Here is a 67128-nt window from a genome sequence, read left to right on the forward strand (position 1 = left end):
CTGGCTACCCAAAACTAAAATAACCACCTTGGTCTCCTTTCGCCAGTGCTAAGTCTCTAAGTAACAGGGGCCTAAGGAAGTGAGAGGGGGAGAAGGTTAAAAGCAAGTAAACAAAAAGATGCTAGCAAAAGTAAAGGTTAACATGATTGGGATAAAGTGGCACTTCCTCAGAGGAAAGCTATAGTTGCCTATTAAGACATCAGAGTGCAGGGTCAAAAAGCAAAAGCCTTGGGATCATCCAGTCATGGATTCTGTCCTGGGCCTGTTTTCACATTTGTAAAATAGGAAAATACTGTGTTTCCCCAAAAGTAAAACCTAGCCGGACCATCGGCTCTAATGTGTCTTTTGGAGCAAAAATTAATAAAATAGATGGTCTTATTTTAATATAAGACCCGGTCTTTAAAATAAGACCGGGTCTTATATTAATTTGCTCCAAAAGACACATTAGAGCCGATGGTCCTGCTAGGTCTTATTTTTGGGGAAACGGGGTATATACTGACCTCCTAGGGTTGTTGTGACATTAGATAACACACCATAGATAAAAGCATCTAGTGCCAAGCTGATTTGACCCATAGCTCCTCTCGCCCATGCTTCTGCTGCATTTCTGGATTTTTAAGACATAGGGTCAAAGTAAGTCACAAGGGCTTTAAAAAGTCTGCTGGTGGCTGAAAACGCCCTTGGCCCTCACCTGGCCTTCAAGACTTGCAAGGGCCCCATTAGAACCTTTAGTCCCTAAAATTCTCCCCAGTCTATTGGCAAAATTTCTACCATCTGGACTTCATTTTGTGGCTTAAGGTTTTGAACCTTGTTAAAAATCAAACTGCATCAAAAGGTGTGGCCTTTGCGTTTGGTCCGGGAATAGGTTTGGTCCAGGCAGTTGGGCGAGCTCGTGACTCATCAGAAAACTTCCGTGCTCCGGTAGCTGGCCAGGAGGCAAGGCGGGAAGGGGAGACTGTTAGGCTCCGCCCTGGCCGAGAAGCTCCGCCCCCTCGGGAGGCCTGGCCCCACCTTTTCTCAGCCAGCCCTCCTTTCCCTGCCCGCTGTACCCGCCACTGGCGTCGGGAGCATCGGAAGCATGGGCGCCTGGGGGGAGTTGGGGGCCGCGGCGGGCGGCTCGCTGCTGCTGTGCGCCTCGCTGCTGGGCGCGGGCTGCGCGCTGGGCCTGAGCCTGGGCCGCGGGCGTGGGGCGGCAGACCGCGGGGCGCTCGCCTGGCTCTGCTACGACGCCCTGGTGCACTTCGCACTGGTAAGTGCTGTCACCTCAGACCCGAAAACGCGGGCGGATGGCGACTCTCTTGATACCCCTTTCTCGTCCCAGAGAGTGTCCTGCAAAGGACTGGGACGAGTGGGGCGAGAAGTCTGCGGAGACCGGGGAAGTACAGGGAGGCCGCCGTGCTCGTGGCCTTTGCTCAGATACCGCACCTCTCCAAGTTCCCAAGTGTATAAGGAGAGAGAGCGCAGCTACTTCAGTGGTGCCAGTCCCTTTACAAAAAAAACAAAAACCCGAAGATAGTGATTTCTGTACTGTGTTGTGTTGGTTTGATTGTCAGGTACTTGACTTTGGCTTACTTGACATTGCAACCTGTACTTAAATGTTGAACTGAAAATAAGAGAGACTTTGAGCGCCCCAGGGGGAGCAGGGAAAGGTGATGGGGCGCGCTGCGCGAATGCCGAGGGCCTGTACCAAAACAGAAAACCTCGCGTGCCTTAGTAGTAATCGCCATTTATTGGGTGACGACTGTGTGCCAGGCACAGGACTGTGTTTAAAATTTCGAATCTTTATAACACCCCATAAGCTAGTTATTGTCCCATTTATAGAGGGGGACAGATCCTGCCAAGTTAGGTTGACTTCACAATGCTACACAGCCGACAGATTCTGAGTTAGTTTAGTCTGACTCCAGAGCTTGCACTCTATATATCACCTGGGCTTTAGGAAACGTGTCCCTAAATTTTCAACCCACTTTATAAATGGCCAGGAGGGTTGTATTTAAAGAAATTCTATTGAAATACCCCTTCCCCATGCACACACCTTTTTCTTAAAGTTATTTTTAACTATGCCAAAACATCTTTATTGCTAATTTGATCTTAACCTGTGGCTGATGTGAAGCCAAAGTCTTTACTATTGAGAGAGAAAGCAAAGTTTTCAATAATCACCTGGTTCTGTATTTGTCAGTCAGATATGTGCACATACCAGATATTACTGCAATGATAAAATTCCTTCTTTCATAACAGTCAACACGTGGAGATAAGAGACAGTGATTATTTCCCTCAACTCCTTTATTTATAGAATTGATTTTTAAACTGCCAATGGACACAGTCTCACAAAATACGGGGGCAGTAAAACTGGTTGCTAGCCCTGCTTAAAGAAGAATGTGTTGTAACATATTTTAGGCAGTAAAATACTAAAAAGTATTAAAATACTAAAACACATACCCATTTGTCTACCACCTAGTTTAAAATTAAGTCTACTTTTCAAGCACAGACTGTTACAGGTAACACCACACGCATCTCCACTAGTGGCACGTTGAAGTGTAGCGGATGTGTGGTATCATTGCTCCACTCTCCCCCATCCCTGTTCTGGGGGAAATGTCCCCTACCCAGCCCCATCTTGTGCCATTTACGTCTTAGCTGCAGAATGTTCCACTTTATGATGTACAATGCCTTAGTTCTTTAATTCTAAAATGCCCATTTTTTTTCACATATTAAAACAATGACACAACCACTATGGACCATTTTATTGATATTTTATGTCTCTGAAATTGGGGTATATCTTACAATTGATGATGAAATATGGTAATTTAACCAGCCATATTAATGGGCATGTTTTTATTTTGCTATTTACGTACAATGCTTCAACCAGCATCTTTGTATGCATATCTTGAGATTGGTGAGGAGGACACTTGAATTAAGCGGTTAAGGCCTGCAAAAAAAATGCAGGCCCATATTATCTTTTGGTTGGGAGTTTACTGCAAGAAGACCCAGAGACGTGGCCTGAGGTAAGCCTGCGATGTAACGCCTGCGGAAACCTGGGAAGTAGAGGGAGTTTGGCCAGAGATACTGCACCTCACAGAGTTCTCAAGTCTGTAAAAAGAGAGCGCAGCATCCTTAGTGGTACCAAGTTCTTTACAAAAGAAAAACAAAAAACCTGAAGATAGTGATTTCTGTACTGTGTTATGTTAGTTTTGTTGTAAGCTCCTCAAGGCCTGGGGTAGAACTGAAACCACAATTCACTTGTTGGCACTAGAACCTGGGCTTCCTCGCCTCACCCCTTCTCAGGTGGGAAGAATGTTGGGACTGCTGGCCATCAAACGCAGAGCTCCCCTGCTGGACTGAGTTCAGCTCCGTGATGTCCAAGCTGCAGGTCAGTTGGTTAGGCCTCGGATGGAGGACCGACCAGTGCACCTAGTAGGAGCCATGACAACAAGCAAATCAGTGGTGTGGCTCACTGGCCCTCAAAGGTTGCTAGGGGCGATTCATGCACTGATGCCTCCTGGGCTTTTCCTCATCTGTGATCTGGGGGTAGCATTCTAAGCACTGCCAGAGCATGGAGGCAGATGTGTCTTCCTATATTTGGGAAACATCTTAAAGTCCAGATTGACCAGTTTACCAAGGGAATAAGTGGGGGGACAGTCTGGTAAGGGAGCTGAAATGGGAGGTAAGACTTTGAGTTTTATTGTGTAGTAGGAAGCCATTGAAGAATTTCAGACAAGGAAGTAGCATAGCCAAAGCAGATCTTTTGAAAGATAATTTGGTGATGATTTATTACGTCAGAAACTGTGAAGGGTCTGAGATTTTTATTTTTTTTTGGGGGGGGTGTGGAACAACCATAGTTATTGGTTGCATCTCACAGTGGCCCAAGCGGGGATCAAACCGGTAACATTGGTGTTATCGGCACCACGATCCTACCAACTAAGCTAACCGATCACCCCCAGGGCCTGAGATTTTACCCTTCTTACAAGTGAGCAAGTTAGTCTGGTTGATTCCCCAAGCCTCCCAGGGCAATGTAGTGAGGGCCAGATGGTACCTGCTTATGCAGTGGGTGCATTACAGGAGAAGAACCCTCAAACTAGGCTCCCATCTTATATGGCTGCTGGTGACTTACTCATACTTCTCTCTAGAGAGACATTATCTTTTCTCACGCATGTAAACAGATCTTCCTAAGGGAGGGGTAGGCAAGGTCTTTATTTTTATTACCCTGCAACATTTTAGGAGGGAGTGGTCTCTAAGCTTTATTAACCTGGAATGTCACCTCATATAAATACTCTTAAATTGGTGTAAATGCCTGTGCTCAGAGACCCCAGACAGTGCAGGAATAGGGGATATTCATGGAGAATTCTCTCCCAACATGGTGCAGGGTGGATTGGAAAGGATAGTTAAATGGGGCGAGGAGATCAGCTAAAAGCAATTGCGGTATTTTGGAAGTGAGATGAAAAAGAGCTGAGCTAAGGTGGTAGGGAAAGTTGAAATGGGGGGAAAGCTAAGTACGGGAGACGTTCCAGGGGAGAAGTATAAGTCGCAGGGACTGCTTATATACTGGGGGTGGAGATGATCTTGGGGTTTAGAATTCGGCCGATGTGGTAATGTTGATAAAGTTAACAAAGACAGGAAAGTCACATTGCAGATTTCATCACCCCTATGAATCTGAAGATCTGATGTGTAGTTGAGGAGAAATGGCCAGAAGGCAACTGAAAATGCAAGACAAGCTGGAGAGACAAAGTCAAGGCAGAACAGAGAGAGTTGGAAGTTCTTGACTGCGTTGAAGGAGACAGCAGGAAGCCCCGGGAATGAGTGAGTTTTCTGAGCAAGAGAACAGAAAGGTGAAAAGGCTGAGGAATGAGAGCAGAGTCTTTTTAAACATCTATATCGAAGTAGAAGAGCCAGGAATGAAAAAAAAAAAGTGGGCAAGACCAAGAATCAGGAATAGTGCTGGGTCCTGGGACCCAAGAAAGGGAATTTCAAGATTACTGTTAGTTGCTGCAACACTATTTAAAAAGTTTTTTAAAAAGTGAGAGCTGAGCCAGAGCCTTTGGGTCCAGCAATTAGAAAGGCCTTGGTAAGAGTGGTATTGCTTGAATGGAGCCACCAGAAGGTTAAGTCTAGGGCTTAGCAGGGGGGTGAAGAAGAGGCCGAGGCACCACATGCAAGACTTTCCGGAGTTCGGGTTGGGGTAGGAAGCCAGTATTAGAAGGTAGCTCAAGAGACATCGCAGGGGCAGGCAAGAGACCTTGGGTTCTGTTTAAGATGGGAAGGTCTGAGTGTGTTTGTGGGCAAGTGATCAAGGGAAGAGTGAGGATGCAGAGAAGTGGGCTGTGTGGCACTTGCAGGCTGGTGCTGCTCCTGGCCACGGGAATTGACTTCTGTCAGGGCAGAATCTGCCTGAATCTACCACGTACCCTCTGATCGAACCCCTCTGCCTAGTCACTCCCACACATTCATCGCTGTGGAGCATACCTTAGGCTTGTTCTTCACGGTGAAGGACAGTTGTCACGGAAAACCGGGACTTTGGTTGTCTGTCCATTTGTTGTATCTTAATACCCATGGGTAGTCCTGCTTTGAGAAATCCTGAAGCCCAGCGGCTGCTTAAGTCCCCGTTAATGTGTGTATTTTGGACATTACCCTTTTCCATGCAGCATTACCATCTGTTCCTCACCTTCCGCTGCAATAACTTCAGCCTCTGATCTTGGGACTGTCTAAAAATGTCTTCCTCCTACTACTTGCTTTATATTAGGTCTGAAGTTGCCTCTTAATTCACAGTCTGTTACTGTCTCCTATTTTCCCTTTCCTTTCTTGGCATTGTCGTCTTCGTCAGTTTTGCTCTGATACAGATATTCTCTCTGGTAAATGAATTTATAGTCCTCATGCTGTTTGGCATACTGGGTGAATCACCATTGGTATAGCTGTGCATTAATGATAGAGCTTTGTGATGGTTCATTTTGTGTGTCAACTTGACTGAGCCATGGGATGCCCATATATTTGGTCAAACATTATTCTGGGTGTTTCTGTGAGGGTGTTTCTGGATGAGGTTAACATTTAAATTGGTCGACTGAGTAAAGCAGATTGCTCTCCCTAATGTGGGTGGGCCTCATCCAATCAGTCGAAGGCCTGAATAGAACAAGAGGCTGACCTTCCCTGGAGTAGGCAAGAATTCCCCCTGCCTGACTACCTTCAAACTAGGACATCAGCTTTTTCATGCCTTCAGGCTTGAACTGAAACCATGGCTTTTCCTGAGTCTCAAGCCTGCCGGCTGTTAGACTCGATCTGCACCATTGGTTCGCCTGGTTCTCAGGCCTCCGCACTCGGACTAGAACTGCACCACCAGCTCCCTTGAGGCTCCAGCTTTCCCACTCACCCTGCAGATCTCGGAGCTTGTCAGCCTCCACAATTGCATAAGCCAATTGCTTATGACAAATTTCTAGATAGATAGATAGATAGATAGATAGATAGATAGATAGATAGATAGATAGATAGATAGGTAGGTAGGTAGGTAGGTAGGTAGATAGATAGATAGATAGATAGATAGATAGATAGATAGATAGATAGATAGATAGACACAGGTATGTGCATATATGTCTATATACGTATGTAGGTATAGACAGATATATAGGTATATCTGCCATTGGTTCTGCTTCTCTGTAGAACCCTGACTAATAATACAAGCTTAGACATGGTCTCAGATTGAAAGCCCAAGGAATAGCACCCATCATGACCCACTTTTCGTTTTCTAGGGTATGGGTGGACAGCCCTTGTACTTCTGCAGACCAAAATTCCGTCTGTTTTCTAACATCGTGAATAAGACATGTCACCTAGCAATAGGGATGGCTGTCTGTGTAGCCACATTTCAGAATGACACACTTTTTCCTGTTGTTCCTCATTTCCACATACAGTTGAGTGCCCACTTGGGTGTCAGGTGCTGTGCTAGCTACAGACAAAATGGGTGGCTGTGTCCTCTCAGAGCTTATGCAAAAGCAGAGAGTTTTTCTCTTACTGTTTCATCTGAAGAATAATAGTTAAATTGGTTTGTCTCTGACAGCAAGAACAATATGTTTCTCCCTTTTCACTTGGACTGCTAGGAAGCTCAGAGTCACATTAAGCTCTATAATAACAACAAAAGATGATCTGTGTATAGTATATGTTTTTATTGGCCCCTGAGCTGGATTCTTCTTCATTTTTATATTTTTTTCATAACTAATATTTAAAAGTTCTTATGTATGTTTTACCATTTAATTGAATGTTTTTGGTGTAATTGGTCTAAAATCTTTTGTATACAGAGGAAGTATGTAAATACTTCAAAAAACTTTAATACTACTAAAATTTATTTCATTTCCTTTGAAATGGAAAAGATATTCTAGGGAAATATCTTATTTTTTTCCTTTATAACACAATTTGTAATGATTTTGTCTCCACTAGCTCAGTGCCTGGCCTGGCCGGGTTTGTAGGAGCTATTCTGCAGTACTGGTTAATATTGAATGGATAGAAAAATGATTTTATCCTTGTAATTTGTAGTAGATATCAGTCATTTACATTTTAAGCCTCAAACTACTCAGATATCTAGAACGTCAGAGTTCTTTTTCTATGTCAGACAGTCTTTGAAACAAAATTTGGTTAAATTGTGTATTCCCATGATCCTTGTGAAATGTATAACATTTACATACCTAAAAGGAAAAAAAAGATAAAATCACCCAGAGGTAATTATTGTTAGTATTCTTAAGAATAGCCTTCCAGAATTTATATGAAAATATACACCCAAAGTTCTTTTTATGAAAATGGGATCATACTATTCATTCTTTGTTGCTTTTTTTCATTCAACTATGTTCATTACCCATGCATATCAGTATCTATTGAACTACCTCATAATTTTAAATAACTTCACAGGATGCTATTATACTTTATGTGTAATCTATTTAACCAGTCCCTAATTATAGGACTTACAGGCTCTTTCCAGTTGCTGGCAATTATATAGAATGCTCTCTGTGCATTTTCATGCAGTTGTCTAATTATTGGCTGAGGATGAATCCTGAAAATGGAATTGCTGGCTCTAACGGAAGCCAGTTTATAAAAACTTCAGAAAGTCTCTTACATTTTACTTCAGAAATATTTTATATTGGTACTAGTGGTAGTTTTCCTTTGTTCTAACTGATTATTATCGCTATAAGTGAAAGCAATTGAGATATAGCTATAGTAACCAGCCACTTTTCTAAATTCTCTTTTCCCCCTTCAGCTTCATTGAGTTATAATTTGTATTCAATAAAATTCACCACTTTTGATGAATTTGGGTGATTGTGTACAGTTGTGTAACCACCACCACATACACAGTATAGAACATTTTCATCACTTTTTAAAAAGTTTTCTCCTTCCCCTTTGAGATGATCCCAACCCGACCTCTGCCCCCAGAAAACACTGATCTGCCTCTTGTCATTAAAGTTTTGCTGTTTGTAGAATTTCATATAAATGAAATCATATAGTGTATAGTCTTGTACTTAGTATAATTTACTGAATAGTATCCCAGTATATGGATATATCCCAATTTATTTATTCATTTACCATTTAATGAACATTTGGGTTGTTTCTAGTTTTTCACTGTTAAAAATAGTACTGCTATTAGCATCTGCTTACAAGCCTGTGTGGACATAAGTTTTTATTTGACCTGGGTAAGTGCCTAGGCGTCGGATTCTTTAACTAGAGTAGGAACTGCCGAACTGTTTTCCAAAGTGGCTGTACATTTTCCATTCCCACCAGTGACACTTGAGAGTTCCAGTTGCTTCACATCGTCACAGTGTCTTAGTCAGCTCGGGCTGCTGTAACAAAAATACCACCAACTGGGTGGTTTAAATAACAGATGCTTATTTCTCATTTTCTGGAGGCTGGAAGTCCAAGATCAGATGCCATGATGGTCTGGTGAGAGTCCACTTCAGGGTTGCAGACAGGTGCCTACTTGCTGTGTCCTCACAGGGCTGAGAGCGAGCCCTGGTTTCCCTTCTTCTTCTTAGATTATAAGGACAGTGATCCCATCAGGGGGGCCCTACCCTCCTGATCGCATCTATACCTAATTACCTCCCATGGGCTCCACCTGTAAAGACCATCACGATGGGGGATTAGGTGTTTGACAGATGCATCTGGGAGGACAGAAACATTCAGTCCATCACCCTTAGTATTGTTATTTGTGCTGCTGCTCTCTTTTCTTTTAGTTATTCTAATAGATGTGTATGACCAACACTTGTCAGCTGGCACTTCCGTGATGTCTAGTGATGCGGAACATCTTTTCATATGTTTATTTGCCATTCATATATCTTCTACTGGGAAATGTGTTCAAATCTTTTTGCCCATTTTTTAAATTAATTTTTTTGAGATAATTATAGATTCACCTGCAGAGAGAGGATAGACAGATCCCATGTACATTTTACCCAGATTCCCCAATGGTCACATCTTGCAAAACTGCAGTATAATATCTCACTGAGGATATTGACATTGACAGTCAAAAGGCAGAACAAGGATCGCATGGTCAGCTTCAGACACTTAGGAGGTTACACATAGGTCGACGCCCCCGTCCCCGCCTCCCCCGCCCTCTCGCCCCAGCCCCATCTCCCAGGTTCTCCTGAGAATAGGACAGGCAGCCAGTGGCTCCCCTTCTCTTGTACCCTGCATTCCCAGCGAGGCTCGTGCTGCTGCTGCCACTACTCGCAGGCCGCTGTGGCCAAGGAGAGCCTAGGCTGCAGTGCTGCTGCACCACCATCACTGAGGCCCTGATCGGCGGGGCTGGGGAACTCCATCACCCAGACCCAACCTGCTGGCAATGACCGAGACCCTGGAGAATGGTCTTGTACCTCCCAGTCTGTCTTGAGGAAGCTTCACAATGCCAGTCAAGGCTTCAGCAAAGCAATGGCATTACAGGTTTGGTGGCCCCATGGTTGGAAGTGCTTTGGCAGTTTAATGCTGTGGGCAGTCTCATTGAGTGGGTGGGCAACTCCTCAATAAGAGGGATCCAGGGGCTCGAGTGGCACAACTCTCCCTCCAAATGCAGAGAGTATCTCTGGGGCTGTGGGCACCTCTCCCTGCCACCTCTTGTATGCCACCCCATAATAGGCGACCACCACCCAGTTTCCCAGAGACTGAGGGCATTCCCACAGTGAGGTGGTCACCTACCTGCTCCTCTCCTCTCACTTCCTGCCTACGAACCTTTTCCATGTACCCTTGACCTTCTGTCTCCACCAGCTTTTCTCTATTCTTTCTGTTGTCTTCTGTCTTCTCCCTCCAGAAAATCCAACTCTGGACAGTTTTTACCACATTTACCTGCAACTGCCAAAGGTAAAGAAATAGCAATTTGAAGACATTAAAACAGCATTCTGTTTATATTTCAACTAAGGTAGAACAACCAGCTTTTAAAAAATAATACAAAAATTGGGCAAAAGAAGTAAGCTTGTTTATCCCAAGTATTTAGAATGATTAGTTCCCTGAGGGGGAAGGGTTTTTTACATATTCTGGGCACATGCACACATACTTGCCCCCAAAAACCCAACTCCAACCATGTACCCTGGGAGAAACCCTGTCTAACGGCCCGAGGCAGATTTTATTACTACTTTCTGTTTAATCATGTTCGGTATTTCCCCAGTTCTTTGTAAATTCTCTATCACAATGTTTCACAAGTTTTTTTGAGGGTGTGGGGGAGTTACTACCTTCCTTTGAGTCCCTAGAAGGCAAAGACTGTTACTTTCCCATCTTTGCATCTTCAGAGATGCACTGCCTCGCTGCAGAGTTCTTTGGCAAAGCTGATTTCATCCTAAGACCACAGATGTTTGGGACCATCAGCTCCATAGCAGGATAAAAAGCAAGTTGGCTAGAGCTGGCTTTCCACTCATCCAGGGAGAACATATTTCTGCCCATTCAAAATGGTGGCCCCAAAACGTCACCACTTTGTGGAAGAGATTCGAAAAAGCTTTTGTTATTCAAGATTGGTACACATTGTTTTTTTTTAAGTCACTATCCTGTTTGAACACATTGTTTATTACTTTAGGAACAAAAGGAGAAGGCAGTGTAGATTGCCAGTTTTGTCACTAAAATACAAGTTTCTAAGGACAGTGGTATGTTCAGTGTCAAACCTGTCAGTGAAGCTCTTAGAGGCAAGAACCTCTGATTTATTTAGTCAGACTAATTCAAGTGACAGGCAGATACACAGAGCAGCAGGCGCGTGGCAGCTCATGGACACCCAGCAGAAGCTGAGATCTAGCCTCCTGGAGTCTGGAACTGAAGGGTGGTTCTGAATCAGAGGCAGCTGTGTGCTAAGGTGACTTTCCCCGCCTCCTGGCTCCTCTAGGCCTGCTTCTCTTTCTGCCACTTGCTGGCTTTCTCTCTTTTTTGGGTTTTGTGGGGGTTTTTGTATCCCATAGCATCTACCTGTATCCATGTTTTATGGGTTGAATAGTGTCCTCCCCACCCCCCCAAAAAAGATATGTTGGAGTCCTAACCCCAGAATGTGGTACTTAGCAATAGGGTCTTTACAAAGGTAATTAAGTTCAAACGAGGCCATTATGGTGGGCCCTCATCCAGTACAACTGTTGTCCTTACGAAAGGGGGAAATGTGGGCACAAAGACACACATATTGCATGTGAACATGAAGGCAGACATCAGGGTGATCCCTCTGGAAGCCATGAAACGCCAAATATCACCATCAAACCACCAGAAGCAGGGGGAACCGCCCTCAGAAGGAACCGGTCCTGTCGACACCTTGGTTCTGGACGTCGAGCCTCCAGAACTGAGAGACGATAAATGTTTGTGGGTGTTTTGTTTGTTTTTGTTTTATTAAACTTTTTAAAAATTTATTTTAAGTGTGTTTTTCCAGCACCCATCAGCTCCACGTCAAGTAGTTGTTTCAATCTAGTTGTGGAGGGTGCAGCTCACAATGGCCCATGTGCGGTCCAACCAGCAACCTTGTTCTTAAGAGCTTCGCACTCTAATCAACTGAGCTAACCGGCCTCCCAGTGTTTGTGGTTTTAAGCCACACGGTTTGTGGTACTTTTTTCTAGCAGCCCTAGCAAACTAATATATCCTGCTTCTTGGTAACTTGAGTTTATTCATAACGTAGATTTATTCTTGGCCTCTCATGACCTCTGCTACATATTAGTTTTCAGAATGAGTTTGGATTTATTCCCTATTTCTGAGTTTGTGTTCTAGAGAGTAAGAATTTCATTGGCCCAACTCATCCCTGTCCCTCCTTGTCCTCTGCTCCAATCACCTAAAGCCAGAGAAGTGGCTGTCACAGTGTAGAACATGGTTTCCCACAGCTGTCCCCTCTGTGGGGAGTGGGGGTAGAGTCCCATATGGGGACAGCATGCATCACAACTAACACTTTTAAGGGAATGCCCAGTACTGTGTGTGGAAAATGAGAGAAACTTGTCTAAGAATTGGATTTAGGGGCCAACTAGTCCAATCCCCCTCTTGAAATAGGAATTTTACTAATGGCCCAGAAAGACATAGCGTCATATCCACCCTTTGCTTGAAAACTTTCAGTCAACGCTCTCTTTCCAAAATGAACAGCTCTACTTGCAAGAAAATTCTCCCGTATGTTGAGTTGAAATTAACCTCCTTATGACTCTCCTCATTGGTCCTAGTTCTGCCCTCTGTGTAACCCAGAGGGAATCCCCTGTCTACCCAACAGCTCCTAGTGTGAATGCCTTCCACCATTTCTCATGACATGGCTTCCGGCACTTTTCTTTGCTGTCAGTCAGCTTCATACAGGCCACAGGTTGCCTTTTCAGTGCTGTGCCAATTACTCAGCATTGTTCCAGATGGTGACTGACGATTATTCAAGAAGTCTGGGGTATGGCCTTTGGGGTCCACAAATGAGCTTTTGAATGCTGGCTCTGCTGTTTACCAGCTGTGAAACCTTGGGCTCCCTTCACTCCTATAAATGCTTTCTGGAAGGAGAAGGGGAAGGAAGGAAGGAAACTTTCTGTCTCAGTTTCCTTATTGTTTTAGTTCATTCTGGCTGCTGTAAAATACCACAGACTGAGTGGCTTATAAACAACAGACACTTGTTTCTCACAGTTCTGGAGGCTGGATGGTCAGGTGAGGGCCCTTTTCCAGGTTCATAGCTGACGCCTTCTCACTGTGTCCTCACTTTGTGGAAGGGAAGTGGGATCTTTCAGGAACCTCTTTTCTAAGAGAACTAATTGCGTTCATGAGGGCCCCACTCTTATGACCTAAGCTCCCAAAGGCCCCAACTCCAAATACCATCATCTTTAAGTGGGTGAGATCTTAACATATGAATTTTGAAGGGCCACATTCAGACCACAGTACTTATCAATAAAGTATGGAAACAATATTTTCTTCAAAGGGTTGTTATGAGGATTAAATAAAGCTTTGTCATGTAGGGTGGTGCTTCTCAAACATGACCTTGCACAGGAATCACCTGGGGATCTTTTTACAATGCAGATTCTGATTCCTTATGTCAGGGTGGAGTCTGAGATTCCGCATGTGGGCCAAACTGCCTCACTGGAGCCTGTGCCATGCTGTGGCTCACAGGCCACACTCGAATCGAAACGATATAGGACACCTGGCACAGTGCCTGGCGTTGAGCAGAGTTCAGTCAATGTCAATTCTCTCATCCTCTGTGCCTTTTGTGACCCCTTCTATCCACGCTCAGTACTTGGATGAACATTTAATTTTCATCCAATTCCTATGTAATACAGTGATAATGCATATACCCCATTAAGATGAGCCTTGGAAAATTTCCTTTCAAATCCTTAATCTGAGAAGCAACAACTGCCTGGGCAGAGAAGGGTGTATCCTAAAAGGGGACAAATATTTTTCAAGTCCTAAACCAAACACTAAGCTGCAGTGTTGTAGGAATAACAGAATTTTGTGTAGCAGTTTGATACCCCTAGTTCTGAAAGGCCCCCCACCCCCATCTGCTGGGGCAGGTTCCATCAAATGGAATTCCTCGTCTCATTAAGTGGACGACAGCTGGGTATTATACATTTATGAAGTCACCAAAGCCTTGTCATCGGGGTGCTGTAGGAGGGCTGAAGCAGCTGATCCTTCTGGAAACAGTGATGGATGCTATTGCCATGGCATAGAAAAATCAAGTCTGATTAAGCTGAGGTTTCATGAGTCAGATTAGAAAAAGTGAATAAATTTTGACAGGATTTACGTACTGATGCTATTCTTACTCCACTTTATACTCCCACTCTTAATAATGAATATTGCACTATTTTCTCTAGGTCTTCATTGAAACACACTTAAAAAATAAAACAGTGAAAACATAACAAAAACCTTGCAAATGTATCCAAGTACAAATTCAGCCTTTACAGATACAAACACAAATTACAAAAGAAGTTTGTGTTCTTTTCTTTTTTATTTCTACAAGGACTTTTTTGTGCTAAATTTTTCTTCTTTAGTGGTTGAAATGGGCATTCTCCATAAAGTGGTCATTTAATTATAGATAGCAGTAGCTTGCATAGCTTAAGCATTTATTTAAATCTGAGCTTTAATCTGTAGCTGTTTTAAAGTCTATAAAATATGTTGCAAAATTACATGTCTGGAACATCTTAAGTGAAAAATGAGACTAGCCTTTGTTACTTAATTTTATTTGCCATGATACATTTTAACTTTTAAGCTGATTTCGTTAGCAGCTCAGTTAGGTAGATATAGTACAATCATGTTTTAGAACATCTAATATGAACTTTTCTATTAATTTTGTTTTTTAATTGAGATATAATTGGCATATGTAATATTAGTTCCCAATGTATAACAATGATTCAATATTTGTATATATTGTAAAATGATCACCACAATAAGTCTAGTTAACATCCACCAGCATGCATAGTTACAATTTTTTTCTTGTGATGAGAACTTTTAAGATCTACTCTCTTAGCAACTTTCAAATGTACAATACAGTATTATTATAGTCACCGTGCTGTGCATTACATCCCCATTTCCCGTTTTTAAACCAAAATTTCTGATACTTTAAAATTTTTGAATAAATGAACATTATAGAATTTTCCTCATAACCCTCTGGATTAATAGTAGAAAAAAATAATAGCGGGGAGAAACTATTTTAAATATTTATAACTACCTAATAACATATACATGAAAAATATCTTGAAGGCTACCATGAAACTCAACAATGGTGTCTGTGGGGGATGAGACTGAGGGTCAGGAAGGAAAGAGACTTTTTTACCCTTCACTTTGTACCTTTTTGTATGTTTTCTTTTTCTTTTCTTTTTTACTTTCAGCATGTGTCCCTTTTAAAATAATTTTTTAAAAATAAGTTTTAATAGTTGAAATAGTACAGGTACAGCACCAGAAGAAACGTCAGAGGAGGAAAGAAAATTCCGCTGAAAAGCCCACATGCTGTAGGTGATGTGGGAGCGCAGCCCTTGACAGGGACAGCTCACTGTGACCCTGGAAGAGCTGTTTTCAGGGCCAGCAGAAGCCAGACCCTGCGCAGCTTCTCTGCAGGGACAGCAAGAGAGAACTCCCTCAGTATGTCACCCAGAGCCAGGCGGACCCCAGGGCTGCCATTTTGATGGCTGGTAATTTGAAGAGGGAATATGAATAATGAGTTTTTTCCTTTCTTTTTTAGTCATTACCATTGTCTCTCCTTACTTTTCAGTGTGTGTGTGTGTGTGTGTGTGTGTGTGACTTCAGGCTGGCAGAAGAGCCTGCAGGAGGTAGGCAGGTTTACTCTGTGGTTTGGTTTATTGAGACTCTCGAATAATCGGGAGACTCACAGTAATGATGACTGTTGGAACACCAGTCTGTTTGCAAATAAAGTGCATCTGAAGGAGAAAACGATAGCACACGGCTTACTTTTTTGCAAGGCGCTCTGCACGCTCGCTGTGTGCTGCGGGCAGTTTCCGGCTTTGCGTCGCTGTTGTAGTTGAGGGTGATCCAGACACCCAGGCCGCGTTGGGTCTGGCAGGATCCGGGGAGAGCAGAGCCTCAGGCGGTCTGGAGGCCTCGGTGCACAGTCCCTTACGACTGTGGTCTGGAGGCCCTGCTTGCGCGTTAGAAGGGTAAAGGCAGGGCCTGCGGGACACGCAGTCCGAGTGGCAGACCAGAAACTCTAGGGGCACCTCTCTCGGAGCTAGTGGAGCACGAAGCGCTGCGGCTGGTTTCCTCTAGTAATGCAACACTTGGCTTCGACAAGTTGCTGTGTATCTTTTTTAAATTAAGGTTTACCATTAAAAATTTCAAACATTCACTAATGTAGAGCGAGTAGTATAATGAACAGATTCAACACTTTCAAAATTTGCTGCGCTTGCTTCATCGTCGCGTTTTTCTTTTCCTCCTTCCCTCCCTTTTCTCCGTTTCTCCCTCCCTGTTTCTTTCGTTATTGCGGAAACGTTTTAAAGGGTGTCCAGACCTCCTGTCTTTTTACCCTTCATCCTCAGTAAGTCTATCCCTAAAAATTCAGGTTGTGATTCCTAAGGGACAGGTGTCTGCCTCTCACACTATTGTAGGAATTACAGTAGCTCAGGACGGCTTGAAGACGTCATCATGTCCAGTCAGAGAGTCTACCCTGGTGGCCTCCTCACGGCTCGGGAATGGGCAGGCATAAAGCTCATGGGGTCATTCCCCCCGGAAAGGCTGGGGCTAAAGCAGACACTGACCCCACAGCCCTCTCTGTGGCCCCTTCCTCCACCCAGTGTACCTAAGCCACTGCTCACGAACCGCACCAGTGAGGTGAATGGACCTAAGCAATGATGAGTCTTCCAAGTGCTGCACGTCAGGCTTCTGATAAATAAGAGACACTCTATCAAAAGGTGAAGATGTGGATCTAGTCTAATTCTGCTGATTACTCTTTCATGCATTCAGTTATTCATTCATCAAACTTCTATTGAGTGCTTTATTCTGTACCTGTTTTTGTTTCTTTGTTTTTGTTATTTTGCTTTTTGTTTTTTAATCAGGAACTGGAAGTCCAGAGAGGTAAAAGTAGCAGGGAATATAAGAAATAGAATCTGTTGTACTTGTGTTTGGTCAGTTTACGCAGGTCTCCAGAGTACAACACAATGCTCTCCCCTACACACCCATTCAAACCCTCCTCCCCAATGATAGCAACGCCCTCTGTATGGCTTTTGCCACTTACCAGGTACGTTTCATCTGATCTTTAGAACTTCAGGGTGCTTGTTGAGCTCAAACATGAATTTTAGTTCCAGATGGCTAGATCTTGACCATATCTTATGATTAAAGGTTTTTGGAGCTGATAACCTTTCATGTTTATTCTGCACATTAATATACACTTAATGCTCCAGAGCCTAGGAATAAATTTAAGGGTGGAGAAAAAAATGATTGATGGTTCATTTACATAAAATGTGAATTCCTAGAAGGAACTATTCTGTCTCCATTCCCTACAATTCTGCAGGTAAGTTTGGCCCTTGGCAAATAGGAACTAACGTTTTCAGTGACAATGATGTTAGGCCTCTGTTTGGTCAGAACAGATTTGGTTCAGAATCCCCCAAAGACTCGTTAGGCTCATTGTAGCCAGTCTCATTCTGAAGCTGGAGACTCTGCCTCCTCTGCCCGATTTGCTCAGTTTTGCATTGAGTCTATCACTGGCTCAAATTTAACCACAGATAGTACATACAGCCCAGGCTGACCTGTGCTTGTCAACTTACGTTCCTCGTAGTGAGTTCCTTTAGGATAAGATCAGGCCAATCTCAGAATCACAGAACTTTACAGATGGAACCTTGGTTCCCTGAAACCCTGATATTGACACACTCACCACTTTTTTTTTTTTTTTTTTAAGATTTTATTGGGGAAGGGGAACAGAACTTTATTGGGGAACAGTGTGTACTTCCAGGACGCTTTTTTTTTTTTTTCCAAGTCAAGTTGTTGTCCTTTCAATCTTAGTTGTAGAGGGCACAGCTCAGCTCCAGGTCCAGTTGCCTTTGCTAGTTACAGGGGGTGCAGCCCACGATCCCTTGTGGGAATCGAACCGGCAACCTTGTGGTCAAGAGGATGCGCTCCAACCAACTGAGCCATTCAGGAGCTCAGTGGCAGCTCAGCTCAAGGTGCTGTGTTCAATCTTAGTTGCAGGGGGCTCTGCCCACCATCCCTTGCGGGAATCCAGGAATCGAACTGGCAACCTTGTGGTTGAGAGCCCACTGGCCCATGTGGGAATCGAACTGGCAGTCTTCGGAGTTAGGAGCATGGAGCTCCAACCGCCTGAGCCACCAGGCTGGCCTCACCACTTTTTACGGTCTTCTTTCCCTGCCTTTGATCTGAATGGCTGTCCTGTGGTGGCACACCTCAGGACTTGAAGGTACAGGGAAAGGTTATAAGCCCTTAGAGTTGTCTTGAGGAAAGTATCAAATAGTTGCTAATGCTTTTGGTACATGGCGTACTTTAGGAAGGAAAGCCAAGTGTTTGTGTGTTTGTTTGGCTCCATTTTTACATAAAACACAAGGGCATCTTTCTAAGTAAGTCATCATGTAAACTTGTCCTTAATTCAAGGTTAGCAAATACTGAACACAAAATACCTTCCTGGGTTCTTGAGGATTCTAAGAGAGAGAACACAACATTTCAGACCCTAACGGTGTATATTATCTAATGGGGACTGGAGATCCATAACCAGCAGACAGTTGATGATTATAGAAACACAAATTTAGTAACAAGGGAGAGTAAGAAATTAATCCTTACTAGGTTTGGGAAGGTTTCTTGGAAGAAGTAGAGTTTGAGCTGGATTTTAAAAAGGAAGGGAACTTCAATAGGTAGTTAGAAAAGGGAACGAATTTGTTGTACACTCATGGGTTTCTGCATGTTACAGATTGCCAGGTCTCCATCTTGCTGTCACATAGAGTTGCTTCTGGTGAAAGGTCTTGGACCTAATGTGAGAGTCCATGTTTTGCTAATGGCTCTGGTTAAAGAGATTGCTAGTGGAAGTCATGTCTAATTTTAGGATAAGATCCACCATCTCATTTTAGGAAGTCCTTCATCTTCTAGACAGATGGACTGTGAGGCATAGAGAGGGCCTCATTGCCCCTACTGGCCAGTCCAGTGGACATGTTTTGCCTAGAAAGTTCCCAGGCCAAGCCAGGGAAGTGGTGTGGATTTCCTGCTATGAGTCTACTAAAAATAAAAAATCAGTTGGTGCTCCTGAGTGGGAAAAGTGTGACTTCTGCCATGATGCTGAAAAAAAAATCGATTGGTGAAAATAAAGATTTGCAAAGTGGACTGAGAGAACTTGTTTAAAAACACTGCTGTTTATCTCATACATAATTTTTAAATCTTCATTAAAGAATATAATTTTTATATATACTCTGAAATAAACCGCATTTATTTATTAATTAAGTAATGTATAGAGTGTCAAGAAAAGACAAAATAAACCAGCTAGAAAGCCTCTGTTCAGCAGAGATAGGAGTAGATAAGAAGCTAGAAGATATTAATGAGATGGGGAGAAAGTCAGGTTTCTTCTCGCAATCAGAGAAAAAGAAAGGCAATTTTGAACTGTAGCATAAACAAAAATATAAGAAAGTCAGGGCTCTTACAAGAGACTCACTTCAGATTGAAAGACACACAGACTGAAAGGAAAGGGATGGAAAAAGATATTTTATGAAAATGGAGACAAAAAAAAAAAAAGAAGCTGGGTAGCAATACTTATACCAGACAAAATAGACTTTGAAACAAAGGCTATAACAAGAGACGTAGAAGGACCCAGTAATTCCACTTCTGGGTAGTCAAAGAACTAATTCAAAAAGACATATGCATCCATGTGTTCACCGCAGCGCTATTTACAACAGCCAAGATACAGAAGCAACCTAAGTGTCCATCAATAGATAAATGGATAAATAAGTTGTACATATATACAATGGAATATTACTCAGCATAAAAAGAATGAAATATTGCCATCTGCAGCAACATGGATGGACCTGAGGGTATTGTGCTCAGTGGAGTAAGTCAGAAGAGAAAGGCAAATACCATATGATTTCACTTAACATGTGGAATCTAAAAAACAAAATAAACAAAACAGAAAGAAACTCATAGATACTGAACATTTTGATGGGTCCCAGATGGGAAGGATTGGGGAGATGGGTGGAAAAGGTGAAGGGATTAAGAAGTACAAATTGGTAGTTACAAAATAGTCATGGGGATGTAAAGTATAGCAAAGGAGATATAGTCAATAATATGGTAATAACTATGGTGTCAGGTGGGTACTAGATTTATCGGGGTGATCACTTCATAAGTTATATAAGTGTCTAATCACTATGCTGTACTCCTGAAAGTAATATAATATATGTCAACTGTAATTGGAAAATAAATAATTATTTTTAAAGAGAAAGGAAGTCATAGCTCAAATATGAAGCCAACTGAAATACAGCATGATTTTGAGAAATTTATGAGTGTGAGAAAGAATATTCCATTTGCCACATTCTCCTTAAGTGACACATTAAGTCAAAATACTGGCTCTGTAGGGAAAAAAGTTGTGATGCATTGCGGTGAACAATATTTACATAATCACCATATTATAAATGCTTTTGACTGGCTTTTCAGCTTTTAAAATCCACTTATCGATAAAATAGGGAAGACAAATATGTTTACAGAATAGGAATGGAAATATAATCAATCTCCACAATGTACAAGCAAAGTGGACGGAAGCTGAGAGTTGGAAATGGAAGGAGTGGGGGCTGTCATGCTTATCTTATAGGGTAAGTCCAAATACGCAATATTGATGAAGGAGTAGGTGAGGTTTTAAGTTTATTACTTAAGTTACAAATTTGGGTAACTAATAGAAGAATGAAAGAGAATAATATAGCTATTGAAGGGGTTCAGAACATGCCTCTCCAAAATATGCCACTTTGGCATATTGATTATTTTGAGCCGAAGGCATCTGAGAAACAGCAGGTGCAGGGAGGGTTCTCTGATTTCCCCCTTTCTACCTAAAATCAAGTGATAGTTTCCCATGATAAAGGTGCCCTCCCTGTACCAGGAAAGGAAGAACATTCTCATCACCAGAGGCTGGAAGTCAATGCCAAAAGAACCTGTGCAAACAAACCTACTCAAATAACCCTTATCTTCTACTAGTTTCCCCCATATATTTCTTAGTCACTTTTCCACAATTGAATGTCTCTAGCTCACACCCCTTGTCTTCTTGTATCCCTGTCATTTATCATTTTTTGTGTGAAAAGGTATTTTTTTGAAACCTCCATGTACAAGTAAAAATATTAAATAAAATTTTTATGCTTTTCTCTTGTTAATCTGTTTTACGTCAGTTAATTCTTAGGCCACCTGCAGAACCGAAGAGGTTCGTAGAAGGAAGTTTTTCTTCCCCCATCCTACACAAAACTGGAAAGACTGGGAAAGGGAAGGGAAGCAGTATAAATTAAATAATTTTTCAGGATGGGCAGTTAATAAATAATATCCAAAGAAATAGCAGTGTAAGTATATTGTGAGCTATGAAGATAATCCCCAGAACTACAGACAGACGTGGTTATAAGTGGTAACTTCTGGTACTAGAACTGAGCAGAGATTAGGCAGAGACACAATTTTAATGTCATTTAAGCAATTACTTTGGTAAAAAGAAATGAGAAAAAAAAGTTGTATTGACCAGCAACAAATTTGTTCCAAGGAGCAACATAACAATCAGATATCCCAGTGAATTCTAGTTAATTGGTTTTTGAAACTTTAGGCAAAGAAATACTTCAATGATAGAGAATTACTAGGTATAATTGCAGATATTTCATTACCTAAAATTTTAAATGTAGCCTATAAGCATTTTTAAATTTCCTAAATTTGCCCTTATGCAGGAAAAAGAACTAGTTCAACTCTAGTATAGATATTTGAATGCCACTTTAGTTAAGAGATCTTAGATTTTATTTTTTTTTAAGTGACACAAAGTGAACTGCTGTGAGGTACTTCTCAGAGGTGTAAAATCCCTGGAATAATCCAGAATTTAGTTTATTCAATATAACATTTAAGCTCTTGTGCAAAATTTTCAACTTATCTTTCCCCCATAAGAACACACCGCTGATTTTATAATGCCAATCATTGAAAAAATAGCATTTATTATATAAATATTAGCTTTGGACTTACTCATTTCCAAGGTCAGGGAGCCAGGCTCCAGGACAGCACCCCTCCGTCTCCCCCAGGGGCTGCATAGGTGTGCTCTGAGCGTGCCGGTGCGGTGGGGTGGGGTTGGGGAGGGACGCTGCTTGCAGTACCATGTATCTGCGGTGCCATCCTGTGGTCGTGATGTTAAACTAGAGCATGTTTTCATTTTCTTCTCTCTAGGAAGGCCCTTTTGTCTACTTGTCTTTCACAGGAAACATTGCAGAGTCGGATGGCTTGATTGCCTCATTGTGTAAGTAATTTGAAATGTTTGCATTTGATATGTTTGCGGAGATTAATTGCAAGTGTGGCTGCCAATTAAATGAGTGCCTGTATCCCATCCTGTATGATTCCATTTATATAAAATGCCCAGAATAGGTGAATCTGTAGAGACAGATTACAGATTAGTGGTTGCCTGGGGGTGGCAGGAGAGGAGGGGGATATTGGGGGGAGGGAGAATGGAGAACGACTGATAAGGGGTACACGTTTCTTTTTTGGGGTGATGAAATGTTCTAAAATTAGATTGTGGTGATTCAAATCTGTGAATTCACAAAAACCCACAGAATGGTATACTTTAAACAGGTAAATTGTATGGCATGTGAATTTTATCTTAATAAAGCTATATATTAAAAATGTAGTGCACATTGCAGCATGTCCAGTATTTAAACTGGATGTCTTTCATACTTTTAATATCAACTTTCACATATGTGTGTGTGTGTGTGTCTTGTAGATAATTTCCAAAAATCTTCTTGCACTACAGAGATATTAACTAGTTTTCTTATCCTCTTCATGCTCACTATAAATCAGTCCACATTCAATCAGTTAGCGTTGACTAGCTCCATGTGCCACGTCAACACCGACAAATCCCTGAGCTGGGCAGCAATGGGGCCCTGTGCCTCTGTGATCGCACTGCCTTGTGCAGGGAAACTTCTTTCAGATTTTGTGTCTGAAATTCCTCGTTGTGTATCTCCTTTCTTCCATGATGCTGAAATGATCTTCCCCAGCCAGGATTTGTGTTGGGACTCCTGTTTACCACTCGTGCTAGGAAACTCTTCTAAGAGAATTGAGTCAGCTACAGTTAGTGCTTCTCAAGGCAAAACGTGTGTCACCTTGGATGCCTCTCAGGTCCGAGCCAGTGGTAGCTCAAGGAGCCTGAGCCCCGCGCCTGGAGTCTGGCTCCTTCAGTCCCAGTAACTGTGCACCTTTTTGGTGAGTAAGCCGGATTAAACTGTGCTTGAGAATTGCTGGGGAAGCGCAGGGGCTGGAGGACTCCAGCCTAAGCCACTGTCCTTCCACCCTGGCAGCCCTGCCTGGCATCAGACAAAGGGAACAGCCCGGATTTGGCTCAGTCCCATGAAATGCAAACATCTCACTCAATTTTTATCAATCCTGGTCAGTTTACATTTTCACCTTAAAAAGAAGTGAAAACTTTTTTCTCATGAAAGTGAAAATCCAGTAGATCATCTAAAGTAGTGCTTCTTGGGCTTTAAAGAGCACTGATTGCCTGGAGGTCTTGTTAAAACTCAGATTCTGATTCACAGGATCTGAGTAAGACCTCCCAAATGTTCATCTGTGAACTGTCCTTTGATTCACCAGGATGTAGAGCTGGGCTGTTGACATTATATAGACCCTGTTAAAGAAAAATTATTCGTGAACTAGTTAAAGATAGGAAGACTTTATTCAATAGGGACCACTGCAGTGGGGGCTTTGCAGTAGGGGAAAGAGATCGGGCTCCACTCTAAAAATAACAAGGACAGGTGGAGACTGATAGCCAAGGAGCAAGGTAGGCTCAGCGGATGGAAAATTACTAAGAAGAAACATCAAGGCTGGGCGGATGCTTCATAGCCCCACTAGCAGGAATGTTGCTGGAGGCAGGCCAGGGTGCTAAGGTATGGAGGGTGGGGGCTGAGGAACGGGATCAGACAGCTGCATCCCCATGTCCACTACAGCGTTGTTTACAACAGCCAGCACAGGGAAACACCCTACGTGTCCATCATAGATGAATGGGTGAAGAAAATGTGGTGTATATATCCAGTGGAATATTATTCAGCCATAAAAAAGAAGGAAAATCTGCCATTTAATGGACCTTGAAGGCATTATGGTAAGTGAAATAAATCAGACAGACCATATGATCTCACTTATATGTGGAATCTAAAAAACAAACAAACCCAGACTCACAGAAAGATCAGATAGATGGTTACCAGAGGCAGGGGTGGGGGATAAGGGAATTAGATGCAGGTGGTCAAAAGGTACAAACTTCCAGTTACAAGATCAGTAGTACTGAGGATGTAATGTGCTACATGGTAACTATAGTTAACACTGCTGTAAGTTAAGACAGTAAATCAATCTTAAGTGTTCTCATCACAAGGAAAAAAACCAAAAAACATTTTTTCTTTTTTAAAATCTATATGCAATGATGGATGCTAACTAAACTTGGGGTAATCGTCTCACAATATATGTAAGTCAAGTCATCATGCTCTACACCTTAAACCTATATGGTGCTGTATGTCAATTATAATCTCAGTGAAACTGGGGGGAAAAGTGATCTGATACCAAGAATTGGGACTTGCGCTAAACTAACTCTGCTGGATTCTTGCTAAAACTGGACTAAGCAGGGATCAAGCCCAAGGTTAAGACCTTATTGAGAAACGGGCGCTAAGGAGTCAGAAAGTGTTTGTTACCCCATCATCTGCCAATCTCCGTTCTGTGGGAAGGCACAGCTGTGGCTCGGGTCCGAGAGACCTACTCCAGCCTTGAGAGTGCATCCTTCCCTCTAAACCGCTGCCTAAACCTGAGTCAGTCACTAATGATCACAGACAGCATTAGGCTTAGTAATGCTGTTTGCCCTTATGCTGTGTAGGTATTTAATCAGCAAAGAGATGGTCAGGGTTAAGCAGTAGATGAGGAGGTACCAGAGGCTTGTTACGCTGGGACTGAGGGGTGGCAGGGCCTGCTTTTACTGTCCACCTCCCTACCCCTGCCTTCCTGTTGGGCATGAACCTTGGACCCCCACCCCACCCCCACGGTCTCCTTCAGCTTTGCTGAATTAAATATAGTTTCAGACATATCGTGTGCTCTTAGCTCCAGACCTTTGCACGTGCTCCTCCCTGAAACAGCCTTCTCCCTCACCCAGTTCAGGAGTCACCTCTTGTGGTGTAAGGCCTGAAATGAAGATCCAATGTTATGAGTGCCTCGATATCCAGTAAAATCCAGAGGGCCTCAACTGGCCTAACTGCAAGTCCCAGCCCCACCTTGCTTTCTTATATAAGGTCCCCCAGACAAACAACCCTCTTTGTCTAGGGGATGTGGCCCAGTGGCTGTGCATCCCTGAGTAGAGGGCTTCCGTTCCCTGACAGCCCTCGGAATTATTCATACAAGCCAATCCCGTCCCGCCGCCCTGCCACAGGAACCAGAGGTCACCCCATCCTCTTGTTACTACAGAGCCTGCCTCTCACATCTCCTCCTTGTTCATTTCCAAGTGCAACTGCCACAGGGCCCTACGTGGCGCAATGTCCTCTTTCCCCAGGCTGTGAGTATGTGGCTAAGAAAATGCAGCCAATCTCACCTGTCCAGTCTTGTGTGTGGTATGTTGGGCCATCCCCATAGCCCTGGGGTGGAATCCCTCCCTCACCAACAGGGTGAAGAGGAAGTGATCAAACACCTCATCTCCCTTGTCTGGCTTCGGTGCCACTTCCTCCGTGTCCCATACTCTGTCACCATCACTCATTGCATGGTCTGACCTCACTAAAATGTGAGCCCCTTGCTGGCAGATTTTGTGTCCCAGTTGCTGCAAGCACAGAGCCTTCCGTATGCTCCAAAAGATGTGTTGAATTAAAGAATGAATGAATGGTGTTGTATTTATGAATGTCTTAACACTTACTAATCTCTTAGTTCCTAAAGCATTGACATTTTTCTGTGATATTTTCTTTGATTTTTGGGTGTACTCAAGGGTACATTTTGCCTATTGTATACGTGTTTAAATTTAGAGGAAAAATTGTGTTGTTTTCTGGTTAGTTCATGGCTGGCAGTCAACTCAGGACTTCTGGTTGTGTTGGCGTTTCCCAGACTCTCCTCTCAGCATGTGTCTGTTTGTTATCTCATTAAATAGCTGCTCCTGCTTATTTGCCATCTTCTCAGAACAGCCTTTCATTAGAACCCTTTGTCCCTGGCCCCAGGGATCCTAACTCTGGCCTGTAAGCAACTAGAGCCTCTGCTGCTCAGCCCAATCAGAACATGTCATTCATTTTTGACCATTCATACCTTTTCTTTCTTTTTTTTTAATTAAATTTTTTTGGGGTGACAATTGTTAGTAGAGTTACATAGGTTTCAAGTGTACAATTCTGTAATACATCATCTATATATCATGTTGTGTGTTCACCACCCAGAGTCAGTTCTCCTTCCATCACCATATATTTGATCCCTTTTACCCTCATCTACCACCCCCCTTACCCTCTGGTAACCACTAAACTATTGTCTGTGTCTATGAGTTTTTGTTTCTTCATTTGTTTGTCTTGTTCCTTTGTTGTTTTGTTTTATATCCCACATATCAGTGAAATCATGGTTCTTGACTTTTTCTGTCTGACTTATTTCGCTCAGCATAATAATCTCAAGATCCATCCATGTTGTCACAAATGGCACTATTTCATCTTTTCTTATGGCAGAATAGTATTCCATTGTCATTCATACCTTTTCTATATAATGTGAGAACAGGATTTAAAGGGAGAGAAGGTGGGGACTTTTGTTATTTTACTTTGATTATTTGAGATCTTAGGACCAACATGTATTACTTGATAAGAGAGAAAGAGAGGAGGGAGGGAGATGGAGAGGGAGGCAGAAAGGGGGGAGGAAGAGAGAGAGAGAGAGAGAGAGACAGAGAGAGAGAGAGAGACAGAGGGAAAGGAAGGGAAGGGAAGGGAAGGGAAGGGAAGGGAAGGGAAGGGAAGGGAAGGGAAGGGAAGGGAAGGGAAGGGAAGGAAAGGGAAAAAGAGGGAAGGAAGGAGGACTGTAGGGAGTGAGGGTAATATGGCTTCACCCAGTGCATGGCTCTCAGTCCACTCTAAAAAGACTTTCATACCTCATGGTGCTTTCTAGAAGAAACTATTGGGTCTAGATAATGGGGTCTAGAGAAAGTTTTTAGGGCATGCCCGCTCCCCATAGCACAACTCAGGTTTTTGTGGTGGCTATTAGTGAAATCTGTCTCTGTAGCAGACTGAAATGCCCCCTTTGTCCATTTTGGATTCACTCTGTAGTTCAGGCTCTATTATTCCCCTCCCCTTCCTTCTGCCCCCTCCGCACTCAATTTCTCTTCAATTATTAATAGACGTGTTTTTTAGTAAGCATTTCCTTAATAATTTGCAAAATCTGACTGTTGAATTAATTTAGAATTCTGCTGCTTATAATGAAAAGATGGGAGTGAAGAGAGCACATATGTGAAAGCACTTCAGAAACTAAATTATTTTACCAGTATAACGTGATATTATTGCCAGTTCAGTTAACAAAGTGTGTTTTGTTTTAGGGAAAGAATATGGCAAAGCTGATGCAAGATGGCTTAATTTCGACCCAACCATTGTGTCTTTGGAAATTCTAACGGTTGTCCTGGATGGGTTTCTGGCGTTGGTCCTCATTTACGCCATAGTCAAAGAGAAATATTATCGGTGAGTGGCCTGCTCCTGTCCTGCTGAAGAGGAGAAGCGTTAGCTGTCCCAGTGCCTAAGTGACATTTGGAGTAGACGATGACCACATTTCTTTGTTAGCCGAAAAGTAGAGTAGAAATGAAAATTGTTTGGTATTAGATAAGGATCCTGGTGCAAGCGGGATCATTTCAGACCATTCAGGAAAAAAAAAAAAGAGGAATATGATTGTAGTAACAACCTAGTCACTATGGGCAAGCACAAGGTAACAGCACTGGCGGATATGCCATCGATGTTTTGGAGAATAAAAGAGTGATATTTCCATTCTTTTTTCCCCCCCAAAATCACTCTAGAAAACTCCTAGTCCACTTGACACAAAGTAAATTCTCTTACATAATTCTGAACTGAACATGCCAAATAAATAAGAAATCTTTCAGAAGCAGGTTGGAGGGTATGAGGAAGGCAGAAGCATGGGGAGAGGAAGCAGCAAGGTGGAAGATTATCTATCAGTCAGAGTCAGAGTTCTCCTCCCTCCCTCCCTTTTCCTTCCTCTCCTTCTTAGGGACAAAGTGACCTGGGGCAATAGATTGCTAGCCTAGGGGTGATGCCTAAAACAATGTCAGGTAGGTAGCGTTGCATTCAGTTTCCTACCGTCTTGCATCAAAGAAGACTTATTTATTTAAAGCTTCATTATAAAATTTCAGATTTGAAGAGACCGTAAGGGTCATTTAATCCACTTTTCCCCATCCAGTTTTACACAGCAGTAAAAATTAAATTTCTTCCTGATACCTTGTCATATTTTTTGCTCCATTCTCATGATTGTAGACTTACTACATGCACCCATTTGTTTATTATTTAAAACACTTATAACATCTGCATGTTTGAGTACTTACTGTGTGCCAGGCACAGTGCTCAGCCCTTTATATCTCATTTAATCTCTGTAAGATTCTTTGAAGAAGGAACAATTATTATTATCCCCTTTTACAACAGGTGAAATTGCAGCTCATAGTGAGATTCACATCCAGGTCTTTCTTTGCTGAGTCGTGTGAGACCTCACTAAATCTTCCTAAGACTAGTACAGAATACCCAAGAGACCTTATTTAACTCCTGAGAATAGTCTTCTAGAGGACAGTGTTGCTTCTTCAAAGAAAACATGGGTCTGCATTACTTAGATTGACTTGCCCCATCAAAGGAGCACCACACAAAACCTGAGATCCAACTTCAGAGAGGTTTTCTGCTCTGGAAGACAGCGTTGATGCCGCCATTAAAGAAAAGACGTCATGATTCAGGGTGGCGAGCTGTCGGTTTCATCCCTTGTGTCTTTCTCTCTCACAGGCATTTCATACAGATTACCCTGTGCGTGTGTGAGTTGTATGGCGGGTGGATGACCTTCTCCCCAGACTGGCTTATGGGAAGCCCCAACCTCAACACCAACAGCTGGCTCTACTTTTGGGTCTATCTGGTATTTTTCAATAGTGTGTGGGTTCTGATCCCAGGACTGTTACTGTGGCAGTCATGGGTAGAACTCAAGAAAATGTATCACAAAGGAAATAGTTTAGGGAAAAAGTTTCAGTGAATTTTCAAAATCGTAAACGTTATTGTCTTGCTTTATGAGCCAGAATGGATCAAATCATTTTGTGTAGCTAAAATTTAATACATTCCAGTCTACACTTTCTTTTTATATTGTTATTCCTGAACAACCTACTTCAAATTGATTGTAAAGTGGCAAGGTTTTGTTATTGGGTTTTTCCCCTCAATTAAATGGCAATAGAGGGAACAGAGAATAAATTTTAACTTGTAATAATAAAACTTAATTATAAATTTTTATGGCTAACATTAATGGTTCTGTAATTATTCCACTAATAAAGCCAATTATCATAAAATACTGTAGAGCATGTTATATTAATTTTTTATTCCAAAGAACATGTTGTTACTTCACTTCTAATCTTCTCACTAGTCTTTTCTTTATGAAAGTGAAAATAGAAATGAAATGAATGCCTCTATTTTACATTTATAATTTATCAAATTTGTGAAGCCAACAAAAATGACAGTAGTCAGAATTTGTGAGTGAGCCAGCTCCTCATGGGTGACATTGGGGTTGCACACAGACAGATAATTGAGTTGTATCTGCCATTTTTCAAGATGGAAGTTTTGAGTTGCCTTACAAGAATACATCATACATTATGTAAAAAGGAAGTAGGAACACAGGGAAAAGGAGCGTGAGAAATAATAAGATGAAGGTAAAGTTAATATGCCAAGTGCATGCCATAATGTCATATATAATTAATTGATAGAAGTGAAGCACAAATTTGTCACCTTCAGAACCAAGAGGGAAACATGACCACGTCGTGTTTCATAAAACACGAGTTTTGGGAAGTGGTTATAGCAGTTCTGTTGGAGGTGGGGAGCAGGTGTCCATATTAACTTGTTCAACACCTGCCTTTTTTACTAGACACTAAGCTCACAGATGGATTCTCTGCCTAGAAAAGTGCCTGGCTCATACACCAGGCTCTTGATAAGTTGTGGTGGATACTATCACCTCGAGAGCTTAGTCTGCATTGCCGTCTCCTTCTAGGTGTCTTTCTTATCCTGACGAGAACTGTAGGTTATGGTCCTGGGTGCAAAATTGTTTTTCCTTTCAGAGGTACTTGTGAGACATGGGGATGAAAGCAGGGAGACTATTTTCAAGTGTTCCTGGATTTTTTGTTTTGGGGTTGTTTGTTCATTTGTTTGTTTGTTTCTGCTTTGTGGTGACAGGTAAGGTCCTAGAATGTGAGGGATTTGACATTTTGACATGAGCACAAACTGTTCAACTTCCTGGGTATTGATTGAGAGGCAGTTGTTGTTGGGGCAGCAAGAATGAAGGGTTTGTGGGCTGAGTAGTTCTGGTGATGGCCTCACTGGTAGTGCCTCCCTTCGGAGGGTCCAGTCTGAGGTCATCTGGAGTCAGTCCTTCCTAGAAGCTTAGCCAAGACCCTGTTCTTGCAGCCCCCACTGCTTTTTGTAGACACCGAATTCCCTGTATTAAATGTTGCTGCTTAAAACACCTAGAGTAATTGCTGTTTTCTGCACTTTAATCCTGAATGATACCTGATAAAATATTTGTTGAATATTGAATAAGTATAGCCACATAAGTGTGAGCAATATTATGTTAGCACATTGAAGGCTGTTGAAGTCCCACAATAAAAATACTACATTAACTTCTTTAACCCAACTTTTCCCAACATATTTACCACACCACTTGAACAAGTGGGATGGTGTTTTCATGGAACACCAGATAGGGAAGCACTGAGTAACACAATTCAGTATTCATAAGATTAAAACCAAACAAGTTACCAATAAACAATTAGAACAGAATTAATTTTTTTTTTTTTAAATAAAGCTTCAGTAATAAAGGCAATGTAGTATTGGCACAGGGGTAGTCAAATAGACCAATGGAACAGACTGGAAGGTCCAGAAACAGACCCTCTCATACGTGGGCAGTAGATTTATGACAAAGATGCCATTGCTGAGCAGTGGGGAAAGGATGGTCCTTTTATTCTGATTTTTAAAAAGATTTTTATTAAAATATAGCTAACATACAATATTATATTAGTTTTAGGTGTACACCATAGTTATTCAACATTTATTTACCTAAAGAAGTGATCACCATGATAAATCCAACAACCAGCTGACACCGTACCACACTATCACAATATTATTGTCTATATTACTATGCTATTATATCCCCATGACTTATTTGTTTTATACCTGGAAATTTGGACCTCTTATTGCCCTTCACTCTTTTACCGTTTAATTTTTCAGTTATAGTTGACATTCAACATTATTTTTTATTGATTTCAGGTGTACAGCATAGTGATTTGACATTTATATAATTTAAGAAGTGATCCCCCTGACTAGTCTAGTACCCACCTGGCACTATACACAGTTATTACCACATCATTGACTATATTCCTATGTTTTATGTTCCCATGACTATTTTGTAACTACCAATTTGTACTTCTTTTTTTTAAATAATTGATTTTTCAGTTACACTTAACACACAATATTATATTAGTTTCAAGTGTACAACATAGTGATTAGACATTTATATAACTTACTAAGTGATCATCCCAATAAATCTAGTACTCTTCTGACACTATACATAGTTTTTAAAATATTTTTTTGACATTCAATATTAGTTTATATTGATTTCAGATGTACAGAATAATGGTAGGACATTTATATAATTTAAGAAATTGATCATTAAGAAATGATCACCCTGACTAGTCTAGCACCCACCTGGCACTGTACATAATTATTACCATATTATTGACTATATTCCCTATGCTTTAATTTACATCCCCTAACTACTTTGTAACAATTATTTTGTACTTAATCCCTTCCCCCTTTTCACTCATATCCCCAACCTCCTCCCATCTAGCAATTATCAAAATGTTTTCTGTATCTATGAGTTTGTTTCTGTTCTGTTTTGTTTATTTTATTCTTTAGATTCCACATATGAGCAAAATCTCATTGCATCTGTCTTTCTCTGTCTGACACTCCACTCAGCACAATAGCTTCCAGGTCCATCCATGCTGCCGCAGATGACAAGAACCCATTCTCTTCCCTGGCTGAGTAATATTCCATTGTGTATATGTACCACCTCTTCTTTATCCAGTCTACCATTGGTGGACACCCAGGCTGCCTCCACATCTTGAACATTGTAAACAATGCTGCAATGAACATATAGATGCATATGTCCTCTCAAAGTAGCGTTTTGGGTTTCTTCAGATAAATACCCCGAAGTGGGATTACTGGGTCCTTGTCTCTTGTTATAGCCTTTGTTTTAAAGTCTGCTTTGTCTGATATAAGTATTACTACCCCAGCTTTTTTTCATTTCCAATTTCATGAAATAACTTTTTCCATCCCTTTACTTTCTGTCTGTGGGTGTCTTTCAATCTGAAGTGAGTCTCTTGTAGGCAGCATATGTAAAGGTCTTGTTTCCTTATCCATTTGGCTCTCTTATGTCTTTTGATTGGAGCATTTAATCCATTTACATTGAAAGTAATTATTGATAGATATGTAGCTATCATAATTTTATTACTGATAATTTTGATCTTTTTTTTTTCCGTCTTAAAAAAGTCTCTCTAACATTCCTTGTAATACTTGTTTGGTGATGATGAACTCCTTTAGCTCTTTCTTGTCTGGGAAGCTCTTTATCTGTTCTTCAATTTTAAAGGATAGCATTGCTGGGTACTATTACCCTTGGTTGTAGGTCCTTGCTTTTCATCATGTTGAATATTTTGTGCCAATCCTTTCTGGTCTGCCAGTTTCTGTTGAGAAATCAGCTGACAATCTAATGGAGGCTCCCTTATAAGTTACTAGTTGCCTTTTCCTTGCTGCTTTTAGGATTCTCTCTTTGTCTTTAACCTTTGCCGTTTTAATTATAATGTATCTTGGTGTGGGCCTGTTTGGGTTATCTTGTTTGGAACGCTCTGCACTTCCTGGACTTATATGTCTATTTTCTTCACCATATTAGGAAAGTTTTCAGTCATTATTTCTTCAAATAGGTGCTCAATCCTTTGCTATGTCTCTTTCTTCTGGTACCCCTATAATGCGAATGTTGTTACGCTTGATATTTTCCCAGAGGTCTCTTAAATTATCCTCATTTATTTTGGATTCTTTTCTTTTTTTGCTGGTTGGTTTGGGTGTTTTCTGCTACCTTGTCTTCCAAATCATTGATTCCATCCTCTGCCTCATCTAGTCTGCTGGTGATTCTTCCTGGCACATTCTTCATTTCATTTATTCTTCACTTCTGTCTGGTTCTTTTTTATGGTTTCTGTGTCCCTTTTTTATGCTTGCTATCTCTATTTTAAGTTCTCACTAAGTTCCTTGAGCATCTTTATAATCATTGTTTTGAACTCTTTATCTCGGAGATTGCTTCCTCCGTTTTGTTTAGTTCTTTTTCTGGAGTTTTCTCCTGTTCTTTTATTCGGGGCATATTTCTTTGTTTCCTCATTTTGGCAGCCTCTTTGTGTTTGTTTCATTGTATTAGGTAGACCTGCTATGTCTCCCAGTCTTGGCTGGGTGGCCTTATATAGTTGGTGCCCTGGCACAGTCTCCCTGGTCACCTATTCTGGATGCTCCAGGAGTGTCCCTTGTGGGGGTTGTGTGTGCCGTCCTGTTATAGTTGAGCCTGCTATAGTTGAATCTTGATTGCTGTTGGCATGCCCGTAGGTGGGACTGGCCCTCAGGCTGATCCAGCTGTGGGGTTTGGCCACATCCACAGCTTACAGGCTGCTGTGGGGAAGTACCCCACTGAATGGGTGTCATGCAGGGCGGCTTGCGGGGGTCTCTGCTACTCTGGGCTGGGGAGGCTGGTGTGGGGCTCCCCACTCTCCACATAAGAATGCAGGATATGGTGAGGCCAAAAAGGAACACCCACGGAGCCATAGGTAGGGGAGTCACACCACTATAGTCTCACTGGAGGCTGGATTCACACGACGTGCGACCTGCTGTCCGCTTTTCTGCCAGCTGACCGACTCCCCTCGCTAACTGCAATCCACGCTTGCTAGCTCAGCCCCCATCTTCTTGCTAGCCCCCATTTTCTGCTAGTGTAGCCATGGCAGTTACATTAGTGGCCAATGGCTCACTGGTTACAGCTGACGGCCAACTAGCCACAGCTGATGGCCATCCAATCACAGTTGATGGCCATTTACTACCTGAGCCAGCACCTTTCCACGTGAGGCTGAGAGCCTGGAAACTGCACTCCTGGTTCTGTCCCCACAATGGGATTCACCCTAGGTTCTGGTACCTGTTGAGATACCCTTTGTATGTGTGGCTTGCAGAACTAATTGGGTGGTGCTCTGCAGTGGTCTGAAGCCCACTTCCAAGTATGTTGGTTCTGGGGCCTCTTGGGAGAGGCTTTGGTGCAGGCCCTGGTCACCGCCTACCAGTGACCATCTGGGTACTACGTGGTAGAAGCTAACTATAAAGCTATCCATGGTTGTTCGCTGCCTGTGCTAAAGTTGGAGACATGTAGGAGAGGACACACTGCAAACCGGGGATGGCTACCACCAGTATCAAGCCTGTGGTAGCTCTGCAAAAAGCCATGATATCCCAGGCCTGCTGCCACCTGCTGGTTCTCTTAAGGTTCAGCCTCTGATAAAGCATTGTATGGTAGGCCAGTGGGTGAGGCAGGGTCTCTGGGAGTCAGTAGAGTCGGAAGAACTGTGGTCACCAGGATAACATAGACTCTGGTTTGGTGCCAGTGCTGAGCCTGGAGTGACTCAGCAAAAATCTCAGAGCACACTGAGGCCAGTTGCCACCCACCTGGGGCCCGGGGACTCCGATAGTTTTCCAAGAAAGAGTGCAATGTGGGTGGGGCTGGCTGCTCCCGCGAGAAAGTGCTTCTGGTGCTGGGGGAATTGGGTAGGGCGGGTTCCCCATGAGTCAGCTCACCAGACCAATCAGATTCAGATTCGGCCCGTGGGGGCGGGCTCAACACAGGGAAGATGGTGCCTGCCTGCAGGTTACACAGGAGTAGGACCTTGCACAGGGAAGATGACGCCTGTTCACCAGCCCTGCCCCAAAGCCACACGCCTCAGTCCGTCTCCCACATGCCTCCGATGCCCCTCGAGTCACCGGACTTTTGCCGGAGCCCAGGGTGAGTGCTTGGGGGTGAAAGAGTCTGTGTATAGGCTGTTTAAGAGGACGTCTGGTTTTCTTGAAGCCTTCCATCCCACCTGGATGATCAGAATCCCCAGTGTTTTTTACCACCAGATGTGGGGGCTCCAATTCCTGGCACCAGTACTCTGGGCTGGGGAGGCTGGTGTGGGGCTGGGGTCTCTCACTCCTCCAAGGAATACCTCCGTGGTCGAGATATCCTTTCCGGTTCTCAACCACCACACGGAGGTTTAGGGCCAGCCCATTTCGCATCTCCTCCTCTCCTACCAGTCTCTACGTAGCTTCTTTATATCATTAGTTATAAAACTTCTGATCAACCAGACTTCAAGTGGTTCTCCAGCTTGATTGTTCTATAATTTAGTTGTAATTTTGGTGTATTCACAGAAGGAAGCAAGCACAGTGTTTATCTACTCCACTATCTTGTATCTCTCCTCCTAATTGCACTTCTTAATCCCTTCTCCTTTTTCACCCACCCCCTCCCATCTGGCAACCATCAAAATGTTCTCGGTGTCTATAAGTTTGTTTCTGTTTGTTTGTTTTGTTCTTTAGATTCCACATATAAGCAAAATCACATTGCATCTGTCTTTTTCTGTCTGACATACTCTGACTCAGCACAATAATCCCCAGGTCTGTCTATGCTACCACAAATGGCAAAAATCTATTCATTTCCATGGCTGAGCAATATTCCATTGTTTGTATGTACCACCTCCTCTTTATGCATTCATCCACTGATGGACACCGAGGCTGCCTCCACATCTTGATTATTGTAAATAATGCTCCAAAGAACATATGGATGCTCATGTCCCCTCAAAGTAGCATTTTGAGTTTCTTTGGAGAAATACCCTAAAGTGGGATTACTGGGTCCTTCTTTGTGGCTTGTCATAGCCTTTGTTTTAAAGTCTATATTTTGTCTGGTATAAGTATAGCTACCCCAGTTTTTGTTTGTTTGTTTGTTTTAATCACTTCTATTTTCATGAACTATCTTTTTCCACCACTTTACTTTCAGTCTGCTTGTGTCTTTTGATCTGAAATGAGTCTCTTATAGGCAGTATATGTAAGGGTCTTGTTTTCTTATCCATTCAGCTACCCTATTTTTTTTATTTAATCCATTTATATTGAAAGTAATTGTTCATAGGTATATAGTTATTACCATTTTTTATTCATAATTTAATTTTTATTTTATTTTTATTTTTATATCTTAAAGAAGTCCCCTTAACATTTTTTATAATACTGAGTTGGTGGTAATGAACTCCTTTAACTTTTTCATGTCAGGGAAACGCTTTATCTGTTCTGAGATTCTAAATGATTGCTTTGCTGGGTAGAGTAATTTTGGTTGTAGGTCCTTGCTTTTCATCACTTTGAATATTTACTGCCAGTCCCTTCTGACCTGCAAAGTTTCTGTTGAGATATTGGCTGACAATCGTATGGGAGTTCACTTATAAGTAACTAACTGCTTTTCTCTTGTTGCTTTTAAGATTCTCTCTTTGTCTTTAAACTTTGGCATTTTAATTATGATATATCTTGGTGTGGGCCTGTTTGAGTTCATCTTGTTTGGGACTCTCTGCACTTCCTGGGGTTGTAGGTCTATTTCCTTTGCCAGGTTAGGGAAGTTTTCTGTCATTATTTCTTCAAATAGGTTTTCAGTTCCTTGCTCTGTCTCGTCTCCTTCTGATACCCCTATGATGCAAATGTTGTTATGCTTGATGTTGTCCCAGAATCCCCTAAATGTCCTCATTTTTTTTTTTTTTTTTTGGATTCTTTTTTCTTTTTGCTGTTCCATTTGTTGTTTCCTGTTCTGTTTGGTGATTCCTGCTACCTTATCTCCTAAAATGCTGATTCAGTCCTCTGCTTCACCTAATCTACTGTTGATTTCCTCTAATTCTTCATTTCAGTTATTGTATTATTTATTCTGACTAGTTCCTTTTTATGTTTTCTATCTCTTTGTTGAATTCTCACTAAGATCACTGAACATAACCAGATTTTTGAACTGCATCTGTCTGATAGATTGCTTGTCTATTTTGTTTTGTTCTTCTTCTGGAGCTTTGTTCTGTTCTTTCATTTGAGACAAGTTTCTTTGTGTCTTCATTTTGGCTGCCTCCCTGTGTTTGTTTCTATGTATTAGGTAGAGCTTCTATGCCTCCCAGTCTTAGTAGAGTGGCCTTATGTAGTAGGTGTCCTGTAGGGCCCAGTGATGCAGTCGCCCTTGTCACCTGAGCTGTGTGCTGCAGGTGTGTCCCTTGTGTGGGTTGTGTGTGCCCTTCTGTTGTAGTTGAACTTTGGTTGCTGTTTGCATGTCAATGAGAGAGGTTGACCCTCAGGCTGATTGGTTGTGAGGGCTGGCTGTGACTATAGTGGAGGAGCTGTTGAGCAGGGGCTGACCCTGAGGAACAGGATTTGCTTTAGCAGGGCTCTGGTGCCTGCCCAGTGTCGTCCTTGGAGGTGGCCTGGTGATGTTCCAGCTAGGTCTGAAGCTGGCCACTGGGTTTGCCAGCCCCAGGGCCTCCTGGGAGGATCCTGCCACAGTTCAAGATCAGCTGCAGCCTGTGCCCTGACTGAGGCTACCTGGCATGAAGCAATCTGTGGATGGCCGCCACTCTTGCTGGGCTTGGAGATGCCTCCCATGGCCAAGCCATGACCCAAGGCTGGCTGCCACTAATGCCGGACTTGGGGCTGCTCAGCAAGAGGTACAGGACATACTGAAACCAGATGCTGCTTGTTTGGTTTTTGTGAACTTTTCAGAGGTTGTAGGAAAGTCTGCAGCATGAGCCAAGTCAAGTTGTTTATACAGAAAAGCCACTGGAAGTGGCTTGGGTGGGCCTGAAAGTTGGGTGGGACGAGGTCTCAGGGAATTAGGGTGAATGAATGATGTTAGCCAGGTTGATGGAGACTCAGATATGGTGGCCTCCTGGGTCTGCATGCCAGGGGAGGGGGCATCAACAGAGAAACAATGGGTCTGCCAGCACTTCTGCTGGGAGAAAGCTGCTCCTTCAGCTCTCTCCCTGAAGCCAGATAATTCAGTTACTTCCCATATGCTCCTTACCAGTCTCGAGGTGGCTTCTGTCTGTCCTTAGTTATAAGACTTCAGTTAATCTAGACTTCAGGTGAGTCTCAGTGATGGCTGTTCTGTAGTTTAGTTGTAATTTTGATGTGGTCATGACAGGAGGCAAGCACAGCATTTACTTATTCTGCCATCTTGACCAGAAATGGTCTTTTTAATAAATGATGCCAGATCAGTTGCATGTCAATTAGGGAGGAAAAAATGGATGTTGCTCCTTATTTCACACCATGTACAATATCCATTCCAAGTAGATTCTTGATTTTAACATGAAAGACAAACAATGAATCTTTAAGAAGAAAACAATAGAAGAATATATTCTTTAAAAGGATACAAAAAGCTTCAGTAAGTTTGACTACATTAAAATTAAGTACTTCTTTTTATCAAAAGTCAGCATCAAGAGAGTAAAAAAGGAAGCCACAAGATAGACGATATTTTCAGTACATATCACTGACAAAAGACCCATCCCAAGTAGTTTGTAAGTCAACTAGAAAAAGACATGCAATCTGATGGAAAAGTTGATAAAATATTTTAAATACTTCACAAAAGAGAATATCGAAATGGGAATTTGGTAAATGATAATTAAGGCCACATAAGATGTTACTACACACCTATCAAAATGGCTAAAAATAAAAAGACTGACAGGATTGGGAGCAGATAGTGGACCCTGGGGAACCCCGAACAGCCCGAGCGCTGCTGCGGGCCCAGTTACCATCACTGCAACCATGAGCATGAGGGGAAGACCCAGCAGCGCTCCACTTCCCGGCGCTTAGCCCTGCGGGCACCAGTCCTGGCACCACCAGCATGCGCACAGGGACGGCTGGGGCTCCCTCACATGGGCGGCACCTACTGGCGCCTGCCTTCCAGTGGGAACAACGAAGTCCTCCCAATGAAGGTTTGGGGAACAGTAAAATGGTCCCATGTGAGAAGCAGATATGGTTTCATCAACAGGAATGACACAGAGGAAGATGCATTTGTACACCAGACTGACATGAAGAAGAGTAATCCCAGGAAATACCTTCTCCGTGTAGGAGACGCAGAGACTGTGGAGTTTGCTGTTGAGGGAGAAGCGGATGCAGAGGCGGCGGCAAATGTTACCGGCCCTGGTGGAGTTCCAGTGCGAGGCAGTAAATATGCAGCGGGTGGTAAGCATGATACACGCTGTCCACGTCACGGGGGTCCTGCACACAATTACCAGCAGAATTACCAGAACAGTGACAGTGGGCAAAGCATGTGGCACCGGAGAGAGCTCCCTCCCCAAGGCCGGGCCCATTTCCCACCTTCCTACCTGCAGGGACCATATGGGCCTCACTCACAGTATTCCAACCCTCCTGTGCAGGGAGAAGCGGTGGGTGAGCTGACAACCAAGGTACAGGAGAACAAAGCAGCCCAGTGAGACAGAATACGTATGGGGTATAGAGCCCGATTCCGCAGGGGCCCTGGGCACCAAAGGCAGCCTAGAGAGGAAAGCAAGGAAAAAGATAAGTAAAGTCAAGGAGATGAGACCCAAGGTCAGCAGCCACCTCAATGTCGGTACTGTGGCAACTTCGATTACTGACGCGGACGCCCAGAAGGTGGCAAAGAGACAAAAGCAGCAGATCCACCAGCTGAGAATTCTTCCTTTCCTGAGGCTGAGCAGGGTGGGGCTGAGTAAATGCCAGCTTACCATCTCCACCATCATCCAGTTTAGTCATCCAACCAGAAGAAATGAATATGGAATTCCAGCAATGAGAAATGAACAAAAGGTTGGAGCTGATGCCCCCAAGTGCTTGCTCTTTGCCAGTTGACTGAATAACTAGAACTATCTGCATTATCTGTGCAGCATGGGGTTTTTAGTATTTTTCCCTAAAGACGTCTCTTTTTGGTAATGACAAAGGTGTTTAAAAAGAAGCCTTGTTTTTCTCAACACACCTTTAAAGATTTTTAAATTGTTTCATATCTGGTCAAGTTGAGATTTTTAAGAACCTCATTTTTAGTTTGTAATAAGAGTTTACAACTTGATTTTTTTTCAAAAGTCAACAAACTGCAAGCACCTGTTAATAAAGGTTTTAAATATTTAAAAGAAAATAAAAAGACCGACAATGATGAGTGTTGGTGAGGATGTGGAAGAACTGGGACTCCTGCATGCTGGTGAGAATGCAAAGTGGAAAACTGTTTTGCGATAAGTACTGAAACAGCCTATGCTGCCCTATAACCCAGCAGTCTCTCTCTTACGTGTATACTTCACAGAAGTTCTTACTGTGTGTACCAGCATGGCAGCGTTATTCATTATAACCCCAAACGAGAAACAACCCATGCAAATAAATTGTGGTATATATGCGGGACCATAACAACATGGATGAATTTCACAGACATACTAATAAGAAGCCAAATTTAAAAAGTACACATTGTATGATTCCATTAATGTGAGGTTCAAAAAAGATGAAACTGGTGTTAGAAATCAGGACAGAGGTTGCCTTTGGGGAAGAAGGCGGGGATAGTGATGGGGAGAATTCATGAGGGGGCTTCTGGGATACTGGTAATGTTCTTTATTCATTGCAGGAGCAGTTATAATTTGTGATCATTCAGCTGTATGCTTATGAATGGTGTGCTTTTCCATAAAGTTTAATTTTTTAACGTTTCTGGTATGAAGACCTGAAAATGTCTCCAATGGGTCCTCATGAAGAGGACTCTGCCCTTGACAACAGATTAAGTACAACTCAGGCTTTTTCTAACAGTGTCCCTGATGTGGGCTGAAGGCGGGATGCCGGAGGAAACATGTGTAAAAGCCTCTCCATGAGGATTACCTAGTTGTTTCCAGGACTTTGCTCTCTGCTGATATGCCTCAATCCGAGGGTAAACAGAGTAGAAAAAAATGGATGGGCTGTGTGTCCCGAAGGCAGTCCTGAAAGCATAATATCTCTCAATTGAGTATTGATTGGGGAGAAATGGGGATTATAGACTCAGACAGGAACTTGGAGTACAGATACACTCTACTGCCAAGTAAGGCCAGACCTAAAGGTTTTAACCATTAAGTGAGTTGGGAGAAAGATAGATATCCCCGTGTGAAAGTCTAACAGGTCACTGAGTAGAAGCCCATCTCCCTGTCGGGGAAGTGGGAGCAAGGTGAGATAGATAATACTGTATTTCCTTAATTCTAAGATAGATATTTCCCCCTACATTATAACATTTTATAAATTAGAATGTATTTTACAGTTGAGGTGTCGTAGTTTAGTTAGCAGTGCTTTTTTTTCTTTCAAAACTTTGATGCATCTTATAACTAATGGCGTCTTAGACACAATTAAATAACTCACGGCCATCAGTGTTCCCCTTTTCAAGTTTCAATATGTCCAACTACTTGGAGGTAATAGTTCAAATTTATTTTAAAAGTCTAAATTTTGCTTGCGACCTTAGAGATCATTTACTCTAGAATTTCCCACCCACCCCCATTCCATCACATTTGTTGCCTAGGAGCCAGCAGTAGGAGGCATATTTTGATGAATATACAAATGATTTACAATAGGTTATGAATTGCTTATATTGAAGGTAACTAGATTCCTGCCAACAGTCCTTCCCTCCCCAGTATTGTTTATACTGTAATTTTTCTTCACAATCCCTTCCTTTCTAGATAATATTGAGACATATATCAGCATAACTCATCTAAAATCAGAGTCTAAATGATGAAGTTTCCTTGTTTTTAAATATGTCAGATCTACAACTCCTGAAGTGCTAGCAACTGGGGCTCCAAGTAAAGTCCACCAATAGCAATATGAAATTGTAAACTAAAACTTTGTGAAAGAAAGGAAACCAAAATGCAAAAAGTTGGGAGGAAAATTCTTTGTTTTCTTTCTTTATATAGAAATAATTTAATGATTGTTTTACAATTATTAAAATCCATGAGCCCTATTGTTTGTTTCTTTGTTACAAAATCTGAGTTTGGATCTAAAGATAAATTTATAAAGAGACTAATTGGACAAAGCCTTGAAGTAGAAAGGTTAACTGTGCTTAAATGCCCACAAGGTAGTAAGTAGTAGGGCCTGGCAGGCCTACGTGTAAGTGTGAGGTAGCTGTGCAGGAGGCAGGCCTCCTTTACCCACTGCCCTTTGAGAATCTCTGCACCTTCTCTCCTCCCCACCCCCCTTCACTACTTTGACACCCAGGCAGACCCCCTACCTAACAAAATCCATTTCCCACCACCACTTCACTGCAGGAAACAAATCGCATCCATTAATTAACATTAAGGTGTTGATAACTGATAATGGTTTGATGTGTTACCCTTCCTGAATGTATTTGCATTTTAAAATTGCATTACACAATTAACACATGTCCGTTGCTGAAAAATGGAAAATTCGGATAAGCAAAAAGGAAAAAGAAAAAAAAAAGATCCCCAGTATCATTAGAGGGAACCACTATTACACATTTAGTTTCTGTTTCTCAAGCTCTAGTCTGTGCATGTATTAACATGTGGGGGAGACTTTCACATTTGAAGGACTTGAACCCCCTTCCTTTTCCTCTCTCCCTTGCCCTAAACTGACCATCCAAGAAGCTGCCGTTCTGTAAGTACATACAGACTGACGGTGGATCGTGTTACAGAACGTGCCGCCTTTCCTGAGAAATTCTTGCACTTACAGAGTTGATAGGCAGCAGTTATTTATTTTTGGAAACCAGTTTCCTTAGGTACTTATGTTGACAGAAATCAAGTCGACATCTTAAAATATTTGACTGGCTACCTCCCAACTCTTCAAAAGGGATCAAGTGTGCTGAGCATGCTGCAGTGTTATGTTCTAGGTGTTTAATCCCGTCCCTTACAGGAACCTTCCCTCAGTTCCCGAGGAGTCAGGAAAGAAGGACTCTGAATTCTTGCAGTCCTTGCCTGTGTCACTTAAGAAGAAGTGGCCCTAGGTGGCTTTGTATTGTCACTTTTGACATCCACCTCCCCAACTGTACAGGAGTCTCTCAATGACACACTTAGAATCCTACAATCGTAGATTGCTTAGATGGCTTGGAGAGGTCCAGTTTATACATAAGCAGTCTGAGGCTAAGAGGGGTTAGATCAGCTGCCCAAAGCCACACAACTTTTTAGTGCTCTTTCTATTCCAACAGTGTTAGACATGTTCCCAGGAGCCTACAAGTTATGAAAATTATTCAATTTTGTGGATTCTTTTATGACCAAAAAAAATTTAACCTAAGCACATTTCTGATCATCTGGGTCTATTCATTATGCTTAAGTAGTTTCTCAATTTCATCGTTTGACTTTGTGTTTTGTATTATCCCATTAGTATTTTTCACTGGTTGGACCAAGGGGTCAGGTGACAGCAGTACTCATGTAAGGCAGTGGTATTTCTGAAGGGAGGTGGTGTGACAAAGTGGAGGACACATTAAGGTGTCCCCACTTTTTCAAATTTGAGGAACACTACAGCAAAACACACTACATCTTGTTCCCAGCAAATGTGTGTGTTGATGGTGCATTTAGTAAAACATAAATTACACATTCTGTCTCAACTTCTCATTTCCAATTCATGGCATTGTGTTGAAAGTAAAGGTGAACAACTTTTTGGCATTTCTCGGTTACGTTTTGAGAATCGGACTGATTTCAGTACGTTGGGGTAATCTAGTTAGTGAGAACTGGAAACAGGAATTGGATCTCACTGATGTGCCCCTGAGTCCCCACAATTTCAACTATGCCTGTCCCGTGATCAGACCACAAATATTCATGCTCTCTGTAACAGTGACATCTGGTGGCCCTGGAATAATAGGACAGCAGTTGAGTGGCTAAACCCTGGATTTTGATGAGATGGTCTTATTCTAATAATACAGTTGCCTGTCACCTTTCCTAGGAAACCCCCTCCATTCCCATCACCCCACTCCCAATTGGCACCTTCAAAATTGCCCCTGCTTCCCGAGTGGGAAGACGTGAATTTACCCGGTCGGGCCCAGCTGCCATCGGCCATGTTAGGTCAGGCCTGTCCTGGATCCTGGTGCTCAAAGGGCCAGTGATTTATTGCCTCCCTGGGCAGCAGGTGACAAGAGTATTTTTAGTGTCTGGAGCCTTTGGGAGAAGGATAGGGTGGCGGAGGGGGGCTGTGAGGTCTGTGGGAATCAGCTTTCCCAAGGTCGAAGTTCAGTCTCCTGATCATGGGGTCTCTTCCCCAACCTCTTTTGGGCTTTCAGGCTCTTAGTACGGGGGTCCCCACTTTAAACACGATGTACATCTTCTCGTGTCTGTCTGCCTTTTCCTTTTCCTAGTCAGTTTGTAAGCACCGGCAAGACAAAGACCTTTGGGATGCCAAGTTGTTTGGTAGCCAAGAAAAGGGCTGGGTGGTATTAACGCCCTGCGTGTGTTTGTTCCTCTTCAAAGCACTTTTCAGTTCATTGTATTATCTGACCCTCACAATGATCCCATGAGCTATGTGCACAGTGATGATAGTCTTCCTTTTGCGGAAGAAGAACGTGGTGAAGAAAGGTGAACATCTGCCCGATGCCACAGGGAACACATGTGACTTAACCTGAAGCCAGGCTGTCCCGGCTTTGCCACCACGCAGTACTGACTTACTTCTGCCGCACACGAGTGCTGAGATTCGGGACAAGACACTTAACTCCTCAGGCTCCTTACCCAGAAACAGTAAGTACTTGGCACTTACCGTTGTGAGGATGAGCCCAGCCCACATTAAACACCAAAGAAGCTGTTTTAATCTGATCCAAATAAAAGCTCACACATTTCTTTAGCTTTGAGTGGGTCCCTGGTCCAAGTTCTGAATATACGGCATTGCTACTACCTTCATGTAAGGAGACAATCTCAGAATCAACTCTTAAACATGCCAGGTGCTCAGGCCTAGAGCACACTGGCTGAGCAGGTGCCGCAGAGAGAATAAAAGGTAAAAATGGGAAAGCCCGTGCATCTCAAAGCTTTGTCAGTTGACCATCCAACGCTGGATGTGAGTTACTCTCACGCTGCGATGACTCAGGGTCGTAAATGTTTGTGTGAGTCCTTATCCTTTTTCCTTGGCATCCTTTTCCCTTTCTGCTTGTGCTTCAGGAAAGAAGAATTTTCAGAGAAATTGGGGAAGTAACTGGGTCTCCTGCAGTGAGGGCGTTGGAGGCGCCTGTGGTTGCAATTTGTCAACGCCTGCATTTCACCCAGACCAGTTGGGCTGGACCCCCTGAGCTTGTCCTCAGCTGCCCCCATGCCACTAAGTACCCTGAGGTCGCAGCTGGTGGAGAGGGCTGCTGTAAGTGTGCTTTTGGTTTTGCATGTGGCTATGAACACAGCATGGATCTGTGGGTCCACTGGGTCCCCGCCTCCCTGGTGGGTGCTAAGTACCTTATAACGGGACCTCTGCCTGCATTTCTTTGCTTAGTTAGCTCTTAAGTTTCCCATAAGGGCAGAATCTGTCTCAAACCTCAGTTCATTTGCCTATTGACCCTAAAACCCTAAATAGATTTAGTCGGTGGAGAAAAGCTCGGTGGTGGTGGTGAAGGTGTCAACATAGAAGGAACTAGATCCTTTTCCCGTTGGTGCTGGCGCCCAGCTTACTCCCAGCCCCCACTCTGGAAATTGTTGTCAGTAGTTCACTAGTTCGATATTCTGTGTAGAAAAGGTTCCATGGCCATGATCAAATTCTATACCATATCCCCGTCTGCCATGCCAACCATCTTCACTGTCATCACGCAGAGCAACACCCAGAGGGAGCAGCCCACCTCAAGGCTGGGTACCCACTGGACAGTGATCTCCTTCCCTCCCTTGCTCGTCCTGTGTTCCCAGACATCTGCTTGGGATGCCCTGGGCCTGGGAGGAGCCTTTCGTTCAGTGAGCTGGCCCAGCACAGGCTCATTCTGGATTCATAAGACTTCAGCCCTGGCGATTCCGGCTGGCATTCTGAGCATATACTATTCCATTGATTTCTTAAATCCAAGCAAGTTTGTGAAGAACAGCCCTTGAATCTACCTGTCCATCCTCCCGGCCTTCCCTCCTCTTCATACCTTTAGACGCTCAAGCTTTGGGTGAGTCTCTCCCACTTGGCAGCCCTGTTCCAAGCATGGCTGACACTGCAGGAAGGAAGCTGATGCTTTGTCACGGGGCTGGGTGGGATTAAATCCCAGTGGATGCCGCCCAGCTAAGGTGCATTTCCCTCTCTGCTTTGTAATGGTTTCCTCTCTCTGCTTTGATCAACACCATGCAGAAGCCTCTGCTTTGAATCCATTCCGGGATCCCTGGCTTGTACAACTCATTGCCTGCTCTTTAGCCTTTACTAAAACCTGCTCTCAGCATAGCATCTCATCAGTGCATTCACATTAAGTTAAGATCCACCCCCAAGTTGGGAGAGGGTTTTAGGGCCAGGGACACCTCATCGAATCATGTGAAATTGGGAAATCAAGGAACCTAAGGATTCTAATTCGCAATCTTACACAACTTAAAGCCGAGAAGTAGCCATGTCACTGCACTGTCCCCCTCAGCACTCAGGGGTGCATATTCCATTGTTGTGATTGTGTCTATATCAGACTCTCTTCAGTATAAAATATCAAAGCATATGCTACTAAATAATGTAGGACATTTTTCGCCCCCTGCCACACCTTTCTGAGGTTAAGACTTCTTTTCCTTAACTCAGAAATCATTAGAGACTCAAACTATTTTCCTGATTTGTACTTGGAATGCCATCTCTGAGCACTATTTTATAAACCTGTGAAATCTTGATATAAAACCATAGATTGGTAGGTTCCAATGCTCAGTGCCTATATTGGTCAGGTCAGCTAGTGCCGAGGGGGATAAAAACCCCACGGGAATCTTCTCAGTGTCATGCAACAATAAGATTTGTCTTCAGAGCTCTGTGTGTCATCTGGGATTGGGCTGATGGGACAGGGCTCAGCTGGTCATCTCTGCTCAGGCTGCAGTGGCTGAGTGGCTCCGCTTCTCACTTCAGGTCTCTGGACCAACTTGGTAGCTTTGCTGTACATCTCTCTCAGCCAATCCTCAGACGGCAGGCTACCCAAAGCTTGTTTTTCTAATGGCGGTGGCAGAGGCAGACAAGTGTACAAGTTCATTTCAAACCCCTGCTGTGTCACATCTACTAACATCCCATTGGCAAAAGAAACTCACGTGGCCAACCCCAAAGTCTACCATGGTGAAGCCATGACAGGGGTGTGGATGGAAAAAGGAATGAAGAATTGGGGCCAAGAATACTACTATTCTCACCTGTGGTACACAGGAAAGAACTAAAGGGTTTCTTTTGCCAATTGCTATCAGTTGCATTTTGTTGCAAAGATGTTACAGGGAACCCAGAAGTCCTGACAAACTTCTGAAAGCAAAGCAGAAAGAAAAAAAAAGCCAAAGGGAAAAAAGACTTGTTTCTTAGTGGTTGGTTTTCACAGCAGCACTCTCCTGGGAAGGTCCTTAAGATGCTGAAGCAGGGATGGGGGTAGGGGAGCAGGCAGAGGAGGTGCAAAGAAGATAGCAGAAGAGTAGTGTGGTAACCAAAGATCTCTTCTACAGCTAAGGGTGGTGAATCTACATTCTGCTAGTGGAAGCCAAGGAAGCACCAAGGAAGTCAGAGCCCCTGGGACCAGCCAGGTGAAGATCGGGACAGCCAAGATACAACATAAGCCAGGTTGAGGCTCTGGTTCACGTTTACGATCAGTGGGGTTTATGTGCTTAAATTAACCTTTGAGTAAACACAGTTATCCGTGATGTTTGGTTGCTCTTGCCTTATTTATTTATTATTTAAAATGTAGTTTTTATTTTTATAAGAAGAATATAGGTATCTAGTTTTAGAAGTGAAATAAAAATAGAGGCTTATAATGGAAGCCAGCGGTCTCCTGCTTCATCCCTACAAACTCCTAATTCCTTCTTTCCAGAAACAACTGTTTTAGCTGCATCCTCTGATAGTTTCTCTACATGTTTTTCCATGTTTATGTTGCTGTTTTTTGAGTTTTCAACTTTAGACATAACCTATGCTCTTCCTACTGTGGAAGACGAGAATTTAACTCAAACTCTCTGCCATGCTCCACCCACATGTATATATTTCCCGTCCCCCATATTCCCAATAAAGATATTCTGGTTAAATGAGTAGTTAGTATTTGCATTATTATTGTTATGTAAATATTGTTCATAGCTGAGACATTTAGTGTACTATGATTACATTTCCTTTCAGTATAACTTTTTGTTTTTCCAGAAGCTAATTGCCTCTTTATCTGTTGGTTGCCTGGTTTTCTACATACTGATCAATATAATACAATCCCAAACTGTCAAAACTGAAAACTTCACTGATCTAATCAGATGAGGTAAGGTAAACCATAGGGTTTTTTGTTTGTTTGAGACATCTTTCTTCTGGGAACCATTCATCCTCTTGTTTTCCTCTGTCATGATTGCTCTGTAGGCCTCTGCATAGAGATTGTTATGGAATTCCTTTGCTTCCCTCCAGTGTTGAATTCCATGTTGCCTGGATCCCATGTCTCCATCTTGGCTTATTCTCTTAAGGGAGCATGACTACTAGTAGCTCCCTAATAAAGAGTGTACCAGTTCTCACACGTCTGAAAATGTCATTACTCCATCCTCACAATTGATTATTTGATTGAGTATAAAATTCTAGGTTAGACATTATTTTCCCTCAGAATTTTTTCTGTTTATTTTTTATCTTGAAATAATTTTGGACTTACAGAAAAGTTGCAAAAACATTACAGAGGTCTATTCAGTGCCTTTACCCAGCTTCCCCGAATGCTAACATCTTACATAGCCATAGTACAATGATTGAAACTAAGAAATTCACTTTGGGACACTACTATTAACTAAATTGCAGACTTTGGATTTCCACCAGTTTTTCCAATAATATCATTTTATTTTTCCAGGATCCAATCCATATTCCCATATTACATTCAGTTGTTTAGTCGTCTTAGTCCCCTCGGAGCAGCTCCTCAATTTTTCTTTGTTTTTCATCATCTTGACAGTTTGAAGAAGCAGTTATTTTATAGAATGTCCCTCACTATGGATTTGTCTGATATTTTCTCATGATTAGACTGAGGTTCTAGATTTTTGGCAAGAATACCTAGAGGTGAGGTACCCTTCTTAGTACATGATACCAAGTGTACATGATGGTGGTAGGACTTATTACTGGGATGTTAATCTTGATCATTTGGCAGTTTTATGCCAGGTTCCTCCACTGTAAAGTTACAATTTTTTCTTTTATAATTAACAAATATATTGGTGGACATAGTTTAAGACTATGCAAATATCCTATTGATCCTCAAACATTCATCCACTAATTTTAGGATTCATTGGTGAATCTTGCCTACAACAATTATTACTGTAATATTCTTAATGGTGATTTTTCTATTTCTCTCATTTCTTTCACACTTGTTAATGGAATTCTTTTGTAAGATAGAGCTCCATTTATTTAGTAATTCATTTATTTATATCAGCATGGACTCATAGATATTTATTTTATACTAGGTGTTAATAGTACAGTTTTGGTGTTCAAATTTCCCTTGGAATTTTGAAGGATTTGCTCCATTATCCTTTAGATTTCAGTATTGCTATTAAGAACTTTAATACTATTTTGATTCTTGATCTTTTGTATGTGACCTGTTTTTCTTTCTTAGATGTTCTGAAATTTCATAATGTTATGCTTTTGTGTTTATCTTTATAATGTATATTTGTACTTTATTCCCCTTCAAGCTGGAAATTCATGTGTTCTGGAAAATGTTTATGTTTTATTTATTTGATAATTCACCCCCTCTATTCTTCTCCTTCTCCTCCTTTTCCTTCTCCTTCTCTTCCTCCTCTTCCTCCTCTCCTTCTATTTCTGATGCCAAACTCTTGGACTAAAGTTTTCTCATGTTTTAATTTGCGATTTCTTCTTTTATCCTTCATCTTTTTGTTCTACTTTTTAGGAAATTTTACTTCTACTTTATCTTCCAACTTTGTATTGGGTCTTTCAGTGTAGATTTCCAAGAGCTCTTTCTTGTTTTCTAAATATTTTTAATAGCAATTTTGCCTCATGCGTGTAGTATCTTTTCTGATTTCTAAGGGTGTTTATCATTAGGGGGAAGTTTTCTTTTGCTTCCTGCAATGATCTCTGTTTCCCCCAGGTGCTTTTTTCCCATTTGTTTTTGTCTCTCTTTCATGTTGGAAGCTTTTTCCCAAATGTCCTGTCTTCCTATTCGAGTAAGGCATTGAACAGGATATTCGCACTGTGCCAGGTATTATTCACAATCCCTTGTGAAGGAAAAAGTATACTTTTACAGGGGAGAGATCCAGCTGTTACTGCTTTTATAAAGAGATCAAACTTCACTTCACTACTAGTGAGATATGCGGATGTTGTCTCCTGATGTGATGCAATGTAAAACAGAGAACCTCACCTATGTGTCTTGCCAAAAACGTCTGAGCTGAACCTAGTCTCACCTTTAGATTTAGCTTCCAGTGTACAGAATTTACAAGAGACACAGGGACAAGTTAAATGACACCATAAGGAACAATCAGACATATCATATGTGAAACCCTCCTCAGTTAAATGGCCTGGTCCCTTCAACATCATAGGGAAAACAAAAGAAGGAGGACTATTCTAGGAAGGAGAATAAAGAGACATAATGACCAAAAGTAACTACATTCTGGGAACAGTGGGAGAAATTTGAACATGGATTGAATATTAGAATATATTAGGTAATTATTTTAAATTTTCTTAGGTGGGATGACGGATTTGGGTTATGTATGATAAGGTCCCAATTCTTTGGCTAAAGATATTGAAATATGTAGGAATGAAATATCAATGTCGTAACTTATTTTCAAATGGTTCAGAAAAACAATATATGTGTACACGTATATACCTGGGATGCCAAAAAAAATGTATACAAGAGCACATTTTGGTCAGCGTTACTCAAGCATAGTTCGCCAAAATCAGAAGTGTCTGGATGCTGAGGGCAACCACTTTGAGCACCTCTTGTAATTGCTGAGGTCAAATGTGAATTGTATTATCTTTTGTTATGCGTATATATTGAGTAGTACAATTTTAATAGTTTTTTCCTCTCTAAAAAGGTGTATACTTTTTATGTGTATTTCTAAAAATAAAGCAAATATTATAAGATGCTAACCATTGTAGAACTTAGGAGGTTCATATATATCGGTGTTCGTCGTACTTTTTTTTTTTTTTCAATTTTTCTGTAGGTTTACATTTTTCCATAATAAAAATATAGATAGAAAAACAGGAGGATATCAAAAATATGCTAGAAATTTGTATAGGTATATGGGCAGCGCTTATAAATTGGTGAGCCAACTATTTCATCGGGGAACACCTTCTTATACCAGTGTCCTATGTTTTCTCTCCAGCTGGTCAGAATTCCTAGAGAGGTGATCCCAGTCCCTGCCAGCGTGTGGGAGCTAACCGTGGAAAGGGTCTGAGCAGCCTCACCAGTCAGTTCACAAACTTTCAATGAATTCTCCTGTTTTCATAGATACCTCACCCCATCTTCAACTGGGTAATGCCTCCAGAAAATAAACAGACAGTATTCTTCCAGGGAGCAGAGAGGCCGTTGTCTGGCCTGAGTAAAATAGCAAAGGAGCCTGAGGGTCGTCTCTTCATATAGACTTTCCATCAATTCTGTTTTCAGCCCCACTTTGGAGCTCCCCGATACTGCAAGTCCTGAGATCTCCTGGGATTGGTGCAGAAGGGTTTGCTTATCACCGTGAGGCTGTCCAGAGCAGCGTCTATAGGCCATCCCTTCTGCAGAGGTTCAGATTCTGCTGTGTGACCTGGAGCAAGTTATTTAACTTCATCTGCCAAATCAGGGGGCAATTCTAATGTTGTTGAGGGATTATGTGAATTAGTACACCTTCAAAATTTAAACCAGTGCCTGGCACAGAGTAACACTTTTGAGCTACACACACACACACACACACACACACACACACACACACACACACACGAGCCCCTAGCCAACTTAGGTTTCCACTTTCTCCGGTCTGTTGGGTCACTTTCTATCTTCCATAATTTTATTGCTATCTTGAGCCTGCTACTCTCTCTTCTTTCTTTGTCCTTGTGGAGTTTGGCCTCCACTTTTTTTTTTTTTTTTTCTTTTCTTTTTAATCATTTACTATCCCTCTGGTGAGGTTTGGGGAGATAGAGTTATATGCATGTGTGCATTACACAGCTTTAAACAAGTCTTAATGACTTTCTTTCCTTGCCCTTCTAAAGAACCCCTTCAGGTCCTGTATTCCTCATATTCTAGCCTGAACTCAATGAGCTGTTGCAGGCAGAGCCTGGGAGTAAATGTCCAGCTTATCAGTCAGGACTGGAACCAGCTCTTAATGTAATATCAAAAAAATGCCTGAGAAGAGCCCCAGGATAAACCTGCTGGTTGAGTATTCCATGAGCTCTTTTCTGAAATCTCCTGAATCATCATCACTGGCTGAGGGGAAGGAAGGGCTGGTGGCAGGCCCACCCAAAGCTTGTGTAAGAACTTTGTGACCCATGGTTTTGTCAGAGCAAAACAACCAGCAGGCTTCTTATGTCACCGCCCAGAGCTCTTCATTCAAAGGCATCATCTGATTACCCCAGAGAACTTGACTTATCTTCAAAGTCCTTGGAGGGGGTAACTTTGCCAATGACTTGCTTGAAGAGATTGGAACAATGGTTTAAAAGAGTGAATTCCCTCCCCGGGTAGTGTTAGGCCTGTGGAATTCTGTGATCCTCAGTTCTGCCTGGGTCACAATGTTGTCCTACATTCAGACAAGCTGAAGGGCAGGATACAACTGAGGAAAACGCAGCTTTCCCAATTACTGACTGAAGCCAGCTTCTGGCTGGTTGTCCCTTGGAAGTCAGCACGCTCTACTGAACAGTAATAAAGAGTTTGGGCTGCTTATTTTCTATCTGCTGCTCCCCACCCCATCCTGGATCCATTCTCCAAACTTGTCTACCTTGCTCTGTGCCCCGGAAAGCCACCCTCTGAGGAGACACTGGGCTGAGATGAGAGGGTGGTAAGAAGGAGAGGCCAGATTGTTAGTTCCCTACCCAAGTGCTTAGAGCACCTGGCAGTCGCACACACCTAGATCTTCCTTTCTGAGCCTCCTTTCTGCACACAGTAGGTCCTTGCTGTGTGGACAGGGAGAGAGAAGTGGCCCGCATTCATTACAGCTTTGGGCAAAGTTGTGAAGTTCCAGCCCTTTCCTTTTTGGCAACACTCCCATACTTCTTTCAGTTGTTCTCAACTTTTAGCTTTGCTTTCTTAACAAAAGCTACACTGAAAAGATCTTGAGAATTCATTCACATTATTAAAGTGCAAATACTTCTCCCTGCTGCCATTCTTCTAGGGACATTTTCTTTTAAAAACTGAAGTCTAAGGGATGTATCTGGAATTGTAGAATTTCAGAGGGGAGTGGAATTGAGTGTGGGATTCAATTACCAGTCTTTTGAAATCCGTCCTCTTTATTCAATATACTAGGCTTTGCAAGAGAAGGGTGCATTTAAAATGCTTGAGGAAGATATTAAGTCTGGGCTTCTGGGTACTCGAATTGAAAGTACTCTGTCTGGGCTAGGGAGTGGGGAGAGGAGAAGACAGAAATAAGGATGATAATTGTGGTAGGGAGGAGGCTGGAAGCTAAGTGTCCAGAGTTTCAGAATTCTTAAGAGCAGTGTTGGGCCCTGCACTCCCACCCCCTCCACCCTCTCACCAGCATGGCACCAGAACAAGTCTGGGTTTGAAGAATATTAATGGTGGGAAAAGGGATCTGCAAGAAAAACCCGTGTCCCCAGAACTCTATGCTTAATTTGCATTTTTAACATGCTTTAGCATGACAATATGGATAGCTGTCCCTTATTGAAAGCTAGACTATAAGTTCAAGGGCAGGGACTGTGTTTGCATCTCCATCCTTATAGCTCTTGCACACAGCTCAGTGCTTTGCACATAGCAGGTGCTCAAAAGACACAAGTAGACGGGATGAGCAAAATACCTTACTGAATTCTCACAAGACCTTTGTGAGGTGCTTCCTGTTATCATCCTCATTCTGCAGGTGAGACCGCTGGGGCTTCGCTGGGTTAAATAATTTGGCCCCGGTTACCCAGTTGGTGAAGAGTAGAGCTGTTGCTCTCGTCAGTTCTGCCTGACTCCAAGGCCAGATTCCAAGCCGGTGCCTTCAGCTGCATGTGGACAGCCACAATTTGAGCAGAGGGTGGTTGCATCTCCATCTTGATAGCCATTCTCTCATGGAAGTATTTTCATAACCCTGAAAATCTTACATTTCTTTGTATCCTTTGTATTCTCTCTCCTGGTTTAGCTAAACCTTAATGCCGTGTGAAATTGAAGTTTGTGAAATTCAAAGAAAAGGTAGAAGAAAAATTGCAAAATGATATGGTGTCGTGTTCATAACCCAGAGATAATTTATAATTATTATGCTTCTTCCTTTTATTTGAAGAACTGAAGTGCTTTTATGAGAATTAATTTGTTTAGGTTTGCAATTTCATGCTTGATGGAAGCTGCAGACATATCCATGTGTCCCAGGTTGAAAGGTGTGGGTGGGGGGGATCTGAAACAGAGCAATGCCATTTCTCATGGAAAATGTTTAAATACTTATAATCTGTAGTCACATAACCAAATTTCTGGGGGCGAAGGGGGGCGGAGGGTGTAGGGTTGTGACTGTGTCAGAGAAGTGGAAATCAAGACAATGAGGTAGAAATAAAAGGCTCTTTTTCCTGTCTAAAAGTGTTCAGTTTTTCCTGAGCTGCTGCTTTTATGTGTGGAAAGGGAATGCGGGCTCACACCTCACCGCACTTCTCTCAGTAACTTCAGAGACAACCACAGGTTTCCATAATCTTACAGGAGGGAGTGCTGCAGGCCATGCCGAAATTCTTCATTCCTAATTAAGTGCCTTCCAGAAACTGTCTAGGATGCCCTCGGGGGTTGATTACACAATTTTACTGATCATGGCTGCAACTCAAAGCTCACAGAGCCAGCCCAGTGGGGCCTGTCGGGGAAACATAATTAAAAACAAATCTGCCGCCCAACCAGAAAGATCTCTCCACAAAAGTGGTAGAGAAAGAAAATAGTTTTGTTATCAAATGAGCATTAACCCAGAATGGAATGGGCATCACAAGGGGATTGCCGGCTGAGACTGCAAAAACAGAAAGGGGTTTCACCCTTCTGCACAGCCAGGCAGATAGATCTGTTACCTACGTTCTCATAATAAACAGTAACTACTCCTCAAGTCAGAGGACGTGACGGCACCATTTGTCACACAAAGTACATCCTAGACTCACCTGGTCGTTGGGGTCCCCATCTGTATTAACTGGCTTTGACCTAAAGAAAAACAAACTTCTCCTTTTTATGATGGGAGGTAGGCTGTCAAGTTGGGCTCGCATCCTCCTACAGAGACTGGGAGACAGGGCGCTAGCTTCCTTGATGTTGACATTTCAAAGAGTTGGCTCCCAAGTTCTTGAGAGATATTCCTGGGTCCTAAAGCTGGCAAAGGGCTTATATAGCTTTTTTAAAAAATTACATGCATTTTGAAGGGACAGAGGAAAAAACTTTTACAAAATTTCTGAAGTACTCGTAAATGCTCTAAGCAAAGGGAGTGGGGAGAAATCTCTTCCTTAGTTTTCAATAGGGAGACTCAAGCCTCTTATTTTTCATTTGCATTTGTGCTTGCTTAGGGCCAAGATGTGGCAGCAAAGGTTGGCATCTCCACCTCCTGCTCACTCGGGAACTCTCCTATCTTGATCCCGGCTCTGGGACAGGCAGCACCAATTTCCAAAGACTTGTAGAAAGACCAGAGCTGGGGCTTCTGGAAGGGAATGGCACCCCACCTTTGTGAGTCCTGTTGGTTCTGAGGAAAGTGCAAATCTTGTGCGAAGTGACATCACCACCCCACCTGAGATTGGGGCTGGGGAGCTTGAGAAAGGCAAGGTCTCAGCTCACCCGGGGGTTGAGGATGGGGCCTGGTCCACTTTCAAGGACACAGCTACCCCCAGCCCAAGCAGTAGGAAGCAAGTGTGTAGAACTGTGAGGGTGGTAACTGCAAACCAAAACTCAGCAGGACCAAAGCAAAACTCAACTCCTATGGTTCTTACTTTCACCAAAGGATTGATTCTGACCAAGAGGGGAAGGAGAAAAATCTTCAAAACCAGTGAGTCAGAAAAGCAGAAACTCAACCTCATATTCGAAGGGTAATCAGCTCTCCAATATAGAACATTTCTCACTGTACACAGTGTTTGCAGAAAACAACAACTGGATATCCCTTAAGTAAGGACAGCACCATTTACAAAAACAAAACAAAATAGAAAGCATGATTTGTTTTCTCCTTAGGTTCTCTGTGTTGTATCTCTGTATATATATATACATACACATACATATGTATATAAATACATATATACATGCATGTATATATATATGTATACGCACACGAGGTCAGGTAATTCAGTACGTGAACTTTCTACCATATAAGTGCATAAAGTTCGTGAACTTAATTGTCTGACCTTTTCATATGTGTATACATATATGTGTATCTCTGAGCAGGAAGCAGAACAGAAGCTACTCGGTCTGCCCTCACCTCCCTTTGCCACCTCCCTGGAGAGCTCTGGCCCGCCTCAGAGGAGAAGCTGTCTTCAGGAACTACCTTACCCTTTAGTTGGCAGCAGGAAGAGGAGTGTAATTTCCCGTCATAAGAACTAGCCTTGACCTGTTGCCACTCTTGCTCCCTGGAGGTCAAGGCTAGCTCTCTTGTGGTCTTTAGGGAAGGTTCTAAAAAAGGATGGTGTCCCACCCTCCCTCCAGAGCCACCAGTGTCATGGTGGAAGCAGAAATACAGAGCAGGAACCCTGTCACGGGGCAAGGCCAGGCCACTGCCTGCTGTCCTAGAGCATCCTTGCCCTCCTGCCAGGCAGTGGTCTGGGCCCCATGCCAGCTCTCACCGGCCACCTCTGGGGACTCAACCTTTCCAAGGGCCTGGCACCATACCCACCCACCTGTGGCAGCCCTTCTGTACTCAATTCCCACTTAGCACCCTCTCTCATGCATCGACTAATGGGTACTTCTGAGAGTGACATGTTCTAGAAAGAGTATGTATGACTTTTTGTTGTTTTTACTACAGAGGATGTCTGAAGTACAGGTCTGTGCTGCCATTTTGACTCTCAAGCAAATGAACTGCTTGGTGTTCTCTTTTCTTTTTTTTTTTTTTTAATTTTATTCTAGACAGTTCAGAGGACCTGGGGTCTCTTTGCCACAACACCCAGTTCAATAGCTTTAATCAGTTATTTCTTATTCACCCAGGTATTTAATGAGCAAGTCTCAGTATCTCATATTATTCCAGGCTTTGAAGAGGGCCCAAAGGGTGTATGGATGACCCCTCATCTTTTGGAATTTACACCATATCTGGGGAAACCATATACCGACATGTGGAAGTGTCCCAGCACTAAGAAGCGGACCCTGGACAGTCAGTACCCTGGGAGTTTGAAGGGGAGATAAACATAGCTGGAGTGTGCAGGCAAAGCTTCCTGCAGAGGTGGGATCTGAGGGTCTTTCACTAGTGGGCAGGATTTGAACAGGAAAACTTTCTAAGCCTTAGGAGCAGCAGGGTTGTCAGGAGGCATCCATAAGTTTGTGTGACAATGAAAGAATGCCACCACTGTTGCGGTCACTATTACAACTCCAAGGACCTCAAGCGGACATGGAAGCTTGACTGGAGAGCACTCGAAGAGCATCTTCCTTTAAAGGGCATCAGAAATCCCAGGAGGGTGCCGCAGGACCTCGCATCCTGTGGGATTCCCACACTCGCTTCCAGCAAACATCTCAGAAGCCAGTGAGGCGGAAGGCTGGCAGAGCTGCCCTTGGCCTCTGAGGCTCACAAACCCCACCTTCCATCCAGAGACCTGTATAGTTCACATCCCAGAACTCACTGGTAATTCACCTGATTTGATGTTCATTCCCTCCCAGCAGAAGATGGACCAGCAGGGAGCGATGGTCCACACTAACTGGGCATAGTTCCTATGACGTTTGGCTTTGTTGTCTGTCTTCCCAAACCTCATCCAAGGGGAATGATGAAAGGAGACTTCCTGGGGCTTATGAAGTCTAAGCACATCTGCCTCTAAGGACTCGGGGCTGTTAGCACACACTCAGAGCTACCTGCTGGCCCCCTTGTCTGCTCTGCCTTGTCCAGCAAGAAGCACACACTTGGCGCTGGGCAAGAGCCGGGTACATGCTGGTGACAGAAAGGAGACTGGCCCAGCTGAAGCAGGGCATTGTCAAGAGAAGGGAGAAGAATGCCCATAGCAAGATGGGGCTGCTGCAGTGACAGGATGTCCGTTCAGACCAATGGTGCCAAGAATGTGCACATCAGTCAAAAGACACCCTGGTCATCCTCTAGCCTGTCTCCTGCCTTCAGGATCCTCTCTGCACCACAACACGGCTGACTAGGTTATCTTCCTCAGTGCAGATGATCGCATCATAGCGCCTCCTGCCAGCGCCTCAGGAAGCCTCCCTGACACCTATCAAAACAACCAGGACATCCAGCAACATGGCAGATGGACCCTTTCCCATTATGGAGTCATAGAAATGTTGGGTAAACTGTAACAAAACAAACCAACCAAACAAACAAACAAACAAAAAATATATATATATATAATTTATTTTAATGTTTCCTGTCCGTGAACAAAAGAAAGGGAAGTCCTCAAGTGGCAGGAATGAAGGGAGAAACAACAGCCAAAGCAGTTAGGTGTCAGGTGGAAGTCTGGAGCCTGTGGAGGATTTTAGAAAAGTCAAATTTAGGCTCTGGGGACCTGGCTGAGGTAATTAACACCGGTATGGGAATGGGAGGTGTGGCCTTAGGCTTGTTGAGAGGAGAAACACTTTTGATCTGAGCTCAGCACAAAAGCAAGAGCATCAAAGAGATGTCCCTTCCTTAAAAGGGGATTAGAGAAAGCTGCCACCAGCTCAGGGGAATATGAGGAAGCAAATGGTCTATCTTGGGATGTGTATGCAAAGAAAAAGATCACCTGTCAGAATCCTGTACCCTGAACGGGTGCAAAATCCAGATTTATACTGCGTGTGAGGCCCATGAGACCCAAGCAGAAAAATTAACACAATATTTGGTCTAAAACAATTGAAACCACCAGGATCCTAGTAGATAGTAATGAGAAAACACTCTGTGTAGAAACCCTGTCACAACCCACAGCATGTGGGAGTCATGCAGGAAAAACAAATCCTACTGCAGATGAGCTCACAATAAAGTAACAAATAGTGTGAGGAAATGAGACCCCGTAAGTGGGAATCAGCAGGGTCCTCCGTGTCTCAAGGACTGCAGATAATGGAACAATCTGAAAGAAGCTATGAACACATTCATACCCAGCATTTCAAAAGCAGAACCCAGCAGTTCTGGTCCCTGTTCCGACCTGTTCTTCCTGTGTCTACCTTCTTAGTCCATTCCAATCCCTTCTGTCATGTAGACCCCAAATCTTGAGCTGTCTTCAAATTCTTCCTCTCTCAGCTTTTCCCCTTAAGAAATTCTCATCTCTTCCTCTCCTTTGTTACTGCAATGGGCATCTAGCTGGTCTCCCTGCCTCTCACCCCCAATGACCCCCCTTTTCTTTAATCCACCTCCACACTGCCGCTAAGTTATCCTCCTACACGCCAAGGCCCATGATTTCATTCCCCCAAGCCAAACTCCTGATTATGGAAGTCCAAGCCTTCCCCAACTTGGACCTAAACTTTTTTCCAGTTTTGTTTCCTATTATGATAGGTCACCCTCACCCCAACTCCTGTTTCATTCATTCTAGCTTAATTATGCTTCCTACACTCTCCCTCATGCTTCCAATCAGTCTCCTCCTTCTGACTAGACTGCTCCCCCCATTACATCTGCTGACTGAAGATGAACCTTAGCTTAAACCTTCTAGAAGCATTATGCCATGAAAGAATGAAGGCATCATTAGGGATAGACACATCTGATTTCAAATTCCGGATGTGTCACTAAATAGCTCTGTGCCTCAAGCAAGTCACTAGCTCTCCGAACCTCAGTTTCTAATCATATAAGATGGGAATGATACCTACTTTGCAGAGTTGGGAGAATTAGAGATAATCTACATAAAGCACTGACCACAGAACCTGGCCCCAGTAAGTGCTCAATAAACAGTTGCTGAATTGAGCTTCTAGCTTCACATTTTTATGGGAGCTTGTCCTACTTCTTCCCCAACCAGAGCTCCAGGAGGCCTGAGGCCTTGTCTCATTTGCCTTTGTATCTCTGCACTTTCCTATGTCTAATATAGGAAGTCTTGCAACACGTAAATTGACAAGTAGTGAAAAGAACTAGGCATAGATAACCTGATGCTAGAAGGAAAGACTTTGGGTAGAGGGACCTAGTAGGTGTCAGATACTGGAGATGTAACGAGGGCCAATTTATACTGTGTCACTCCAGAGAGGGCAGAATCATCATCGAGCTATGAGGAGTTTGATGTTAGCCCAGGATATGAAGGAATAGCCAACATTTAGAGCTGTTTAACATGAGAGTAGGTGCCAAATGCAAGTTGTGTGCCATTAAAAACTCAGATTATAGGAAGTATTTACTACTAATAGTGAGAGAGATTTATTGCTGTTATATGAATCTTCAAAATCCACACCTCCCATCTAGAGGGCCTGGTTCATAACTGAAAGTTCAGTGCCATTTGCCACAAATTCAATGCTCTGCATATTTTTTATTAAATCAATGAATAAATGAATGAAATTATTGATTAATTTGATATTTAAGGAAAGATGTGCTACAAGAAGGAGAAAAATAAGGGGGGAAAAATAAGAGGTTTTGGAAAAGACCAATACAAGAGGACAGAAGAGGATCGGTTTGGGAAGGGTGGAACTCGCTGCCCCTTACCCAGGGCTGAGCTCCCAGGGACCTTCTCAACCCAAGATTCCATGGGAGCAGACTCTCCCGCTCGATTCTGCTCGCGTTGGCTGCTTGCTCTCAGAGTGACCAGGGCATATACCCTGGGACTACCAGGGAAAATCACTCATAAAATCACGACCATGTCCAGATAATATGCTGATTTGATTTTAAAACCCCTTTCCCTCTGTGAATTTAGGTCTTAATTAGTATGCACTATTATTACTTGTTTCTTTATTATTACAATTGCTCAGTTTACACTTGGCAACCTGTTATGAAGTGTGTTGAGGTATGTTTTTTTTCCCTTAGTGTATCATTATTCAAAGAACAGGTTGATTTTCAACATAAACACCAGTGCCAATAAGTCCCAAGAAGAAAACACCCTGTCCAAGCACAGGATTTCTTGTTTGATAAACCGGACTTCAGATTCTCAAGGACCAGCGGCTTCTTCCGGTTTGTATGAGCAAAGATAAGCTGCTCTGCCTGCATCAAGACTGCTTGCTGTCTGCACTGGCTGCTGCTGCACTGTGCTCACCTGGAGACACAGCGGCTGCGGGATTTCAGGAGGCCCCTCAGGCACCGCAAGGCCTCGGGCAGCCCCGCGCCAGTAAGGGCACTGCAGGCCTGGAGCTCCCAGAAGCGGCCCGGGAATCTCTCCAGGCCCAGCCTGTCCCTGATTTCAGACAGCGGAAGAGCGTCAGGCGCCTCCTGCTTGTTGGCCAGCACCAAGAAAGGGACGCTGGCCATGTTGGGATGGTCCAGGACTTCCCTGAGTTCAGCCACGGCCTCGGGCAAGCGCACTTCGTCTGTGCTATCCAGGACATACACGAGTATGTCTATGCCTTCCAGGTAGTTCTTCCAGCTGGCCCTGAGCTGAGTCTGCCCCCCAACATCCCAGAAAGTCAAAGATGCCTGCCTAGGGGCTCCTAGAGACTCCACATTGAAGCCAATGGTGGGCAGGGTCTCCACCAGTGGGTGGCCCTTCAGTTTGTACAGGAGTGTAGTCTTGCCAGCTGAGTCAAGGCCCATCAGCAGCACTTGGGCTTCTGCCTGGTGACCTCGGGAATTCATAGAACCCATGGTAGCCGCTGCTAAATCCTGGAGGAGAAAGACCAGGCGCACATATTAGCCGTTCTTTTCGGAAGGAACACACAGATCCATGCAGGTATATGGAAGAAGAACTTCTACTTCCAAAGTAGGAAGCATCTTTACAATGCCAGGTTTCAAACACAGGCCTGGATTCCCAAAGGCCAGGAAGTAAGAGTGTGCATGTATTACAATCAGCTGACCTATTTCTGGGGAGCCTGCTTCAAAGAAGAGGGCAGGACCCCCTGGAAGACACGGAATGTGGGCTCACATTTGTTGGTAGTTAAAGCAAGAAGACAAAACGAAGTTCCAGTTAGACAAATCTAGTTGAGTAGAAATGACTGAAACATTTCTTCAATTCTTGCTAGTCTGTGGCTTCTAGCCTCTGTTTTCCTTCTGTAAGTCTAACCCCTGAAATAGGAGCTATCTTGGGCTTAGTGCACCGAGTGAAGGGGACAGCCGGCTCATGGTAACTTCTGCTGCCTTTGGAACTCCCTACAGGGCCAGCACTGTATCCTGTAAACTGCAGTTATTTATAAATACTGTTGGCTGGGGACACATTTCCCAGTCAGAGCAAAGTGGTTTCCTCCACTCTCTTACCAAGGTAAATTACAGTAAATTACCTCTAGAACACAACTCCTATTTTTCAAAAATCCCAAATTTTAAGAGTAAGACCGGTTCCCAATTTAGTCAGGGGAAATCTTGGCTGGGACAGGTGAACGGACATCTCAGTCCAGGAGTATATTTCACCTGCCCCTGGAGGCAGGTAAGACAGCCTCTGTTCATTCCTCATGCCAGGGTAGAAGAGTAAAACTTAAAGTTACCTTGGTGCTATTAGACGGTGGCCAGAAGCTCCTCCTCTGCCAGTCTTCTATGCAGCTGCTAGTCAGTAATGTCCCAAGAGCGAGACGAAAAGGAAGTGTGGTGACAGTTGTGGTTGTCCCTTTTCTGCTTCCTTTTCCTTTGTGGTGGGGGTGGGGCAGGCTACGTAGCCGCTCCCTCAGCTCCAGTGCTCCCCCACAGTCCTGGCCGGGGATGGGCCGAAAGATAGCTTCGGCTCTTGACAGGGCAAGGCCCAGCATCAACTTCCCTTTCTTAGCAGTTCAGACTCGATGCAGAAAGGAGGGTGCCGTGCTCACAGCTGTGCCCAAGTTCAGCCGCTTTCTCTTTCCCTTCCTCTCATAATCCTGTGACCTCCTTAGTGGTGAAATCTGAGAATCCGATTTTTTCCTTCAGCTCAGGCCTTGAGGTTTTTCTGGTGCCTCGAGATTCTTTTGTTTGCTTGGAACCATACGTGCTTTAAAAAACTGCCTAAATATGATTAAAACCTTCTAAAAATTAGGTATCTTTGTTGAAGGTAAAACATAAAAATTAAAAAGTTTGTGTCAATGTGGTGGAACTATAGGCAATTAAAGTCATTGTTTATTTTTTTCTTGAACAGTATCATTATATTTTTCCCAGTAAAAATGAGACCACCAGCAAATATAATTTTCAAAAAAATTGTTCCACCCAGAAGCCATTAACTGCATAGCTATCTGATTTGGGTCTGGAGTTACAGTGATTTGTCTCTTCTAAGCCATAACATTTGTGCAGCACTTTCTGCTTTCCGCTCATTATTTCATTAAAATATCAAAAAACCAGTTGGCGGTTATGATTCTCCCATTTTACAAATGAAAATCAGGCTCAGACATGGTAAATAACTTGCTCATGACCTTGCCAGGGTTTATAAGTCATTTCTCTTTCAGCATGTCACACTGACAAAGTGCTTTGTAAAAGGCAAACACCCTACTGTATTTGCTGTTGTTGTCAGGCTATGTAGCGTCACAGGAGGAAGCAATGATGAAAAGTCAGAAACACAGAGTGTTATGTACATCACTGTGTTGTGTTGGTGTTGGTGTCACTGCTGTCTTGTGCTGTTGAGTGCCTGTGGTTGTAGGCTGTAGTCAGTTTGCAAGGACCGAGATGAGTGGTGAGAAATAGAAGCATGATTGAAGGGATAACAGGGAGGGTGTGGAATTATTGTCAAAGAAAAACCAGAGCTGGATGGCAGACATAAAGCCGTAAAAATAGATTTTACTCAGGTCTGTTGCAATAGGGGTAAAGAGACCTCAGTGTAGAATTGGGCTCAATTCTGAATACAACATGGGCAAGTGGGGATTTATAGCCAAAGAACAGGGTGGGGAGCAGTGAATGGAAAATTACTCAGAGGAAACCTCAAGGGTAAGGGGGGTTTCTGCCTGAGTGAATAACAGGATTCTCGCTGAAGGCAGGCTAGGGTGGGTGACCAGCCACTACCTGGAAGATACTGAAGGGTATCAGATATGAAGGCTGGGGGTTCTGGTTAAACTGACTTAGCAGGGTTTTTGTTAAAACTGAATTTTACAAGCAAGTGTACAGATGGGCCTAGGAGAGGGTTCCGGAGCCTGACTAACATTGGGTCAGGCAAAGAATCTTTGTCATTACTCCAGGGCAGTCTCAAAGCAACAAAGAACTGTCTGGAGCAGGGCTTGTCCTTCTCACCTGTGGTGCAGGGTGAGAAGCAGGGACTCAGTCCTGTCCAGACCTTGCTGATGAGTCCGTGGGAATTCTGCCAGGATTTGATTTGCAGGAGGATTGGGGCTGGCAGAGGCTAAGGACTTAGCAGGCTCAGGATAGGGTGTGCCTAGAGCCTGCGGCACAGGGGGTGCTACTCTGAGTGGCCCCCATGTGTGAGCCCCAGAGAGAGAGGTAAGGCAGGCAGAAGCTGAAGGAGCCATTGACTTGAGGGGCTTACAGGCACCAAACCAGGCTGCTTGGGTGCTGAGTATCCCGCAGGTGACACAGTTAGGGAAGGACCACACCTCCTGCCCCAAGAATTCCAGGGAAGCCTGAGGCCATGTGGACTGCATACAGGGCCTCTGGAGGCCGCTCTGGGGCACCAACGGGCTCTTAGAGAGGCACTGCCTTCCAGGGCCTAGATTCAGGAGGAGGCCCTGTGAGAGCTGTTCATGTTCCCTAGAAGTAAAGGAGCCTCTCCTGAGGGCTAAGGTCCTGGAGTAGCTGGGGAAGATGAGAGCTGGGGAAACAATTACATTGAATATGACCCTAGTTGTTTGCAAACGCCATTATGGCCTGAGTCACCCCATCCCTTCTGTCACCCCAGTCCCATCCCTTCAGCTCAACAAGGAGAGGAGTTTTTTCTTAGACACCCTCAGGTGGAGGACTTTCAAAGGGCTGCCTGGGTATCAAGTTGTGGATAAACCCCACAAAAACACTGTGTCCGGCGCCATTGCAGCCACATAGAGTCCATGTTCAGATGCAAAAACTTAACAGCTTCATTAACGTGATAGTGCCTGAACATTTTTAGGGAAATAGATTTTTTTCTGTTATATTTGTCTTCCTTTTATTTGTTATCTTATAGTTACAGCATTATATTGATTTTCTTTTAACATTATATGAATAAGTAGACTATTTATGATTTTCATTTCTAGATTAAAACATGAACATTGTAAAATATTTGTTATATTCAAAAAGGGCCCCTCCTGGAGGAGGAAATAATTGAGTAGAGGAAAGGATGAGTAAGGGACCAGTAGTGGTAGAGCCAGGTAGAAAGACAATGGGAGACCCCAAATTGGAAGTCATACATGGTGACAGCCAGGGGTGTCACATCTTCTTGCTCTCTGAGTCAGTGAGGTCTCTTCCTTCAAGGGAGCATACAGTCTCATACCTACATGGAGCCTGGCTTCCACCTGCATCCTATGGGCTACCTTGGAGCTGAGCATGACTTGTCCTTGTGTGCAGTGATTGCATAGGGATGGATGCAGGAGCATACGTGCAGAAGGGCAAGTCAACCACCAAAAAGAACACCAAATTAATGACGGGTCAGAATTTTATGTATGAAGATTTGTGTATTATGATTTAGATCAGGTATGAGATACAGTCGATGCTAATTGCAAATATATTTTATTTATACTTATACTATATAAGTATACTTACATTTATATATTTATTTCATTTTTTCATATGCTTTTAAAGCATGTATCTGTAATAGCTGTGTGCCCTTCCATGCTTTTCCTAGGCAATTGGTTTTATGAAATATTACTGATATATTGCCTCCCACTGAACACCTGAGAAAAAAGAAATCTGTCTGCCTTTGCTTTTTCAGTACCCAGTCACGCGCCACGGAATGACATTTCTGTCAACATCAGACCGCATATATGAAGGTGGTCCCATAAGCTTAAATGGAGCTGAAAATTTTCTATCACCTAGTGATGTTGTAACTGTCTTAATGTTGTAGAATAACACATTACTCCGGTGTTCATGCTGATGCTGGTGTAAACAAACCTACTACGCTGCCAGTCTATACAAGTATAGCACATACAATTACAACAGTAGGCTACACCATCTAGGCTTGTGATGTTTGCACAAGGATAAAATGGCCTAACCATGCGTTTCTCAGAACATATCCCGCAGTTATTTGGTGTGTGAGACTGTACTCTAAACACAAACAGGCTCTCATAATAGAGGGTGAATCCATAGGAAACATTCTACAAGATCTATTTATCATGCATGTGGCAGCTGTTTCCCTGTGTTTTCTAAATCCCAGGTTTCAGATGCTCCTCACCTGCTTCACAGTGTCCAGAGTGCTGACTAGTCTTCCGGGTCCATCTCCCCGCCACCTGTGTGGGGTGCCCTGAGATGCGGCTCCTGCCCAGAGGGCTTCTCAGGCCGCTGCTGCGGCCACACTCTGCATCTTTGCGGCCCCACCTTCAGCTCTGCACTCAACTACTTGGATTATTTTGAAATGCACCTAATGGCCTTAGTGGAGAGAAAACAGGGCTCTTTCTGTGCGC

The 67128-nt window shown here is 43.1% G+C and overlaps 2 protein-coding genes and 1 pseudogene across 2 annotated transcripts; 2 read left to right on the plus strand and 1 right to left on the minus strand.

Annotated features, from left to right (window-relative positions):
* Positions 1–982: 982 nt before the first annotated feature.
* Positions 983–29561, plus strand: EBPL (EBP like). Its single transcript, XM_019748042.2, has 4 exons — positions 983–1246; positions 22225–22294; positions 27557–27695; positions 29007–29561. The coding sequence occupies exons 1-4, from the start codon at positions 1076–1078 to the stop codon at positions 29245–29247; spliced, it is 621 nt and encodes a 206-aa protein (XP_019603601.1). The 5' UTR covers positions 983–1075; the 3' UTR covers positions 29248–29561.
* Positions 29562–38375: 8814 nt separating this feature from the next.
* Positions 38376–40363, plus strand: LOC109456026 (Y-box-binding protein 1; annotated as a pseudogene).
* A 20650-nt stretch (positions 40364–61013) lies between these two features.
* On the minus strand, positions 61014–63567 carry ARL11 (ARF like GTPase 11). Its single transcript, XM_019748043.2, has 2 exons — positions 63121–63567; positions 61014–62308 (listed from the first exon to the last, which is right to left on the minus strand). The coding sequence occupies exons 1-2, from the start codon at positions 63376–63378 to the stop codon at positions 61742–61744; spliced, it is 825 nt and encodes a 274-aa protein (XP_019603602.2). The 5' UTR covers positions 63379–63567; the 3' UTR covers positions 61014–61741.
* Positions 63568–67128: the final 3561 nt, after the last annotated feature.

Source organism: Rhinolophus sinicus, linkage group LG04 (assembly GCF_036562045.2).
Source record: "Rhinolophus sinicus isolate RSC01 linkage group LG04, ASM3656204v1, whole genome shotgun sequence".
In the NCBI taxonomy this organism is placed as follows: Eukaryota; Metazoa; Chordata; class Mammalia; order Chiroptera; family Rhinolophidae; genus Rhinolophus; species Rhinolophus sinicus.

What these genes read in the sequence shown, in the direction of transcription:
- EBPL (XM_019748042.2), top strand. Translation starts at nt 1,076, where the DNA reads ATGGGCGCCTGGGGGGAGTTGGGGGCCGCGGCGGGCGGCTCGCTGCTG. An exon ending in TGGCTTGATTGCCTCATTGT is followed by an intron (nt 22,295 to 27,556) that starts GTAAGTAATTTG and finishes GTTTTGTTTTAG; the next exon opens with GGAAAGAATATGGCAAAGCT. An exon ending in GTCAAAGAGAAATATTATCG is followed by an intron (nt 27,696 to 29,006) that starts GTGAGTGGCCTG and finishes TCTCTCTCACAG; the next exon opens with GCATTTCATACAGATTACCC.
- ARL11 (XM_019748043.2), bottom strand. Translation starts at nt 63,378, where the DNA reads ATGCTGGGCCTTGCCCTGTCAAGAGCCGAAGCTATCTTTCGGCCCATC. An exon ending in CACCGTCTAATAGCACCAAG is followed by an intron (nt 62,309 to 63,120) that starts GTAACTTTAAGT and finishes TTTCTCCTCCAG; the next exon opens with GATTTAGCAGCGGCTACCAT.